The 60,948-nt window shown below is 46.0% G+C and overlaps 4 protein-coding genes across 4 annotated transcripts; 3 read left to right on the top strand and 1 right to left on the bottom strand.

The window, feature by feature from the left end:
• Positions 1 to 716: 716 nt before the first annotated feature.
• LOC116520043 (adenylosuccinate synthetase isozyme 2-like) lies at positions 717 to 17,151 on the top strand. The gene is made up of 13 exons (XM_032234189.1): positions 717 to 973; positions 2,959 to 3,061; positions 4,699 to 4,767; positions 6,076 to 6,126; positions 6,760 to 6,826; positions 8,268 to 8,375; positions 9,743 to 9,824; positions 11,041 to 11,168; positions 12,453 to 12,606; positions 14,121 to 14,245; positions 14,975 to 15,072; positions 16,431 to 16,580; positions 16,963 to 17,151. Exons 1-13 carry the CDS (start codon positions 758 to 760, stop codon positions 17,013 to 17,015), a joined length of 1,404 nt encoding a protein of 467 aa, XP_032090080.1. The 5' UTR covers positions 717 to 757; the 3' UTR covers positions 17,016 to 17,151.
• A 281-nt stretch (positions 17,152 to 17,432) lies between these two features.
• GNG3 (G protein subunit gamma 3) lies at positions 17,433 to 20,303 on the bottom strand. Its single transcript, XM_032234190.1, has 2 exons — positions 19,683 to 20,303; positions 17,433 to 19,411 (listed from the first exon to the last, which is right to left on the bottom strand). Exons 1-2 carry the CDS (start codon positions 19,779 to 19,781, stop codon positions 19,283 to 19,285), a joined length of 228 nt encoding a protein of 75 aa, XP_032090081.1. The 5' UTR covers positions 19,782 to 20,303; the 3' UTR covers positions 17,433 to 19,282.
• Positions 20,304 to 25,110: 4,807 nt separating this feature from the next.
• Positions 25,111 to 42,605, top strand: BSCL2 (BSCL2 lipid droplet biogenesis associated, seipin). The gene is made up of 11 exons (XM_032234415.1): positions 25,111 to 25,209; positions 27,339 to 27,947; positions 29,634 to 29,715; positions 32,526 to 32,669; positions 33,947 to 34,081; positions 36,657 to 36,754; positions 38,413 to 38,554; positions 39,537 to 39,612; positions 39,875 to 39,955; positions 41,218 to 41,301; positions 42,220 to 42,605. The coding sequence occupies exons 2-11, from the start codon at positions 27,739 to 27,741 to the stop codon at positions 42,378 to 42,380; spliced, it is 1,212 nt and encodes a 403-aa protein (XP_032090306.1). The 5' UTR covers positions 25,111 to 25,209; positions 27,339 to 27,738; the 3' UTR covers positions 42,381 to 42,605.
• Positions 42,606 to 48,155: 5,550 nt separating this feature from the next.
• LRRN4CL (LRRN4 C-terminal like) lies at positions 48,156 to 51,748 on the top strand. The gene is made up of 2 exons (XM_032234127.1): positions 48,156 to 48,549; positions 50,276 to 51,748. Exons 1-2 carry the CDS (start codon positions 48,531 to 48,533, stop codon positions 51,142 to 51,144), a joined length of 888 nt encoding a protein of 295 aa, XP_032090018.1. The 5' UTR covers positions 48,156 to 48,530; the 3' UTR covers positions 51,145 to 51,748.
• Positions 51,749 to 60,948: the final 9,200 nt, after the last annotated feature.

Raw genomic sequence — 60,948 nt, 5'->3', positions numbered from 1 at the left:
TTAAAAATTGACAAAATCACCATCAGTCAAATGCAAAAAGCCGCACTGCTTGGATCTGCACGCATATTACGAAAATACGTTACGATGTCCTAGGCCACATCTGGCGAAACAACTGGCTGCTGTGATACAATTCTGTTGTTGCGAATAATAATAATAATAATTATTATTATTATTATTATTACCCCCCTGGGTGGGGCCCCGACTAGTAACCAATGCCAAATCCGGCGAAACAACTGGCCGCTGTGATACAATTGTATAATAATAATAATAATCATCATCATCATCATCATCATCATCATCATCATCATCTCGGAATATCATATTTAAGAAGATACATGGTTGATACCTAGGATGCTGGCAGCAACCTGTATCAACCATCAGTGCTAGTCAATGGTATTTGGGACATATATTAAATGTTCATTCATGTTTAATGAATAAAAGAGATAATAATTATTAATAATAATAATACTCGTTCCATGCCAGAGCCCCGGCAGGCATCACCTGGATCCACGCGCTGCCTCCCTTTCTCGCTTTTCTTACCTGGGGAATGGAGAAAGGCGAAGGCGGAAGCGCGGCTCGCCACGTTTGGAAATGTCTGCTCTCGCGCGCCGTATATCTGGAGAAGCGAAGGGGGGGGGGGAAAAGGGAAGCTGCATAGCCTCGTTCGCCGCCGCCGCCGCCATGTCGACTGCTGGCGCCGAAGCCTGCCCGCGCGGCGCCATGTTAGGTAGGGCTCGCCGCTTTTGCCTGCAAGCACATGGCGGGAGAGGGGCGGCTCGGCGGCGGCGGGTTTGCTGAATGGCGGGGCCGGCGAAGGTCCGGGCGGGAAGCGAGCCCGGTTGGGGTCGGCTCCCCACGTTGCCCCTGCCGGGAACCGCGTGACGGTGGTGCTGGGGGCGCAGTGGGGGACGAGGGCAAAGGGAAGGTGGTCGACCTGCTCAGCCTCGACGCCGACCTGGTCTGCAGGTGCCAGGTGAGCCCTCGGCTCTGCTCTGCTCTGGGGTTGGGGCGGGGCGGGACTACAAGCCCCATGCTCCCCCGGCGGCGGAGCAACTACAAACCCCATCGTCCCCCAGGGAAGCCCTCTGCGGCTGGGGACTTCAACTCCCATGCCCATGAATTTGGGGGACTACAAATCCCTCCCCCCCCCCCAGGGAAGTCCTATCTATCGTCTGCGGCTAGGGACTTCAACTCCCATGCCCATGGTTTTGGGGGACTACAATCCCATCCCGCCAGGGAAGTCCTATCGTCTGCGGCTGGGGACTTCAACTCTCATGCTCATGATTTTGGGGGACTACAAATCCCATCCCCACCAGGGAAGTCCTATCTATCCTCCTCTGCAGCTGGGGACTTCAGCTCCCATGCTCATGAATTTGGGGGATTACAAATCCCATCCTCGCCAGGGAAGTCCTATCTATCGTCTGCGGCTGGGGACTTCAACTCCCATACTCATGATTTTGGAGGACTACAAATCCCATCCCCGCCAGGGAAGTCCTATCTATCGTCTGCGGCTAGGGACTTCAACTCCCATGCCCATGGTTTTGGGGGACTACAAATCCCATCCTCGCCAGGGAAGTCCTATCTATCCTCTGCAGGTGGGGACTTCAACTCCCATTCTCATGAATTTGGGGGACTACAAATCCCATCCCCGCCAGGGAAGTCCTATCTATCCTCCTCTGGGACTGGGGACTTCAACTCCCATTCTCATGAATTTGGGGGACTACAAATCCCATCCTCACCAGGGAAGTCCTATCTATCCTCCTCTGCGGCTGGGGACTTCAACTCTCATGCTCATGATTTTGGGGACTACAAATCCCATCCCTGCCAGGGAAGTCCTATCTATCCTCCTCTGCAGCTGGGGACTTCAACTCCCATGCCCATGATTTGGGGGACTACAAATCCCATCCCTGCCAGGAAGTCCTATCTATCCTCCTCTGCAGCTGGGGACTTCAACTCCCATGCCCATGATTTTGGGGGACTACAAATCCCATCCTCGCCAGGGAAGTCCTATCTATCGTCTGCGGCTGGGGACTTCAACTCCCATGCCCATGATTTTGGGGGGGCTACAAATCCCACCCACTCCATATTGGGTGGGAACTACAAATCCCATCCTTCTCCAGATTGGGGGATTTAAATCTTTTGTAGTTGGGGACTCCAAATCCCATCCCCTGCAACTGGGGAATTACAAATCCCATCCTCTCAAATTAAGTCCTCCTGCGGCTGGGGACTTCAACTCCCATACTCATGATCCCACCCTCCCCAGATTGGGGGAACTACAATTTCCATCCTCCACAGATTGGTGGTGGTGGGGGTTATAAATCCCACCCCCTGCAGATTGGATTTAAGGCCTATCCTTCAAAGCTGGGGACTTCAAATCCCATGCGCCACTACTGGGAGGCACTACAAATCCCACCCTCCACAGATAAGGGGACATAAGCCCAATCCTCTGCAGCTGAGGACTTCACCTCCCATCCTCATCAGCTCGGAGAACTACAAATCCCATCCTATGGAGATTGGCGGAACTACAGACCCCGCCCTGTATAGATGGGAGGAACTACAAGCCCTATCCTCTGCAGTTGGGGACTCCAAAACCCATCCTCTTGCAGCCTGCACGGGACGGTTTTCTCCAAAGCGTGCAACTTTCCCCACCTTTGGGGGGGAAGAATGCAGAACACCTGCAGTTTCCTGGAGGACTGCTAACCCCATCGTCCACAGCCAACATGGGTCTTGCAGAGGAATTCTGGGAGTTGAAGTCCACCAGTCTCAAAAGTTGCCAAGTTGGGAGATGCCTCCTGCCAATAAAAGTGTTTTCTCAATGTTTTGTCCTTGAATCTCCTGTTGTTGTTGTATGGGTGCAGCCCGACAAGTGTGTGGCTCCGTGTTGTGTAAACACAGCCTTGTGCGTTCTTTTGTTCTCTTCCTCTGTATTTATACCTTTTGATTTTTCTCTCCCTACAGGGGGGCAACAATGCGGGACACACCGTTGTGGTCGACACGGTGGAATATGATTTCCATTTGTTGCCCAGCGGGGTGATCAATCACAAGGCCACGTCGTTCATTGGTGAGGCTTCGTCCCTGTGTCCGTGCAGGTAGTCCTTGAGTTTGCGACCACAATTGAGCCCAAGATTTATGTTGCTAAATGAAACATTTAAGTGTTGCTAAATGAACATTTAACTGTTGCTAAATGAAATATTTAAGTGTTGCTAAATGAAACATTTAGTGTTGCTAAATTAACATTTAAGTGTTGCTAAGTGAAATATTTAAGGGTTACTAAATGAAACATTTAACTGTTGCTAAATGAAACATTTAACCGTTGCTAAATGAAACCTTAACTGTGCTAAATGAAACATTTAAGTGTTGCTAGGTGAAACATTTAAGGGTTACTAAATGAAACATTTAAGTGTTGCTAAATGAAACATGGGTTGCTAAATGAAACATTTAAGTGTTGCTAAGTGAACATTTAACTGTTGCTAAATGAACACTTAAGTGAATTTGGCCTCATCGGACTTACCACCTTTTGAGCCACTAAGTAAATTATTGCATTTGTTAAGTTAGTAACACCGTTGTTAAGAGAGCCGAGGTGGCGCAGGTGGGTTAAATGCAGCACTGCAGGCTACTTCAGCTGACTGCAGTTCTGCAGTTCGGCTGTTCAAATCTCACTGGCTCAAGGTTGACTCAGCCTTCCATCCTTCCGAGGTGGGTGAAATGAGGACCCAGACTGGGGGGGGCAATATGCTGACTCTGTAAACCGCTTAGAGAGGGCTGAAAGCCCTATGAAGCGGTATATAAGTCTAACTGCTATTGCTATTGCTATTGCTATAATCTGGCTTCCCCATCAACGTGGCTGGTCAGAAGGTCGTAAAAGGGGATCACGTGACCCCAGGACCGTCGTAAATATGAATTAAGTCACCAAGAGTGTGAATTATAGTCACGTGAAACTGCTCAACGGTCATAAGTGTGAAAAAATGTCCGGTCACTTTTGAGTGGTGTTTCTTTTTGTAGAAGTTTTTAATATTTTCTTTTAAAACAAACATTCATCATTCATCAATCAGCGTGTCACCTGAGTACAGTTTTTGTATGTCATAATAGTTATTGCTTACCACCAAATTCTTAACTCTTATTAAGAATAAATCTTATTTTAAGACACTTATTTTAACATTACAACTTAACGTATCTCCTGTTATAACATTTCTCTTCCTAAATTACTGAATTGTATACTTTCTATCCATGTTCATTTTCTAACCAATGATAAAATAACCACCACATATATTATAATAACCAGATTCTTCCTTTTCTTTAATTCAGTGTTTCTCAACCTTGGTGACTTCAAGTCCTGTGAACTTCAACTCCCAGAATCCCCAGCCAGCTGGCTGGGGGATTCTGGAAGTTGAAGTCCACAGGACTTGAAGTCACCAAGGTTAAGAAACACTGCTTTAATTGCTAGAGTTAATCTATTCATTTCTGCACAGTCTTAATATTTCTTAATCACCTTTACATCTTTAGGATTCCAATTTCGTGCAAATACAATTCTAGCCGTGGTTATTATATGAATAATCAAATACACATTTTCTTCACTCTGTTTTTCAGTGGTCTTGTAACTCTGAACGGTTACTACACAAACGGTTGTAAATCAGGGACTATCTTAAGAATAAAACCAGGAAAAAATACTTAGGTATGATGACGCTGTCTTTATTCCAGGGAACGGCGTCGTAATCCACCTTCCGGGGCTCTTTGAAGAAGCTGAGAAGAACTTGAAAAAGGGACCAGGTGAGTCCTCTTTCTTCGGAGCAATTTGGCACGAAGGAAAGAGCACAGGAAGTTAAATAAAAAAAATACATTGAACCAACTGCCTTAATTGTCCTCCCAAAGTTAACTTGGCCATTGCCAACATCATCTTCTTTGGATTCCCATCACCAACGTCATTTTGGAAGTCCACCATGAGAGTCCGTAAGGGTCTTGACATCTCGTTCCTCCAAATTGTGGTTCTGGGACCCCCTTGTTCCCCAAATCCAGAACAATTAATTCTCTTTTAAAAAAAATAAAATGGCTGGGACGACCCTGCGGTGGCTAATTCTCATAAACATCGAGGTGAAAGAGAGCTGATCTTTTCCAAGATTTGATATCTGCCTGAGATTTCCTGGAACTTACTCCGAGATCCCCAAATCGACCTTGTGAAGCCCCAGCCCTCAGTTTCTTTCCTGAATTTCATAACTGTCCCAGGTCCTAAAAGGTGTTGTGGCCCGCCAGCAGAGCTGGCAGCAGATTCGGACAGTGAGGAGGGTTGGGGAGGAATCTGGGCCAGTCCTGGAGTCTGGGGGAGGCTCTGATGTGGGCTCTGTGTCGCAGGCAGAGAGAGGGCCAGAGTCGTATGCCAGTTACCAGCTGCCTTCAGAGTCAGACATCAGTGAGGCAGAAGAACAGCTGGAGCCTGTTCCAGTGTGCGCATGCACAGAATGGCCAGATGAAGGGAACAGCTAAAGAACAGGGGTTGACTTGGGAGGAAGGCCACAGATGGACAGTGAATGGCCCCTCCCAGAAGAAATAAAAGAGGAGCGAAGTGGGAGTGGAGTTTGCAGGAGACCATTAGTTCGCTTAATTGGTTTGTGACTCTCCGAGACTCCTGGCCAAGTTAGGTAGATATCGGCATGGCAGCTCTCCAAGCCAGATAAGGTCTGTGACCGAAAATCCTCCCTTGAATGCTGGGATGTGAATGAAAGGAATTCACAGTCAATTAATAAAGGTTTTTTTGTCGGGACAAGGAGTTTGCTTCATGCTCTCAGGAAGCCTAGATGAGAACCAAAGGAACCAAATTTTTAAGTTTAAGAAGATGTTGTGCTGTAGGGTTTCCTGCCTAGGCAGGGGGTTGGACTAGAAGACCTCCAAGGTCCCTTCCAACTCTGCTATTGTACTATATTGTATTGAAATGGATGTTTAATCTGAACCTTGATAGGATCTCTACGATTGGGAGAAGTTGTTCCATTATTTTGGCTCTGGGGACAACAAATCGGAGTGAAATTGGAAATGGCTAATGGCGGGAGAACAGCTGTAATATTAAGAAATGTTTTGCTTCCCCAGGGTTGGAAGGCTGGGAGACCCGGACTGTGATTTCCGATCGTGCTCACTTGGGTAAGTCTTAGAAAATAGGGAAATTTTCTGTGTGTGTGTGTGTGTGTGTGTGTATGTATGTATGTGTATATATATATGTATGTATGTATGTATATTAATGTTTTTATATCACAAATTTCGTTTTTAATTTGAACAGGATGTTTTCTAGATAACAAACATGTTAAAATGTAAACATCCTCATAATCATAAAGATCATATCAACATACAAACATATGGTAGAGACTATCATACTATCTGACCCCAGCTAAAGAACAGGGGTTGACTTGGGAGTAAGGCCACAGGTGGATGAGGAAGGGCCCCTCCCAGAGGAAATAAAAGAGGAGCGAAAGGGGAGTGGAGTTTGCAGGAGAGACACTTAGTTCGCTTAATTGGTTCGTGACTCTCCGAGACTCCTGGCCAAGTTCTGCCGAGATCGGCCTGGCAGCTCTCCAAGCCAGATGAGGTCTGTGACTGTAAATCCTCCCTCGAAAGACTTTGCAGGATGTGAATGAGCAGAATTCACAGTCAATTAATAAAAGGGGTTTTTGTCGGGACAAGGAGTTGGCTTCATGCTCTCGGTCAGAACAACTTGAGCTCTCTTAAGCCTGGCGCCTTAAACCAACAGACAAAACTGGCTCTCTCCTATTTCTTTAGTGTTTAATTTCCACCAAGCCGTGGACGGCATCCAGGAGCACCAGAGGCAACAACAAGGAGGGAAAAAGTAAGTGGGGCATTGGGAAGAAGGGTTGGAGCTTTGCCCTCTGAAGCGCTCTCAAAACCACCGGTGGAAATGACTCCGCAGGCTGAAATGGAGAAGTGGCGGCCTTGCGAGGTAGTCCAGACAGGGAACACACCCAGCAGAACTTCCTCTGATTTTATTGTGTCAGTTACATGAACAGAATCGTGCTGGTCTGAAAGTAGACCTCTCCCCCCGCTTTTCACTTTTACATCTGAAGGCACTTCTAAACCTCTTTCTCCATCCATTAGGTAGCTGAGGGCTCAACCGTCTCTTATCTGACCCTTCCCTTGGCATCTTTCCATCCATCCCTCAAGGTCTTTCACACATACTATTACAGCCATCTCCTTTACATCCTGAGAAACTAGGGAGGGTCCCTTCTGAGCCTGTATATTATGCAGCCAAGGGCTCAGCTGTCTCTTATCTGACTGTTCCCTGGACAAGATCTCGAACCCTGACTCCTTAAGGCTTCCTCCTTTACATCCTGGGAAAATAGGGAGGGTCCCTTCTGAGCCCTTTCCTCCGTCCGTTATGCTGCTGAGGGTTCAACCATCTCTTATCTGCCTTCGATGGCATCTTTTCTTCCATCCCTCAAGGTCTTTTGCACACACTATTACAGCCATCTCCTTTACATCCTGAGAAACTAGGGAGGGTCCCTTCTGAGCCTGTATATTATGCAGCCAAGGGCTCAGCTGTCTCTTATCTGACTGTTCCCTGGACAAGATCTCGAACCCTGACTCCTTAAGGCTTCCTCCTTTACATCCTGGGAAACTAGGGAGGGTCCCTTCTGAGTCCTTTTCTCCGTCCGTTATGCTGCTGAGGGTTCAGCCATCTCTCGTCTGCCTTCGATGGCATCTTTTCTTCCATCCCTCAAGGTCCTTCGCACACACTATTACAGCCATCTCCTTTACATCCTGGGAAACTAGGGAGGGTCCCTTCTGAGCCTGTCCATTATGCAGCTGAGGGCTCGGCTGCCTCTTATCCAACTGTTCCCTGAGCAGCATCTTAGCCTCCTCCCCCAAGGTCTCCCCCACATAACATTCCAGGCCTCTCCTTTACATCCTGAGAAACTAGGGAGGGTCCCTCCTGAGTCTTTACCCATTAAGCAGCTGTGGGCTCAACTGTCCCTTATCTGAACGTTCCCCTGACTGTGGCTCTTTCCCCAGTCTCCATTCTCACATACCATTGGATGATATAACAGTTAGTTCTTGACTTAACAACCACAATTAATTGCCAAGCATCTGAATTTTAATCACGTGGGGGGGGGGAGAGATACAGCAACGACTGTAAGTGTGAATAATGATTCTAAGTCACTTTTCTCAGTGATGTTCTAACTTCAACAGTTACTACCTATGTTGTAAATCGAGGATTATCTATAGTTGGAGCGAAGTGCCCTGTTCAATGCCCAGTTGGTTTCTTCCAACAGCTTGGGTACCACCAAGAAGGGCATCGGTCCAGCCTACGCCTCCAAAGCTTCGCGTACCGGCCTGCGAATTTGTGACCTGTTGGCAGATTTCAATGAGTTCTCCAAAAAGTGAGTAATTTGGGAGCTTGGCAGCTTTTCACCACGGGATATGGTGGTGCATGCATGATTTTTTCCCCAGCATGCTTATAAGCCCTACCCCAAAAATAAGACCCAGTTAAGATCATCAACCAGACGGATGCGTTTAGTACCGTATTTCCCCGAAAACAAGACCTAAACTGAAAAATAAGCCCTAATGCGTCTTTTGGAACAAAAATTAATATAAGACCCGGTTTTACTTTCGGGGAAACGCGGTAGCATGAGTTTGAAAGCTGTTTAAAGTTTTGTTTTAAACTGTTATCATTTTAATCTGTAGTACCTTGCTCAATAGTAGTAACTGTCACAGGGATCTTGGAGTCCTAGTGGACAACTATTTAAATAGGAGCCAGTAGCTGCCAAAAAAAGCCAACACACTTCTTGGCTGCATCAACAGAAGCAATAGCAATAGCAGTTAGACTTATATACCGCTTCATAGGGCTTTCAGCCCTCTCTAAGCGGTTTACAGAGTCAGCATATTGCCCCCAACAACAATCCGGGTCCTCATTTTACCCACCTCGGAAGGATGGAAGGCTGAGTCAACCCTGAGCCGGTGAAATTTGAACAGCCGAACTACAGAACTGCAGTCAGCTGAAGTAGCCTGCAGTGCTGCATTTAACCACTGCGCCACCTCGGCTCCTTATATAGGATAGAATCAAGACCACGTGAAGTGTTAATATCAATTTATAAGGCCTTGGTAAAGCCACACTTGGAATATTGCATTCACTTTTGGTTGCCACGATGTAAAAAAGATCCGGAGACTCTAGAAAGAGTGCAGAGAAGAGCAACAAAGATGATTAGGAGACTGGAGGCTAAAACATATGAGGAACGGTTGCAGGAACTGGGTATGTTTACTTTAATGAAAAGAAGGACTAGGGGAGACATGATAGAAGTCTTTCAATATCTCAGTGGCTGCCCCAAAGAAGGGGGAGTCAAGCTATTCTCCAAAGCACCTAAGGGCAGAGGACAAGAAGCAATGGGTAGAAACTAATCAAGGAGAGAAGCAAACCTAGAACTAAGGAGAAATTTCCTGAAAGAACAATTAATCAATAGAACAACTTACTTCCAGAAATTGTGAATGCTCCAACACTGGAAGTTTTTAAGATGTTGGAAATCCTTTTGTCTGAAGTGGTGTTGGGTTTCCTGCCTAAGCAGGGGGTTGGACTAGAAGACCTCCAAGATCCTTTCCAACTCTGTTATTCTATTTCTAATCGGTGTTTATAATTGTCGGAGGTTTGTATATTGAATCTTACCGGAAGCTGCTCGGAGTCGGCTTTGAACCGCAAGACGAAGAAATTGGATAATGATCATAATTTAGAAAGTAACGAATTGACTCGTTTCAGATTCAGGGTTTTGGCCCAGCAGTACAAAGCCAGCTACCCAACGCTTAATATCGACACGGAAGCCGAACTGGAGCAACTAAAGGTATGTTGTGCCATCCGGGCGGGAAGGTTTCCATGACTCGTGAAAATGTGTGTTGAAAGCTGGTTTAATCCATAGTTCAAATACAGGCAGTCCTCAATTTACAAATGTTCGTTTAGTTTAGTAACAGAAGTTACAACCTCACTGAAAAAAATGTGTTTTATCGCTGTGTTTCACCGTTGCAGTATCCCCATGGTTACGTGATAATAATTCAGACATCCAGGGGAAGCCAAATTTTTCTAAGCCACAGCGTAACTAACTCAAAAACTGCGGCAATTCAGTTGTGGCAAGAATGGTCGTAAAATGCGGCAAAACTCCAAACCTCTCTTGCTTAACAACAAAAAGTCTGGACTCCGTTGGAGTTATAAGTTGAGGTTTACCTGTACACTCATTAACCGAACAAACCATGGTTTGCTGCAGCAAAGCTTCGTTTTTCTACAAACTTAACCTCGATGTCTGTTAGCCGCCTAGAATCACCTTTGGTGAGATGGGAAGCACACAGAATAACAGAATTGGAAGGGACCTTGGAGGTCTTCTAGTCCAGCCCCCTGCTCAAGAAGCAAGGGAGGGAGGGAGGAAAGAAGGAAGCAAAAGAAGAAAGCGAAGGGAGGAAGGATAACAGGATATCAAGAGTTGGAAGGGACCTTGGAGGTCTTCTAGTCCAACCCCTACTCAGGAAGCGAGGGAGGGAGGGAGGAAGCAAAGGAAGAAAGCGAAGGGAGGAAGGATAACAGAGTTGGGAGGGACCTTGGAGGTCTTCTAGTCCAGCCCCCTGCTTAGGAAGGAAACCCCACACCACTTCAGACAAATAGTTATCCAACATCTTCTTAAAAATCTTTTCAGGAAGGAAGGAAGGAAGAAAGTTGGAAGGGACCTTGGAGGTCTTCTAGTCCAACCCCCTGCTTAGGCAGGAAACCCCACACAACCTCAGATAAATGGATATCTAATCTCTTCTTAAAAACATCCAGTATTCCTCCCCTTCCTTCCCCGGCCTTGATCTTAACCACTTTGAGTGCACTTGCCCTCCAGAGGGACTAGAGCCTTCCCCTTTTAAAATAAATTGAAAACGATGGGGGAAATCGAGCCTCCTATCGAATTCTTCCCCAGCTTGGATATTTGCCCTTTCTTAAAAAAATAAAGGAAGCACACAGCTCTTTGCTCGGAACGAGGGGAAATCAGCCTCCGGTTGATGCCCCTGTCAATCTTTCTCGATCGGCAGATCTACGCCGAGAAGATCCGGCCCCTGGTGAAGGACGGGGTGTATTTCATGTACCAAGCTCTGCACGGGCCTTCCAAAAAGATCCTCGTGGAGGGAGCCAATGCGGCACTCCTCGACATCGATTTCGGGTAAGGTCCCTTTTGTAAATTAAATTTTACCGGTTTTGTTTACAGCTTGTTCTTTCCTGAATCAAAAACAGCCCGCAAGCCAGCTTAGTCTTAGTAGCTAGGTTCGATCCGTGTGCAGTGCTTATCCTTCAAACCACGGTTTATTAAATCGGCCACAAGGACCTGCGTGCACACACTCGGCTAAAGCAACCTCACACAATTTAGGCACTGCTTGTTGTGGCTGGCCAGCAGAGTCGGACAGTGAGGAGGGTTGGGGAGGAACCTGGGCCAGTCCTGGAGTCTGGGGAAGGCTCTGAGGAGGGCTCTGTGTCAGAGGCAGAGAGGGGGCCAGGGCCGTCTGATAGTTATCAGCTGCCTTCGGAGTCAGACATCAGTGAGGCAAAAGAACAGCTGGAGCCTGTTCCCAGTGTGCGCCTGCGCAGAGCAGCCAGACACAAAGGGAAAAGCTAAAGAACGGGTCGGTTTGGGAGGAAGGCCCCAGGTGGACGGTGAATGGCCCCTCCCAGAGGGAATAAAAGAGGAGCGAAAGGGGAGTGGAGTTTGCAGGAGACCATTAGTTCATTCCTGCATTCTTGCCAAGTATTGCTGTGTCGGAGGCAGAGAGGGGGCCAGGGCCATCCGACAGTTATCAGCTGCCTTCGGAGTCAGACATCAGCGGGGCAGAAGAACAGCTGGAGCCTGTTCCCAGTGTGCGCATGTGCAGAGTCGCCAGACGAAGGAAAGAGCTAAAGAACAGGAGTCGACTTGGGAGGAAGGCCACAGGGGGACGGTGAATGGCCCCTCCAAGAGGGAATAAAAGAGGAGCGAAAGGGGAGTGGAGTGTGCAGGAGACCATTAATTCATTCCTGCATTCTTGCCAAGTATCACCCTGGCCCCTCTCCAAGCCAGATCAAGGTTGGTAATTGTGACTTATCTTGAAAGACTGTGGGAGAGGAAAGACTTTACTGGAGAGGAATTCACTGTCAATTAAATAAAAAGGGGTTTATCGGAACGGGGACTCGGCTTCGTGCCGCTGGGGAATCCTGGGTCAGAACAGGGCCAAACACAATTCCTACAACCCTTGTTCATATATTTTGGTTCTCTTAATCATCTCAGTTGCTCCTCTTTGCACTTTTTCCAAAATCTCCCCGTCTTTTTCGTAGCGTGGTGTCGAAAATTGGTCGCATGTGGGCTGTGAACTTCCCAGCTGGATACTCTAACCTTAAATTTGCAAGTGTTCGCTGACTCAACGAAAGAAAAAATCTCTTTTTGTAGCCCCCAAAATGTTCTCCTCTCTCCCAAAGGTACTTACCCCTTCGTGACCTCCTCGAACTGCACCGTGGGAGGGGTATGCACCGGCCTTGGCATACCCCCCCATTACATCGGCAAGGTGTACGGCGTGGTGAAGGCGTATACCACCCGCGTTGGCGTGGGAACCTTCCCCACTGAGCAGAACAACGTAAGTGCCAGAACATCGGGGGGGGGGGTGTTTTCCCCAGATCTTGAAACTCACCTGGCGGGGGAGCTGTTTTCTCTGTGTCCTGGACAATTTTATTCTCCACCAGTTGATAACCCGGCATTGCCTGGGTATTTATTTATAGCGGGGAAATGTCCGGACCAAATGTAATTTCTAAGGTTGGATTTTCCCCCTTACAAGAGGGAGCTCCCTTGTGGAGTACTGTGAAGCCGTTACCGTGGCAACTCTGCTGCGCTGTACAGTAGAAGCCAATTTACAGTGGTACAGTAGAAGCCATTTGAAGGCACAACAGGCTGTATCTTAACAGAACACACGCCCTGAGGGGTGTTAGGATTGTCTTACCCCTATTTGTTTCCAGAGAGTAAGTCATATATGTAGCAAGTTTGGTTGAAGTTGCTCAAGGCATTCCAGAGTTATGCTGGTGTACACACAAACACACACACACACACACACACACACACACACACAATCACACAATTAATTAATTCTCAACCTTGCATCCCATCACGTCATACTTATTCATTCTCTCTCTCTCTCTCTCTCTCTCCTCTCTCTCTCTCTCTCTCTCTCTTTCCCTATCTATCATCTATCTATCTATCTATCTATCTATCTATCTATCTATCTATCTATCTATCTATCTATCTATCTCTGTCTCTCTATCTATCTATCTATCTATCTATCTATCTATCTATCTATCTATCTATGTCTGTCTGTCTCTCTCTCTCACGCACACAAATATCTATCTATCTATCTATATCTGTCTGTCTGTCTGTCTCTCTCTCTCTCTCTCTCTCACACACACACACACACACACACACACACACACACACACCTTGCATCCCTTCCGAGACTCGGTTCCTTGCCGTAAGATAAAATCCTATTGGATTGTCTTGATGAATGACGAAGAAATGAATTATATTACAAAATAATACAAAATGTGCTAATTTTAGTCAGGGTAGATAAAAATTGATGATTAAAAAAATAAAAAAAATCGGATTTTTTAAAAAAACGTAAATCGGATTTATTTTTTTTAACTTTCATCAAATTTATTTTAATCAAATGCTTTTGGAGTAAAAATCTATCAAGATAGTTTTCCATTGAAGACAACATTCATAATTTAGGTTATTCAGCATGAAATGGAGCTTAGTTATGTAGCCTATGAGGCTACTGTCTATTCTGCAATATTGGGACTGTCGGTGAGTCAACAGCGGGCCAGAGGAGGAGGAGGAGTCACCGCGGGACAGAGACGACAGCTGCTCTTTAAAAATTACGATTTAAATCGAGTCGATTTAAAATCAAGCCTCTTTACTAGCGATTTAAATTGTGATTTGATTTAAATCAAACCCACCCTGATTTTAATCAGTTACCATGGTTACTTACGTGTGGGTTTTTTTGGTTGATGTCTGAATATTTCAGCAGGAAAAAAAATCGGGATTTGGCTTAAGGAGTGTCCACGCCGTACATTTTTTAAAAAAAAAATAAAATCTCCTTTGCAGGAGATCGGCGAGACGCTCCAAACACGAGGACGGGAATTCGGCGTCACCACGGGCCGTAAGCGTCGCTGCGGCTGGCTAGATCTCGTCCTGGTGAAATACGCCCACATGATCAATGGTTTCAGCGCGTGAGTTCTCTTCCAAATTTTACTTTTTTCCCCCGCCTTCTGTTTTTATTGTTCCTTGCGGGATTCGAATGTCCCGTGAAGTTTTGTGAAGAGCCGAGGTGGCGCAGTGGTGAAAATGCAGCACTGCAGGCTACTTCAGCTGACTGCAGTTCTGCAGTTCGGCTGTTCAAATCTCACCGGCTCAAGGTTGACTCAGCCTTCCATCCTTCCGAGGTGGGTAAAATGAGGACCCGGATTGTTGTTGGGGGCAATATGCCGACTCTGTAAACCGCTTAGAGAGGGCTGAAAGCCCCATGAAGCGGTATATAAGTCGAATTGCTATTGCTATTTTGCAAAACGGCGCCCTCCTGTTGGCAGGGGAGACGTTCTGCTTTTCGGTGCGGCTTCGGGAGTCCTCGGCTTAGCCACAATTGCTCAGTGAGAAATCGGGGCAGGGAGTTTAGCCTCCCCAGTTTATGGCTTTCCTTGCCACGTTGGTGAAACGGTTCTTTAAATCGGCGACACTGTTGTTAAGTGACACCCTTCGACTTGGCTGGTCAGAAGGTCGCAAAAGGGGAGCGCGTGAGCCCCCTGGGACGCTGCGACTGTCGTAAACACGAGTCAGTTGCCAAGCGCATGAATTTTGACCCCCGGGGAGCCTGCAGCGGTCGTAAGTGTGAAACATAACCCTAAGAGGATGATTTTTGACTTGATCATAATGCTTTTTTTGGGGGGGGGGATGCTTCCTAGCCTAGCTGTGACGAAGCTGGACATCCTTGACACTTTTGAAGAGATCAAAGTGGGCGTGGAATACCATCTGGATGGGAAGCAGATTCCATATTTCCCAGGTGAGATCCCGGAATTTGGGGGAGGGGGGTGTCAAACCCCTTATGTCCCAGCAGGCAAGGAGCTAATTCTTGCCTCTGTATCAATAGAAGGGACTATTTGGAGATGGGGGATGAACTGTGGGGGTCCTTGGTGCCCTCTGAGCTGGGTGGTTTCCTTGGAGACGTTTCGCGACCCAACTAGGTAACATCATCAGTGCTAGAAGGGAGAGGAATTTGCTACAAATGGCCACCTGGAACTGATGACGTTACCTAGTTGGGTCATGAAACGTTGGCAAGAAAACCACCAAGCTCAGAGAGCAACAAGGACTCCACAGTCCTCCTCTTTTCTTCCTCCTCCCTTCCTCCTCCTCACAAACCTCCTAGCACTGATGATGTTACCTAGCTGGGTCATGAAACGTCTGCAAGAAAATCACTAAGCTCAGAGAGCACCAAGGACCCCACAGTCGTCCTTCTCCTTTCTCCCTCCTTCCTTCCTTTCTTTTCCTCCTCCTCTTTGCAATCCCCACTCCTTTCTAGCACTGATGATGTTACCTAGTTGGGTCATGAAATGTTTGCAAGAAAACCACCAAGCTCAGAGAGCACCAAGGACCCCACAGTTCTCTTCCTCCTCCTTCTCCTTCTTCTTCGTCCTCCTCCTCCTCCTCCTCCTCTCCACTATCCCCACTCCCTACTAGCACTGATGATGTTACCTAGTTGGATCAAGAAACGTCTGCAAGAAAACAAGCAAGCTCAGAGAGCACCAAGGACCCCACAGTTCCCCCCCCTTCTCCTCTTCCTTCTCCTCCTCCTCCTCCTCTTCTCCATAATCCCCACTCCCTTCTAGTCCTGATGATGTTACCTAGTTGGGTCAAAAAACATCTGCAAGAAAATCACTAAGCTCAGAGAGCACCAAGGACCCCACCGTTGACCTCCTCCTTTCTCCCTCCTTCCCTCCTTTCTTTTCCTCCTCCTCCTCTTTGCAATCCCCACTCCTTTCTAGCACTGATGATGTTACCTAGTTGGGTCATGAAACGTCTGCAAGAAAACCACCCAGCTCAGAGAGCACCAAGAATCCCACAGTTCCCCCCCCCTCCTCTTCCTCCTCCTCTTCCTTCTCCTCCTCCTCCTTCTCCCCACTCCCTTCTAGCACTGATGATGTTACCTAGTCATGAAACGTTTGCAAGAAAACCACCAATCTCAGAGAGCACCAAGGACCCCACATTCCTCTCCCTCCCCCCAAAACCCCACTCCTTCCTACACTGACGACGTTCCCCGGTTGGGTCACGAAAACGCCTGCAAGGAAACTCCCAATCTCACAGATCCCCCCCCCCCGAGGAACCCTAACTAGATCCTCTGTTCCTCCCGATCGCTCTCCTCAGCCAATCAGGAGCTCCTGAACAAAGTCACGGTGAAGTACAAGGACCTCCCCGGATGGAGGTGTTGCACCGAAGGGGCTCGCACCTTTGACGACTTGCCCGCCGAGGCCCAGGCTTACATCCGCTTTATCGAGGAATACCTGGAAGTCCCAGGTGAGTCTTTGGGGCGGTCCCCAAATTGGCGATATACCGCGTTTCCCCGAAAATAAGACCGTCATAAATACGAACCCCCTGTTAAGTATCTGAATGTCAATCACGTGCCCCCCCCCATGGGGAAGCTGCAAAGGTCGTACGGTGAAAAACAGTCAAGTTTCCAGTGCCGTTGTAACTTCGGTCACTAAATGGACTGTCGTAAGTCGAGGACTACCTGCATAAGCAAGTTGCGGGGGGGGGGGAGGAAGGGGAGTGAAATTCCAGCACAAAATTGCGACTTGCACGATTCTGTAATTCGAACCGATGCCGGAATGACCCATGAGTTGATTTCCTGGTGGTCTCCTCTTTAGATAACTCCCCGTCTCTCTTCTCTCTTTCCCAGTCAAGTGGATCGGCGTGGGGAAATCCCGCAAATCCATCATCAAACTGTTTTGAGGTCTCCCGCCCGGACCGATGGCTGCCCGCCCCTCCGGAATGCACTCAAGCCAGCCCCCCCCCCAACCTCTTACTAGAGCAAACACAGCATCCCTTCCTCAGTTTCCCCCCATGTAAAATTTCCTCTTGGCCCTTCTTTCTGTCCCTTGGTTCCTTGGGAAGAGAATTAGAACCAGCTGGCTGGCAGTTGAGATTTACAAATCTTTCCAGGACAAATTAAGAGCACACACTCCATTTTTGCACGCCCTTCTTCCCCCCCTAAGTTGCCATCAATCACCCCTAACCTTGATCTGACCAGCATTTGTGGTTCACTGTCTCTCTCTACATTATTAATCCCTTTCTTCATTCCCTGGCAATCAGCTTGACCTCATATTGGAGGTGTCTCTTCCCCCATCCCCTCCAGCCAAAAATTTTTTTGGGGGGGGGGTGTTCATGGGAATTGTAGTCCTCTGGCGCAAAAATGGCGGCCTTCCTTCGGTTCTCTACTACAATTCCACCAAGGGTCGGCTGGCAGTGAGGAATGCTGGGAGCTGTAGTTTCCACATCGTATCTACTGTATAGAACCGGGCGGTAAGTAGCTTTCTGAGTGGGAAAGGTCCGTCGTAATTTCAAACGGTCACAAAGGAGGGGATCCGTCGTAAGTCGCGGACTCCCCGGGCCTTGTTCCTGCCACGTTTCGTGCTGTCGAAAACGTTTGGACGCGTCGCCCGGTTTTATTTTTATTTTTTTTAGCTTTCTACATTTTAAAGAGAAAAAAAAAATCAGCACGCTTTCTACGTTTAAATCTAATTGTGGAGATCTCCTTCCTTGGGGGGAATCGCTAAATTACGGAAGCACTCCCTGTAGATTTTAGTGGTTTCTTTTTCCCCTTGGGGACCTTAATCAGGACTAGCCTCTTTAATTGCCGTCGGTTAACAAGGGAAGCAGCCGTTTAACCCGCCAGCCGATGGGATGCTAAAGCTTTGTAGATTTCCACTTACACAAACCTCTCTTAACTGGGTCCAAACAGGCAAAACTTTAGTGGTTTAGAACCTGATCTTACGTCGACCTTGTTCTCACGTCGTTTCTTTGTTCCTGGCACTCGGCAAATCTGCCACCAAAAAGCAATAAAGAATCACGGTTTATTTTTATAAATCGGTTGGAATAGTGAAAGAAGGAAAGAAAAATCTCCGTTCTTTTTTCATTTTTTTTCTTCCCAGGTTTGCACATCGTCGGCTAGTCCTCAACTTACAATCGTAACGGGGGGCAAAATTTCCGTCGTAAAAGTCATGGATGTCGTTAAGTCGGATGCCGTTTTACGACATATTTTCATGGCGGCCGTTGGAAACAAATCGGGCGTTTGTTAAGCGAGTCCAGCTTTCCCCTTTTAACTTCGGTCGTTAAACGAATGGTTTGGTTGTAAGTTGAAGACTACCTGTTCCACACCCACACGGATGCGTGCGTGCGCGCAGCCATTTTGATTGATCCCTGAGGATGATCCGGGAGGTTGTGAATCCAGAGATCTCTTGTTCGGGGTTCTTTTACGAGCAAATCCTCTATTTTCCCCACCCTGTTCTCCCGCACGAATTCTGTAGCTCAACCACTCACAATCGGCAAGAACGGACTAAATTTTATTAACATTCCGTGCTTTCTGACGTACAGAACGGGGGGGTGAGAAGTGGTGAGAAGAACCATCGGCTTGTCGTGGAAACCTTCTGCCCTTCCTGGGGGCGGGAGGAGGTGGGGGGGGGAAAGACCTGTGGGGCAGGGGAGGAAGAGGAGGAAGAGGAAGAGGAAAGGGCTGGCTTCGCTTAACTTCCATTCGGAGCTCAACTTTTAACCATGGTGAAGTTGGTGGGAACAATGCTGGAACGAAACGCCCTCGGTTAGATCCCAGGGTCGCTGGCTGTTTGATCTAATTGGGGGAGGGTACTTGGGTACCCTGATTTACTCCCCCACCCCCTAAGCAAACCACAGATCCCCACATTTGGGGAAATGAGGCTGTTGCTTTCGTATCAATGCTCTGCATTATTTCTGCTTCCTGAGTTTGGAAGCTTTGTGGAAAATAGGATTGGGGGGGTCTCTGCAGGAGAAAATAGATCTGCTATGAAGACAAATCCCCTCCCCTTTTTTTTTTCTACCCCCGGTGATAGGAGCTTGGAGGCCTAGAATCCTGCAATAACCCAACTCCATACAGATTGATGAGTATAAAGTGTGTGTGTGAGTGTGTGTGTGTATGAAGGAAAGGGGATAAGGGGCAGATATGGGTAGGTGGGAGCAAAAATAGTTCAAAGCAGAGCGCAGAAGAATTTCTTTTCCCGGAAGGGGTTTTCCGAGGTGGGCACTGGGCTAATGAGGGGGTCCTCGCAGATGTGGGCATCGCAGTAGGTCATCAAGTCGGCGGCCGCTTTCGACACCTAGGAAAGTGGGGGGAACAAAATTAAGAGAATGGCATTCATCTGTTGGAAGTTGACATTCAACTGCATTTAGGCTACAAATCCGGGCTGCAGTACTCTATATAGACACCAGGTGGCAGACGAGAGAAGAAAACCAGCTGCTAGAAAGTCGCCACCGCCCGCTAGTGGCTGCCGACAGTTTTGCAGGCCGTGTTTTTGCGACCTAATGACTGGAAGACGCCTGCGGGCAGGGGGGGATTCTGGGAGTTGAAGTCCCTGCGCGTTTCCTCACCTTTATTCTGCACATGCTGGCCTCAATCTTCAGCTGCTCCACCATTTTGCGAGCCTGACCGATGCTCATTGTGCTGTTGACGGGGGTTTCGCCCTTCATGAAGAGCCTGCGGAGGACATCCGAGAGGGGGGAAAGACCACCCAAAGGCCGTTAATGGAGACGTTGAAGGGCGTCCTTCAAAACGAGCCCTAACTTGTCCTTGCAAGCGACTTTGCTAGAAGTAGAATTTGCTGGATCTTAAGTTTAGGGCTAAGTTGCAGTATTCCAGGCGGCCACTGGAGGGCGCCCAGGCCATTCCAAAACCGGCACAGTACTGCATTGCTCCACCTAGTGGACGTCAATAGGTTTGCGCCCCCATGGTCAAGTTTTCTTAAAGAGGGAGTTAACCCAAGTAGAAATCCTTGTGTTAATAACCTGCTTGAACATCTGGAGGACAACTTCCATCATGTCATTAAGACAGGATGGTTTAGTAGTAAAACTTTTGGCCCAGCTCTGCCTGGGAAATTTATATTTTTGTTTTTAAGGATTTTGTTCTTTGGGGGTTGCTCTTGCAAGAGATCTCTCAATTACAACAGGATACCAGGATTGGAAGGGACCTTGGAGGTCATCTAGCCCAACCCCCCTGCTCAAGCAGGAGACCCTATCCCATTTCAGACAAGTGGCTGTCGAATCTCTTCTTGAAAATCCCCAGCGACGGGAAGGAAGGGGAAGAAAGAAAAAGGAATAGCAGAATAACATTAACAAGAGTTGGAAGGGACCTTGGAGGTCTTCTAGTCCAACCCCCTCCCCCTGCTCAAGCAGGAGATCCTATACCATTCCAGACAAATGGCTGCCCAGTCACTTCTTAAAAAACCCCAGTGATGGGAAGAAAAGAAGAAAAAGAAAGAAAAAAAGAATAGAATAACATTAACAAGAATTGGAAGGGACCTTGGAGATCTTCTAGTCCAACCCCCTCCCCCTGCTCAAGCAGGAGACCTTATCCCATTCCAGACAAAGTTGTTTCCCAATCTCTTCTTCAAACCCTCCAGTTTTATACAAAGAATACGACATTAAAACAAAAATGGATCCTATCTAATCTTTGATTATAACTTGAGGACTAGCAGCATGGCTAGGCCCACATTCGCCCAGCAGGGGGTCAAGAGTGCGTGGGACTGCATCATCCATGGCACAACTGTTATTTTGCACAGGGGTTAAGCAGGATAGTTTACGTCTAACCTCGTCCTTGTGGCTGCTATCTCAATAACCATGGTTTCCTTAGCTGCAGTTTATCGTATCGGCCTTAAACCTGGCTTGATTTACACAACATGCCATAAACCATGGAAAAAAGAGCGACATTTGGTGTGTCGCTGAGTTCCTACAACATTACAACTTCAATGTGTTGTGTGAAGGTAGACCCAGGCTGAATGCAGGGAGGGGGAATGAGGGAGAAGGAGAACAATACATTAAAAATAACTCCAACGTAAACAAGAGTCCATTTTCTTTTCTTACAAACCAGAATCCTCTAAATAAGCCTTTATTGCTTCATTCAAAACCAGGACGCTTTTGTTTTTCCCTACAACGACTGAATCTGGTGAGCCATAAAGACGGAATTAAACTTTCCCTGGTTCTTTAGAAAAACACCTTCCCTTCCCTTCTGATCCGATGCAAAATTCCCTCCGTAGAAATTTCATTTTGAAATGTCTCTGCTTCGTCTCGCTCTCTTTCCCCCTATTTGTTTTCTGCCCCAAGCCCTTCCTTCCCGGATCTCGGAGGCAACCGAGATAAATAGAAAAGAAAAGAAAAATCTCTTCAGGGGGAAAAAAAGAAGAGATATTTCAAAACAGAAATAAAGACCCCTCCCAATCTAGTGTGACATCGAAAGGAATTTACAGCCAAAGCAGGGAGAGGTGAATTTTTAAAATAATTCTGTTTCCATCTCTGATTTCCAAACCCCAACAGAGGGCAAGATCTGTCTGTCTGTTATCCCTTCTTTAGCTACCTTATTTATTGTTTCCTTCACCTTTCCTTCCTTCCATCCATCTTTTCCTCCCTTTTCTTCCTTCCCATCTGTCCTTGCCTGTCTATCTTATTTACTCACTCATTCACTCCATCTTTTCCTCCCTCCTCTCTACCTCCCTTTTTCCTTCTTTCCTTCCCCTCTCCTTTCCTGTCTGTCTTATTTAGTCACTCCATCATCCATCTTTTCCTCTCTACCTCCCTTATCTGTCCTTCCCCTCTTCCTTCTTGTCTAATTTACTCATACACTCCATCATTTTTTCCTCCTCTCTGCCTCCCTTTTCCTTCCTTCCCCTCTTCCTGCCTGTCTATCTTATTTACTCACTCACTCACTCACTCCATCCATCATCCATCTTTTCCTCCCTCTATCTCCCTTATCCATCCTTCCTTCCTATCTTATTTACTCACTCCATCCATCATCCATGTTTTCCTCCCTCTATCTCCCTTATTCTTCCTTTCTATCTAATTTACTCCATCCATCCATCCATCCATCCATCCATCCATCCATCCATCCACTCTGTCATATATGTATGTCTGCCTGCCTGCCTGCCTGCCTATCTATCTATCTATCTATCTATCTATCTATCTATCTATCTATCTATCTATCTATCTATCTATCTATCTATCTATCTATCTATCTCTATCACATCCCAATAATCCCTATGAAAAGATCCCTCATATAGCTGGGCCCCTTTCCCCCCCCTCCCCTGTGGAGTTTTCCTGTATTTACATAGAAGTCATTTCTCTCCCACCTCCCTCCCTGACCTCTCCCCCCCCCCCCCCCCGAGACCGAAAGGACCCAAGTGGGGAAAACCCAAACCGCACACACCTTTGTAGAGATTTTTCCTGCCGAAAGTGAAGACGGAGCGAAGTCCCGACTGTTCAAGGCTGGAGGCTGAGATGATCTGGGGAGAGTCACCTGGGCTGGGAGGGAGGGAAGGAGGCAGTTGGGGGGGGGGCACTGCAGCAGCCCCTGCAGAATCCTCTCCCAAGGTGGAAAGACCAGAAGGGGGCTGTTTCTCACCCACCCCTGGCTTCCTAAGGCACTTGGCGCACCTTGGCTGAGATGGAATTGAATCCCACGGATGGATAATACCTTGAGGATTCCACAGAGCAATTAACGCTGGGACCAAACCATCTCTTTTAAAGGTGGGGGGGAGAAGGAAGGGAGAGCTGATGGTAACACCCCCCCCCCTTTGCCCAGGCAGCCATTGCTTGAAAGCCAGGACTGGAAAGTGTGGGAGGGGGCTGGCATAGCCAGGCTCTGTTATGGAATAGAGGTTGATTTGAGGAGGGGGCACGAAAGGAAGAAGAAGCAGAGTCGAAAGAGAGTGGCTGGGTCCCTTTGTCAACCCCCCAACCCCTTGTGCCAATATGAACGCTGGGGAGCTGCAGTATTGCCAGCAATTGCTTTCATTTACAAATCTGACATCAACAGCCTTTTTAAAAAATAAAATCCCCCCCCCCTCCCAGTTCATTGGGCGTCAGGCTTCCAAAACCTGGCTCCTTTTGCTGCATCACCTTGGGAAAGGAAGACTGGGTGGAGACTCTGACGGGCATAATCAGGGTTAAACACAAGACGGGGTATAATCACAGAGGGAAGGAAGGAAAGAAGGAAGGGGTAGAGAGAGAAGGAAAGGAAGTGGGAGGGAATGAGAGAGAAGGAAGGGAGAAGGAGAAAGAAGAAAGAAAATGGGAGGGGGGAAAAGGAATCGGAAGGAAGGGAAGGAGAAAGAAGGAAAGGGAGGGAAGGAGAAAAAAGGAATGAGAAGGAAGGAAGGGGAAAGGAGGAAGGGGAGGGAAGGAGAAAAAGAAGGAAGGGGGAGGGAAGGAAAAAAGGAATGAGAAGGAAAGAAAGAAGGGAAGGAGAAGGAAGTGGGAATGAAGGAGGGAAAGAAAAGGAAGGGGAAAAGGAAGGAAGGGGAAGAGGAGAAAAAAGGAAGAGGGAAGGAGAAAGAAAGGAAAGGAAGAGGGAAGGAGGAAAAAGGGGTATTAACAATTGATACTAACTTAAATAGAGCTTCACAGCCTATATATATTGTTATGGCATTGGGCTGAATCTGGGCTGAATTATTTAATTCATATAATTATTCTTGAAATGGGTCTATATATGTTCTTCTAGCCCATGAAATGTTTTTAAAGCCCCCCCAAACATCCTGTTAACTCAATGTCTTGGTTCACACCTTATTCTAAGATCTGGTTTATTTAACCATTGACACAACATGCTTAGCCGTAAGGGCACAGCCAATTGTGGCTTATTAATTTAATTGCAGGTAAACAGATGGAAAATTTAACATAAAACCTGTACCAGGTCAATACTTCGTAAACAGGTACCTAGAGAATTGAACTCCAAATGGCTATTTCACGATACCATTAGATACATGTGTTCAATGTTCCTACCAAGATTAGCAAATTTCAACAGAGATAAAATATTCCTTTCCTAGGAATCTTATGCCTAGGCCACGAATATGGGGTTGTGTGAACCCAACTCATAAGGAAGCCTAAAATATATTTAATTATGAAATGAAAGACCTCTGTTTCAGAAGAAGAAGAGGCGAATAGAATAGAATTAGAGGAATAGAATAAGGAATAGAATAGAATTAGAGAAATAGAATTAGAAGAATAGAATAGAATAAGAGTTTAGAAGAAGCTCTTTCAAGCTGGAGGAGGAGGAGAATAGAATAGAATTAGGAATAGAATTAGAGGAATAGAATAAGGAATAGAATAGAATTAGAGAAATAGAATTAGAAGAATAGAATAGAATAAGAGTTTAGAAGAAGCTCTTTCAAGCTGGAGGAGGAGAAGGAGGAGGAGGAGAATAGAATAGAGTTAGGAATAGAATTAGAGGAATAGAATAAGGAATAGAATAGAGTAGAATTAGAAGAATAGAATAAGAGCTTAGAAGAAGCTCTTAGGAGGAGGAGGAGGAGGAGGAGGAGGAGGAGGAAGAAGAAGAAGAAGAAGAAAGAAAGAAAGAAGACTGGGTGTCCTTGGTGCTGAGCTGGGGGGTTTTCTTGCAGACGTTTCATGACCCAACTAGGTAATGTCATCAGTGCTACAAGGGAGGAGGAGGTGGAGGAGGAGGAGGAGGAAGAGGAGGTTGTGGAAGAAGAATAGGAAGAAGAAGAAGAAAGCCGAGGAGCCTTTGTTTGAAATCTCTTTATTTTCCTGAGTGAGCATCCTTCCTTCCCTCCAGCATCTTATTCAGAGAAAAGGCACCGAAGCGGTCCTCCGCTTGGGCCCGTCTCCATGGAAACGGGAGGCAGGCAGCCGCCGCCGCATCCCTCCGACCACGTGACTAAGAAGATGCTCTCGGCCGCAGCAGCAGCGTAGCAAAAAAAAAAAACTCCAACAGGCCCCTCCTCTCCTCCTCCTCCTTCCCCCCTCCCTCCTCGGGGGCGGGGCCAAACCCGGAAGAGGCAGCACCAGACCCACATTTGGGGAAAGCGAGGGGGGGGGGAAGAAGGGAGGGGAGACTTTAAAGGGAGAATCCAGAGGTGGAGCAGCAGCAGCAGCGCTGAAACTAATCCAGGTGCTTTGAAATTTTATTTTTTCTCCTAATAATGCAAACTGACAACCTCCCCCCCCTTGGCTTTCTTTCCCTACCCCCCCCCCCAACCCCACAATTAAGGTTTGCAATCTAGGCGATGGGACTTTTAAAAAGCCCCCCCTCCCCTTTTTCCCTTCTGCATTTCCCCCCCTCCCTATTTTCCTCCCCATTCTTGCAGACAGCATCTCTGATCCTTCTTTTTGCAATCCTGGTTGCCTCTATTAAACTGAGATGGGATGGTGATTTGTGGTTTGGAACAAGCTTCCCTCCTTTCCAAAGAAACTAAACCAAGATTTTTGGGGGGATACGGGGAGGGCTGCATGTGTCCTTGTCTCTAATTAAAAACCAGGATCCCTCACTTTATAATAAGAGGCCATGTCCTATTTTATTTTATTTATTTATTTCGTCAAGCATGAATTAGATAACATATATTAAGTATAAACATGATTTTGGATACATGAAATGTGTAGGAATAAAAAGAAACAATTCCCCTGTAATTTTTTTTTCTCTCCCTTGGGTGCAAAAAACAGGATGCCTTTGCGTTTGGATTTGTATATTGTTGTACTAAGCTTTGTATGGATGCCTTTTGTCAGTTTAAAAGAAATATGAATTAAGAATGCTTAGAATTTAACTAGAAGCTGCATCGGAGATAACTGGGGAAAAAGGGGGCTGTAATTCTAAAATTTTAAAGGCTGTTAGTTTGATTTGCCAGAGCATGGTAGCAAACGTTAACAGTATAAGTAAATTTAAAAGTGTGGCTTCGGAGAATTGTGAGAGATTCTGGTTCACAGTTGTGAAACAAAGACAGGCAAGGAACATTCCTGTAAATATTCTGTTGTGTGTTTAGTAACTTAAAAAGAGCCGGTGTATCTCTGAATCAGTTGGCATTGCTGTGTTTTGAATGGGGATTTCACTTTAAGCTCCCCATTGAGTTATTTATTTATTAAATGTTTATGGCGTCCATCTACCCTAAAGATTATTAAACCAGTAAAAAAAAAATAGAACATAACAAAATTAAGATTATGCAGATTGAAATATTGTTAAAAACTGTCCTAAAACTGCAACTAAGACTCCCAACTAAAACCACTACTACTAGGGAGTGTAACTTTGGAGCAGTAACTGATTTTAATCTCTTTTTTGTCCCAAGTTTTGCCTTCTTGCTTGAGGAAAGAAAAAAAATGAAAATACTTTTACTTTGGTTGAATATTAGTAAAGCTTTGCTCCTCAGAATTCTGAATTGGGAGCTTTGCACTGTAATAATTTAACTAACTATATTTATAAGCTTTTATCTTCCCTCTTTTACAGAAAGCATTTTGTTTTTTAAATGGTTCCAATTTAAGTGTTGGCTGTATTGAGAAGTAGGGACCAAATGTATCACAGTCCTTGAGAAAACATGTTTTTATTTATTATGTGTTTGTTTAGAAAATGTACAATTTCTGCCTCTGGAGTTGAGATGGGCAGCACCTACATTTAATAAATAAAATAAAAATATAATAAATAAAATTTATTAATTTTTATTACTTTTATTAAAATGTATTAACTTCCAACACTGGAAGTCTTTAAGAAGATGTTGGAGAGCCATTTGTCTGAAATGAGTGTTTCCTGCCTAGGCAGGGGGTTGAACTAGAAGACCTCCAAGGTCCCTTCCAACTCTGCTATTGTACAAAATAAAAACATACATTTCATAAATAAAATAAAAACACTCACAGTTGACTCTGGGCAGCTTACAAAAATAAAACCCCAATGCAAACCCCAAGAAACTTTCCGACAAACTGGGATTGTTTTTTTTAACATTCCACAGTCAGCGAACCGAGAATGTTGATTCTGACACCATTCTTTGTCAGCTTTACCCAGACAGAATTGGCAAAGGAAGGGGGTCAGAGGCTCACATATTTTTTTTTTGCAACGTGGGTTATAATTGCTCCATCCCATGATAACCTTCCCCCTCCCCCACTTTGCTGTTGAACCTCCTTCTCCAAGAAGCCTTAACGCTCACAGATCCTTGCAGGGAAAAGTTGAACCTGACGAAAGAGAATATGTGCCAAGAGTTTGCAAAATCCGACGTCTGCCATAACCCTGGATCTATTTTGTATTTTTTTTCCCCATTTTAGGAACTTTCTGTGCCCTGCGGAGCGGCGTCTAAAAGAACAGCCTAATTTCCTAAGAGGAGGCGACTTATTCCCCCCCCCCGCCTTCCCTCCCCATCCAGCATGTTCCGACTGTTTTTCTCATGAAGCCAAAACCGCTTTCCGAAAACCGCGATGTACCAGCGTCCCGTCTTCCCTCCGGTCCTTTCCGCCTGCGGAGAAAGCTTTTGACTCCCAGATTTAAAATTCACGACGAAGCTTTCATTGTTTTTTTCCCTTAAAATCCCTTCTCCGTTGGCGTAAGGAACTCCCGTTAACCTCGCTCGGCTTTTCCCCGCGGTGCCAAACCGCGGACGCTCGCCGCGGGGGTTGATCTCTAAACGCATCGACTTAACTCTCCTTGGATCCCGCGCCAACCGCCGCCATGTCGGCCAGTCCCGGACCGTTCTTGGTGTGGGTCCAAGAAGTTGCCTCCTTGCTGATGCTACGAGTGCGTCGCACGGTCCTGCAGACGGCCATTTTGTTCTGCGTGCTGCTGTTACTGCTCTGGGTCTCCATTTTCCTCTACGGCAGCTTCTATTACTCCTACATGCCGACGGTCAGTTATGTCAGCCCCGTCCACTACCAATTCAGGTTAGTTTGACGGATGGGGGTTTTGTAGCAGACTGGGTTAGTAGGAGATTATAGCAATAGCCCTTAGCTCTCTACATGGGGCTGTCCTTGAAGAGCACCCGGAAGCTTCAACTGGTCCAGAATGCGGCTGCGCGGGTTGTCATGGGGGCACCCAGGTACTCCCATGTTACACCCCTTTTAGGCGGCCTGCACTGGTTGCCAGTTGTCTTCCGGTGCGATTCAAGGTACTAATTATGACCTTTAAAGCGCTCCATGGCTTAGGCCCAGGATACCTGTGAGACCACCTACTGCCACCGGTAGCCTCCCATCGTCCAGTGCGATCCCACAGAGTTGGCCTCCTCAGGGTGCCGTCGGCCAGACAGTGTCAGCTGGTAACCCCCAGGGGGAGAGCCTTCTCTGTGGGAGCGCCTTCCCTCTGGAATGAGCTGCCCCGGGAGCTTCGTATAATCCCCGACCTCCGGTCCTTCCGACGCGCCCTAAAAAGTTGGCTTTTCCAGCAAGCCAGCCTGGCCGGGAACAAAACAAATCAAAGTATTGATTATTGTTCATTTTAATCTGAATTCTTTTAAAAAAATGTGTCATTGTTAATTTTAATTGGGTTTGGGGATATCCTACTTAATTTCTTTTTAACTTTTGTAGTATGTGTTTCTTTTAATGTTGTACGCCGCCCTGAGTCCTTGGGAGAAGGGCGGCATATAAATCGAACAAACCTCAAACCTTATATGCCGCTTCAGAGTGCTTTTACAGCCCTCTCTAAGCGGTTTACAGAGTCAGCCTCTTGCTCCACAACAATCTGGGTCCTCGTTTTACCCACCTCGGAAGGACGGAAGGCTGAGTCAACCTTGAGCTGGTCAGGATCAAACTGCTGGCTGTGGGCAGAGTTAGCCTGCAATACTGCATTAAGGAAGGAAGGAAGGAACGAAGGAAGGAAGTAAGGAAGGAAGGAAGGAAAGAAGGAAGGAAGGAAGGAAGGAAGGAAGGAAGGAAGGAAGGAAGGAAGGAAGGAAGGAACGAAGGAACGAAGGAAGGAAGGAAGGAAGGATGCATGGTTGGTTGGTTGGTTGGTTGGTTGGTAGGTAGGTAGGTAGGTAGGTAGGAAGGAAGGAAGGAAGGAAGGAAGGAAGGAAGGAAGGAAGGAAGGAAGGAAGGGCAATAGCAATCAAACTTAAACTTACATACCACTTCACAAACCTTTCCATTGCTAAGCAAGGAAGTTGTTAAAGCGAATTACTTCTGATTTGGCCATCTTTGGGTTTTTTTTGGCCACGGTTGTTAAGCGAATCAGTGCAGTTAAGTGAATCACATGGTCGCTAAGCGAATCGGTGTCCCGTTCCCCCCATTTGACTGCTTGTCAGAAGCTGACTGGCCAGTTCTCAAATAGTGACTCTGTCACCATTATAAATACACGCAAGTGCCCAAATTTTGATATCGTGACTGCAGCGTGGCGGGGGGGGGGGACAGTCGTAAGAGCGAGGAACCGTCATCGGTCACTTTTTTGTCAGTTCCATGGTCATTTTGAACAGGCGCTAAAGACATGGTGGTAAGTTGGGGACGACTTGTCATTCTTTGCCCCCCCCCAAAAAAATTACATGTCAAAACAAACAAAATAACTTCGTAAGCTTGAGATCTGCTAAAGGGTCGTCTGAATCTGATTCGGGACAACTCTGTGTGTTGTTGTTTTTTCAGGACAGACTGCGGCCAGGCTGGATCCGAACTTTGCTCCTTTCCTGTGGCCAACATTTCGTTCATCAAGGACAGCCGAGACCAGGTGACCGATTTTCAAAGACCAGTGGATGACCGCTGTGTTTTGAAATGAAATGGAATAAGGTTGCAGGAAACCAAAGTTGTACACTATTAGTTTTTCTTCTGTAGTTTTTGGTAATTCTGATTCCTCCTTCCCTCCTTCTACCCTCCCTCCCTCCTTCCCTCACCTTTATCTCCTTCCTTCCTCTCTTCTTCCCTCCCTCCCTCCTTTCTTTCCTCCTTCCTTCCCTCCCTCTTCACTCACACACCTTTAAATCCTTTCTTCCTACTTCCTTCCCTCCTTCCTTTCTTTCCTCCCTCTCTGTCTTTTCCCCTTTCCTTCCTTCCTTTGTTCATCTTTAGCTCCCCTCTTTTCTTCCTCACTCTCCTTTGTCACTGACCTCTTTCATTCCTCCCCTCTTTTTCTCCCTTCTTCCTTCCTTCCCTCCTTTTCTTTCTCCTCCCTCCCTTCCTTCCTCTCTTCCTCTTTAATTCCTTTTTTTCTCCCTTCCCTTCCTTCTTCTCGTTTATTCCTTCCCTTTTTCCTTTCCTCTTTCCCTTTCTTTCCCTCTGTCCCTCTGTCCCTCTTCCCCTTTCCTCCCTTCCTCCCTCCCTCTCCTTCCTTCCCTCTCCTTCCTTCCCTCCCTCCCTCTCCTCCCTTCCTTCCTTCCCTCCCCTCCCTCCCTCTCCTTTCTTCTTTCCTTCTGTCCCTCCCCTCCCTCTCCTTCCTTCTTTCCTTCCCTCTCCTCCCTTCTTCCTTTCTCCCTCTCTCCCTCTACTTCCTTCTTCCCTTTCCTCCCTCCCTCTCTCCCTCTCCTTCTTTCCTTCCCTCTCCTCCCTTCATTCCTTCCCTCTCCTTCCTTCCTTCCTCTCTCCCTCTACTTCCTTCTTTCCTTCCCTTCCTTCCTCCCTCCCTCTCTCTCTTCTTCTTCTTTCTTTCCTTCCCTCTCTCCTCCTTTCTTCCCTCCCTCCCTCTCCTTCCTTTCCTCCCCTCCCACCCTTCCTCCAACTTTGAAGGCAGATAAAATTAGGCTGTCAATAATTAGCTTTAATCGCCGCAGGCAATTAAAGGCAGGATACGGGGTAGATGTCTTTAGGCATATAGGTGCAAAGCACAGTGCCAGAGAAGGAAAATCAACACCATTTCAGCCAGGAACTTTCTGAAAGCTGCATGAGATGCTTTGAGGTTGGTTTGTGGGTTTTGTTTTTGAGTCTGTAGGATTGCATCAGAAAACGAGGTGAAATTCAGATCGGGCCTGAAATTCCCGGCTGGCGGTTTTATCTCGGCTGCTACGCCCGTTGGGTGCAGCCCGGCAATTAAGATGGGGGAGTTGATCGCCCCTTGCAACACCTGTTGAACTGACCCACCCACATGGGCGTTGCCAAACACACGGTCGTTCAGCGAGCCCGGCTTCCCCCATCGGCTGCGCTTGTCGGAAGCTGGCTGGGGAAGGTCGCAGAAGGCGAACTCGTGACTGTGGGATGCTACAAACTCATAACAGCAATAGCCTTTAGACTTATATACCGCTTCACGGTGCTTTTACAGCCCTCTCTAAGTGGTTTACAGAGTCAGCCTCTTGCCCCCCAACAATCTGGGTCCTCGTTTTACCGACCTCGAAAGGGCAGAAGGCTGAGTCAACCTTGAGCCTGGTGAGATTTGGACTGCCAAATCTCAGGCAGCCGGCAGAAGTAGCCTGCAACGCTGCATTCTAACCACTGGGAGGGAGGGAAGGAAGGAGAGAAGGAAGGAGGGAGGAAAGAAGGAAGGAATAGCAATATAATTTAGACTTATATACTGCTTCATGGTGCAGAACGATTGCGGGAACTGGGTAGGTCTAGTTTAATGAAAAGAAGGACCAGGGGAGACAGGATAGCAGTCTTCCAATATCTCAGGGGCTGCCCCAAAGAAGAGGGAGTCAAGCTATTCTCCAAAGCACCCAAGGGTAGGACAAGAAGCAATGGGTGGAAACTAATCAAGGAGAGAAGCAACTTAGAACTAAGGAGAAATTTCCTGACAGTGAGAACAATTAACCAGTGGAACAACTTGCCACTAAAAGTTGTGAATGCTCCAACAATGGACGTTTTTTAAGATGTTGGATAACCATTTGTCTGAAGTGGTGTAGGTTTCCTGCCTTGGCAGGGGGTTGGACTAGAAGACCTCCAAGGTCCCTTCCCACTCTTGTTATTCTATTCTTATTCTATTCTAATCCATTCTATTCCATTCCATTCCAATCCATTTTATTCCATTCTATTCTTCTATCCTATTCTATTTCTGTTCTATTCTATTCCATTCCATTCCATTCACATTCTATTCATATTCTATTTCTATTCTATTTCTATTCTATTCATATTCTACTCTATTTCTATTCATATTCTATTTCTATTCTATTCTATTTCTATTCTATTCATATTCTAATCCATTCTATTCATATTCATATTTTATTTCTATTCTATTTCTATTCTATTTTTATTCTATTTTTATTCTATTTCTATTCTATTCATATTCTATTTCTATTCATATTCTATTTCTATTCATATTCTATTTCTATTTCTATTTCTATTTCTATTTCTATTCCTATTCCTATTCCTATTCTGTTTCTATTCATATTCAATTTCTATTCAATTTCTATTCTATTCATATTCTATTCTAATCTATTTCTATTTCTATTCTATTTCTATTCTATTTCTATTCCATTTCTATTCTATTTTTATTCTATTTCTATTCTATTCTTCAAGGGCAGCCCCACGGAGAGCACATTGCAGTAGCCTAACCGGGAGATAACTAGGGCACGCATGACCCACGCAAATGAAGATTATTCTCTTCTTTTCCACCAGGTTCTCATGTACGGTCAACCTTACCGAATGTCCCTTGAGTTGGAATTACCCGAATCACCAGTCAACCAGAATCTGGGCATGTTCATGGTAGCCATTTCCTGTTACACGAAAGGTGGCCGCGTGATTTCTTCCTCCGCTCGGGCTGTAAGTTCTGGAATGTCGTAAGGATATCGAGAGATTCTCAGGGTGGATTAGATTGTTATTATTATTATTTTGATGGACAGGATCTGCCTTTTTTTGATCTTGACAACGGGTGGAGCGTTTCAATTAATCATCCCTTTATTAATTTCACACCGGGGGGGGGGAGGGATGGCTGAACCTCTTTGAAGTATCACAAAGGGGGAAAGTTTCGAACAAAACTTCTGCCAAAGATTTGTGGAGGGAACGGATCCTGAAAAAAAATTGGAATCCCCCACCCCACCCTTCATGATCTCCGCAGGGGGCAGCCGCCTGATTCTACCCTCTGGATTTGTTTAATTTCGCATTATTTATCGTATCCCGTATTTGTTATCTGGACAAGTGGTGGTTTTCTTGCAGACGTTTCTTGACCCAACTAGGTAACGTCATCCGTGCTAAAAGGGAGTGGGGTTTGTGGAGAGGTGGAGAGAGGGAGGAGGAGGAGGAGGAGGAGGAGGAGGAGGAGGAGGAGGAGGAGGAGGAGAAATAACTGTGGGGTCATAAGTGCTCTCTGAGCTTAGTTGCTTTCTTACAGACGTTACTTGACCCAACTAGGGAACGTCATCAGTGCTAAAAGAGAGTGGGGTTTGTGGAGAGAGGGAGGAGGAAGAGGAGGAGGAGGAGGAGGAGAGGAGGAAGAAGAAGGAGGAGGAGGAGGAGGAGAAGAAGAAGAAGAAGAAGAAGAAGAAGAAGAAGAAGAAGAAGAAGAAGAAGAAGAAGAAGAAGAAGAAGAAGAAGATGATGATGATGATTGTGGGGTCATAAGTGCTCTCTTGACCCAACTAGGTAACGTCATCAGTGCTAAAAGAGAGTGGGGTTTGTGGAGAGAGGGAGGAGGAAGAGGAGGAGAAGAGGAGGAAGAAGAGGAAGGAGAAGAAGAAGAAGAAGAAGAAGAAGAAGAAGAAGAAGAAGAAGAAGAAGAAGAAGATGATAATTGTGGGGTCATAAGTGCTCTCTTGACCCAACTAGGTAACGTCATCAGTGCTAAAAGAGAGTGAGGTTTGTGGAGAGAGGGAGGAGGAGGAGGAGGAAGAAGAAGAAGAAAAAGAAGAAGAAAGAAAATAATTGTGGGGTCATAAGTGCTCTCTGGTTGATTTCTTGTAAACGTTTCTTGACCCAACTAGGTAACGTCATCAGTGCTAGGTACAAATACACTCTTCCATTTGAATCAGGGGGGGAAAAACCCAGTATCTGTAATTCTTGGATTCTTGACTTCTGATTGGTGAATTTCCTTCCTTTTTTAGGCCATGTTGCACTATCGTTCGGGGCTGTTACAGATGATCGACACAATCGCTTTCTCCGGCCTCTTCCTCACTGGGTTTACAGAACAGAAACAAACGGTGGACGTTGAGCTCTATTCCGATTACAAAGAAGATTCGGTACGATCCTCTTTCTCCCCCTAAACAGCCTTGAATACAGATCCTTCGAGATCCCCCTCTTCTAATGCCGATATTAAGGAAACCGACCAGGGTTAGTCCTCGCGTTTACGACCGCAAATGGGCCCAGAATTTCCATGGCAGTTGCTAAGGGAGCCCTACCTGATTATATGACCTTTTTTTTTGGGGGGGGGGGGCTGGGGTTATAAGCAAATCACTAAAGTCGTTAAACGAATCGTGCGGTCATTAAGCGAATTTGCCTCCCGCCATGGCTGTCGGAAGCCGTCTGGGAAGGTCGCGAACAGCGATCAGAGGCTGCAACCCTTGCCCAAATTTCGATCCCGTGATCGCGGAGATGCCCCAGCGGTCGTAAGTATGAGGACTTGTTCTAAGTCCCCTTTTCCCGCGTTGGTGTAACTTCGCTAAACCAGCGGTTGTAAGTTGAGGACTTACCTGTATTTTTTAATGATTTTATAAGCCACCTTCACTGTTTATTCTACAGAAAGTCCTCGACTTGTTTAGTGACCAAAGTTACAACCGCACTCATAAAAGGGACTTATGACCGTTTTTCACACTTACAACCATTACAGCAACCGCCAAAGTCATGCGCTTGGCAACTGCTTCATAGTTATGACGGCCTCAGCGTCCCCGGGGTCACGCGATCCCCTTTTACCACCTTCATAGCCAACGGGGAAGCCAGTTTCGCTTAACGACCGTGTTAACTAACCGAATGACAGCAGCGATTCTCTTAACCACGGTGGCACGCAAGGTCGTAAAATGGGGCAAAAGTCACTTCACCAATGTCACAACTTAGCAAACATAAATGCGGGGCTCCGTTGTGGTTGTGCATTGAGGACTAGCTGCCTGGTCAAAGAAGGCTCTGTTTTATTTTATTCGGTCTACACTCCTGTAGGCAAAAACAACCAGCCGAGCGAGAGATTTGATCTCGGGTCTTCTCCGTGAGATTAAGTCAGCTTGTTGATTTAGAAGCTGTCCCGGCATGTTGGATTTTTGATTTGCCAATCTGGCCAGTGGGAGTTGAAATCCAGCACTTCTGGAAAGTGTGTGTTTTTCTGTATGTGTGTGTGTGTGTGTGTGTGTCAAGTCTGGATTAGTTGTGTTGCAATGCTGTAATGCAGTGTTTCTTAACCTCAGCAACCTTAGGACACATGGACTTCAACTCCCAGAATTCTCTAGTCCGCCCCTCTTAAAGCATGCTGACTGGGGAATTCTGGGAGTTGAAGTCCACCCCTCTTAAAGCATGCTGACTAGGAAATTCTGGGAGTTGAAGTCCACCCATCTTAAAGCACACTAGCTGGGGGATTCTGGGAGTTGAAGTCCATCCCTCTTAAAGCATGCTGATTAGGGAATTCTAGTTGAAGTCCACCCGTCTTAAAGCACACTAGCTTGGGGATTCTGGGAGTTGAAGTCCTTCCATCTTAAAGCATGCTGACTAGGGAATTCTGGGGGTTGAAGTCCACCCGTCTTAAAGCACACTAGCTGGGGGATTCTGGGAGTTGAAGTCCATCCCTCTTAAAGCATGCTGATTAGGGAATTCTAGTTGAAGTCCACCCGTCTTAAAGCACACTAGCTTGGGGATTCTGGGAGTTGAAGTCCACCCCTCTTAAAGCATGCTGATTAGGGAATTCTGGGAGTTGACGTTCACCCGTCTTAAAGCACACTAGCTTGGGGATTCTAGGAGTTGAAGTCCTAGAAGTCCTTAAAGCATGCTGATTAGGGAATTCTGGGAGTTGACATCCACCCGTCTTAAAGCACACTAGCTTGGGGATTCTGGGAGTTGAAGTCCATCCCTCTTAAAGCATGCTGACTAGGGAATTCTGGGGATTGAAGTCCACCCGTCTTAAAGCACACTAACTTGGGGATTCTGGGAGTTGAAGTCCACCCGTCTTAAAGCATGCTGATTAGGGAATTCTGTGAGTTGAAGTCCACCCGTCTTAAAGCACACTAGCTGGAGGATTCTGGGAGTTGAAGTCCACACGTCTTAAAGCACACTAGCTTGGGGATTCTGGGAGTTGAAGTCCACCCGTCTTAAAGCATGCTGACTAGGGAATTCTGGGAGTTGAAGTCTACACAGCTTAAAGTTGCTAAGATTCAGAAACAGTGCTGTGATTTTGATTTTATTTTAACGAATTTTCCCAAATGCCTGATCCTTGAATTTCCACTAGAGGGGACTAAGATCCCACTGATTCCCTGTCCATCTTAGACAATAAGAGTTCAGAAGTTTCCGTAGCAAATCTCCTCCTGTTCATAGTTTGGTCTAGGGATGGTGACAAGCCACTTTAAAATTGGCTTTTCTTTCGCCTGCTTCTTTCCAATCCTTTCTTGGTTTTAAAAGTTTTAATATTGTCAGGTAGCCGCAAAACTCACTTAAAACAACAGAGATTTTGGGCTCAATTGTGGTTGTAAATCAAGGACTGCCTGCAGAGTGTTTGAGCATGGAAATTTTTCTTCTAATTCACAGGCCCTGCAATTGCTAAATAATCTGAGACAGAAACGTAACAAGCAGGGGGAAAAAACCAGCCTTGTTTTTATGTTTAATTTTTCTCTTTCCTTTTAGTATATTCCCACCATCGGGGCAGTGATTGAAATCCAAACGACTAGAATCCAGATTTATGGGGCGCAGCTGAGAATTCACGCACATTTCACTGGTTTGCGGTAAGAGGGAGAGAGAGAGACAGAGAGACAGAGGAGAAAGAGAGACAGGGAGAGAAGAGAGAGAGAGACAGAGAGAGACAGAGAGAGGAGAGAGAGAGACAGGGAGGGACTGAGAGACAGAGAGAGAGAGAGAGGAGTGAGAGAGGGAGAGAGAAAGACAGAGAGGGAGAGAGAGAGGGAGAGAGAGAGGGAGAGAGAGAGAGAAGACAGAGACAGGAGAAAGAGAGACACAGAGAGAGAGACAAAGAGAGACAGAGAGGAGAGAGACAGGAGGAAGGGAGAGAGACAGAGAGAGAGAGGAGGGAGGGAAAGAGCGAGAGGGAGAGACAAAGACAGGAGAGACAGAGAAGACAGACAGACAGAGAGGAGAAAGAGAGACAGAGAGAGACAGGAGAGAGAGAGAGAGAGAGAGAGAGAAAGAAGAAATAGAGAGGTGAGAGTGAGTGAGTCTCAACTGAATGGCTGGGAAGGAAGAAAATTCTTATTTATTTTTTTCCCTACACAAAGCAATAAACATGGGGAAGATTTTCCAGTTTGAATTGGAAACAGAGGAGAAATTTAGGGTGGCCAGGCAAATCCAAACGAATTTAAGAAGATTTAAATTAAAAAAAAACTTTCTAAAGTCACAAACACGGCTGTTGCAATAACTGCAAATTGCTCAAATCTCATCTGTTGAGTCAGCTGGAATATCCACCCTGCAAATTTCTAGATTTCCAGACCGATTCTTCCCTGCTAAAATTTGAAAGAGGCTTGAAGAGCTGGTTCTTCTCTTGAGTTTTATCGGGGGTGGGGTGGAGGCGCGTGGATGAATTATTTATATAGATAGGCCTCGACTTACGACCATGTTTCTGAAGTTACGATAACACAGAGAGAAGGCAAGTCTGGGAGAGAACCTTACAGCATTCAACAAAAGTTGTTCTGATTTAGGCTTTCCCCAAAAAAGTACGAAGCAAATTCCTGGTCCTATTTTAGGACCAGGAAACCTATTTTATTAAACGAATGTGAATTCCTCTCATTCACCTTCAGCCAAGGCCTGACAAACAGTGTTTAAAAGGTGTATTTATGACCACAGACCTTATCTATCTTGGAAAGCTGCCAATATTTTCCAAATGAGTGCAAAGAAAGGCTGGGCACAGAGTCTCTGAGATTCGGGGACAGATCTTCACACTCCTGAAACGAATCTTAACGACCGAAGGAACAAATTGTTTCCTGCAAAAGCCCACTCCCCTTTCGCTCCTCTTTTATGTCCTCTGGGAGGGGCCATTCACAGTCCACCTGTGGCTTTACTCCCAAGTCCACCCTGATTTCTTAGATGTTCTTTTCTTTTGGCCACTCTGCGCATACGCACACTGGGAACAGGCTCCAGCTGTTCTTCTGCCTCACTGATGTCCAACTCCAAAGGCAGCTGAGAACTGTCAGATGGCTCTGGCCTTCTCTCTCCGACACAGAGCCCGAGCCTCCCCCAGACTCCATGACTGGCCCAGGTTCCTCCCCAACCCTCCTCACTGCCCGAATCTGCTGCCAGTTCCACCGTCCACTAGCGGGCAACAGCAGAAAGTGAAATCCGACAACTAAGTTCCGAATTGAAGGATCAAAATACCGAGATACATGAGGGTGAACTTCTAAACCCATTGTTTTTCTCGTCTTTGGCCCCACAGGTATCTCCTCTACAATTTCCCGGTGACTTCGGCCATTTTGGGTGTCGTTAGCAACTTCATGTTTCTCAGCGTCATCGTCCTTTTCAGCTACCTGCAGTGGATCTGGGGCAGTTTGTGGCCTAAAGAAACTCTCTCTGTACAGGTGTGTGTTTTGGGACGAGGTTTGCTTTGGCCTGCTGCGGCGCGCGCGCGCACACACACAGAGGCACCGCACAACTTTTCAGCCGTGAGCGAGTTTTCCCCATTTTACCTGCTCCTCCCAGTTCGATGCTCTGTGTGCGATAAAGAATCATTTATTTGCCATGAGATGGGCAGCAAATAAATGATCTTAACACAGAAAGCATATGAAGAACAGTTGCAGGAATTGTGGGTATTGTTCTGACCGAGGATTCCCAAGAGCAGGAAGCCAACTCCTCCTTGTCCCAACAAAAACCCCTTTTATTAATTGACGGTGAATTCTGCTCATTCACATCCAGCAAAGTCTTTCGAGGGAGGATTTACGGTCACAGACCTTATCTGGCTTGGAGAGCTGCCAGGCACAGATCTGCAGAACTTGGCCAGGAGGCTCGGAGAGTCACGAACCAATGAAGCGAACTAATGGTCTCCTGCAAACTCCACTCCCCTGTTGCTCCTCTTTTATTCCCTCTGGGAGGGGCCATTCACCGTCCACCTGTGGCCTTCCTCCCAAGTTGACCCCTGTTCTTTAGCTGTTCCCTTCGTGTCTGGCAACTCTGCACATGCACACACTGGGAACAGGCTCCAGCTGTTCTTCTGCCTCAAAGATGTCTGACTCTGAAGGCAGCTGATAACTGGCGTACGGCCCTGGCCCCCTCTCTGTCTCTGACACAGAGCCCTCACCAGAGCCTTCCCCAGACTCCAGGACTGGCCCAGGTTCCTCCCCAACCCTCCTCACTGTCTGACTCTGCTGCCAGCTTCATTGGCCGCTGGCAAGCCACAACAGGTCAATTGCCTCCTTTAGCGCCTTATGTCGAGATCTACCTGAACTAGGCATCAAAAAAAAACCTTCACGAACTCAACAAATAGACAACTATCATTGCTGGACTGAGTCCCAATGAAATAATTGATCGCTTTCTGTTTTGTTTTGTTTTTCCATTTCCAAACAGATCCCAGGCCGGGAGAAATCTGGACCCGTCCAAATCTTGGATGATTCACGTCGACAGGTTGTGTTTCCTAAAGAAGGTGAGAGTCGGTTGTGATCGGACTCACAACTCTCAGTTCAATCGCGAAGGAACGGAGAGGCAAAAATTGTCATCAAAGACACGATTGCCGGGTGACCGAATCGCAATTGTGCGACTGCCAAGGCGCCCTGTGGATCATAAGCAAAAACAACGGCTCTTAATTAATTTGCAGTGCCGTTTGTGATGTTGAACAGTTATTAAGTGAATGGTCGTAAGTCGAGGAATACCTGTAATCGGCTTCCCCCCCTTTCCCCCCCCCCCAGGAGGTGATGTAGAAGAAGAGACTTCTCTGCCGCAGCCAGAAGACGTCGGAGTTGCCGAAGGAGAGAAATTGTCCCAAGCAGGTGTGTTGATTTTAAATGCTCTTTTCTTTTTCGGACAAGACTCAAAATTCATCTCAAGTAACGCTAGGTTTGTTTGCCGGGATGAGTGCGAACATCAGTGGGGTGGTGGCGTAGAGGTGGAACCCTCGCCTCATAATCAGGAGGCTGTGAGTTCGATCCTAGGTAGTGGCTGTAATATTTCTCTCTCTGGCCACAATGAGAACATATCTGCTGAACAAAACTCCGCTCTGGCAACAAGAGTGGCATCCGGCCAGTAAACACTCCACTCCATTCAATTGCCTAGACTCAACCCCGCAAAGGATTATGGGTTCATTAAAAGGAAATGATGATCAGTCCGAACATCCAAGCAATCTTAGGGTCAGCTTTCCTGGGCCTTTGATCATCTTTTCTACAGATAGTCCTCGAATTACAGTTGTTCAGTTAGTGACCATTCCAAGTTACGGAAAAAGGACCATTTTTCACAATTACAACCGTTGCAGCATTTCAGTGGTCACGTGATCAAAATTCAGATGCTTGGCAACGGGTTCATATTTGCGACCGTTGCTATGTCCAAAAGTCACGTGATCCCCTGTTGCGACCTTCTGAAAGTCAGTGGGGAAAGGCAGATTCACTTAACAACCATGTTAGTAATTTAATAACTACAGTGACTCACTTAACAACTGTGGCAAGAAAGGTCGTAACATGGAGCACAATTGACCTAACAATTGTCTCCTTTAGCAACAAACGTATTGGGCTCAATTGCGGTCATAACTCAAGGACTACCTGTAGAACAAGTGCTTCTTCTCGCATTAGTGTTTTACTTGAATGCACAGATAGTCCTCGACGTACGACCACAATTGAGCCCAAAATGTATGTTGTTAAGTGAGAAATGTTGTTAAGGGACATTTTACAACTTTCTTTGGCGCATTGTGAAGGGAATCACTGCATTTCTTACGTTAGTCACGACGTCGTTAAGTGAATCTGGGTTCCTTGTTGACTCGGCTCGTCAGAAGGTCGCAAAAGGGAATCGCGTGACCCCGGTACACTGCGACCGTCATAAGTCTTGAGTCAGCTGCCAAGCATCCGAATGGAAATCGCATGGTCACCGGGATGCTGCAGTGGTTTAAGGGTGAAAAAACAGTCCCAAATCACAATTTTTTCAGTGTCGTTGTCACTAAACAGTCACTAAATGAACTGTTGTAAGTCGAGGACTTGCCTGTACAGGATGGTACACTTAGAATTGTTTTCGTTTTCTCAATTTTACTCCCCTCGATCTTCTGCAGAGTCTACGAAAGAGGTGAAGAAAAGCAGCCTTGAAAAATCTGATTTAGGAATGGAATCCGGTATGACCGCCAGCTCAAACGAAGGTGATTTGATATTCTTTTGCAATGCCTTGCGCTTGCTTTTTTCTACAGGAAGTCCTCGAATTGCAACCAATTCGTTTAAGCGACCATTCACAGTCACGATGTGAAAAAAGTGAGTTACGACCGGCCTTCTCTTTGGCGGTCAGTTTTAATCCTGAGTCCGGCCTGATTTTACAAGCGTTTTTCGGCACGGCGGTTAAGCAAATCGCTGCAGTCACTAAGAGAATCGTGCGGTCGCTAAGAGAATCTTGCTTCCTCCCATTGATTCCGCTTGTCAGAAGCTATCTGGGAAGGTCGCGGACGACGGGATTTGTATAATCCCAGAATCCCTGCTCCTGGGATTATACAATTATCGTAATAGATACATACCAGTTGCTATATGGTGTGGTGGCCTAGAGGTGGAGCTCTCGCCTCACAATCAGAATATTTCTCTCTCTGGGCACAATGAGAATATTATCTGCTGAACAAAACTCCGCACTGGCGGGAGGTAAGGCATCCGGCCAGTAAAACATTCTGTTAGCTCCATTTAGTTGCCCAGACTCCACCCCGCAAGTGATTATTATGGAGTTATTAAAAGAAGATGCCGGTTGCCAAGCATGCGAATTTTGATCAGGTGTCCGTGGGATTTGAGGGCCGGTCGCAAGTCCTTTTTTCAGCGCCATTGTAATAATTTTGAGCGGTCGTTAAGTGAATTTGAGGATTTTCTGTATCTTTCAAAGTCTTCTCCACCCCAAAAGTACCGATCCTTTGAGATTCTTGCGGACCCCAAAAACCAGCTTTATAACCCTATGGCGTGCCAGCTCCCCCTCCCCCCCCCCCGTTACACAATTTGGGGTGCCCGCATCAACGCCGATCATGCCACTCCCCCCACTGTCCTTCAGATCCTAATTTTTTCGGGTGGGGTTGTTCCTTTTTTGACAGAGGCAGAATATGATGTTCCGGACGAGACCCCCCTGCTTACTGAGGTCAATCTTCCTGCCCCTTCCTCGGAGGGGAACAGCTCGGACCTGTTGCCCCCCTTGTCCCAGACTCTCACGCACAGCTCGGAAGTCCGCCAGAGAAGCGCCTGTTCCAGTTCCTGATTGGTCACGGGTTCGAGTCCTGCCAGGAAGCTGCCCACACTACACTCCCGGAGTAGCCCGCCCGCAGGCCTCGCTCCCTCCCAAGGGCTTGTATTTTACTCCTTGCTTATGTTTACATTCCAATCCCTTCTCCTCACACACGGAACACTCTAAGTTAAATAAAAAAGTTGGAACGGCGAGCCGCTCACCGACGTTCTCGTGATCAACCCCCCCCCCTTCCGCCCCCCTCCTCCGAAGAATGGGAATGGAGAGAACTTGGGTTTGAGATGTTCAGGAGTCTTCCACTTATGACAGTACTCCTCGAGTTACGTCGGACCTACCTGGGGGCTACTCACGACCCAGATTTGAAGTTCTGATGGTTCCCCCCCCCAATCCAGTGGCAGGACTGATGTGTTTGACACCTGGACTGTATGTGCAGCCATACCAAATACTCTTTCCTCCTCCTATTTTTCCTCACACAACAATCCTGTGAGGTGGGTTGGGCTGAAAGAGAAGGACTGGCCTAAAAACACCCAGCCGGCTCTCATGCCTATTGCAGGACTAGAACTCACCGACGCCTGGTGATTGGCCTAAAGTCACTCAGCTGGTTTTGTTTCTAGGTCAAAACTAGAACTCCCTGTCTCCTGGTGATTGGCCCAAAGTCACCCAGTGGGCTTTCATGGCTAAGGCCGAACTAGAACTCACCATCTCCTGGTGATTGGCTCACAGTCGCCCAGTTGGTTTTTGTTCCTAAATCAAAACTAGAACTCCCTGTCTCCTGGTGATTGGCCCAATGTCACCCATCTGGCTTTCATGCCTAAGGCCGGACTAGAACTCACCATCTCCTGGTGATTGGCTCACAGTCGCCCAGCTGGTTTTTTTTCCTAAATCAAAACTAGAACTCCCTGTCTCCTTGGGATTAGCCCACACTCACCCAGCCAGCTTTCATGCCTAAGGCCGGACTAGAACTCACCGTCTCCTGGTGATTGGCTCACAGTCGCCCGGCTGGTTTTTGTTCCTAACTCAAAACTAGAACTCCCTGTCTCCTGGTGATTGGTCCAAAGTCACCCATCTGGCTTTCATGCCTAAGGCTGGACTAGAACGCACCGTCTCCTGGTAATTAGCTCAAAGTCGCCTGGCTGGTTTTTGTTCCTAAATCAAAACTAGAACTCCCTGTCTCCTTGGGATAAGCCCAAAGTCACCCATCTGGCTTTCATGCCTAAGGCCGGACTAGAACTCACCGTCTCCTGGTGATTGGCTCAAAGTCGCCCGGCTGGTTTTTGTTCTTAAATCAAAACTAGAACTCAGTGCTTAACCACTAGACCCAACTGCCTTAAAAAATCACACTTTGCTCCATTTAGTGGCTAAGTCCTCTTGACCCCAAGGTGCAATTATCCAGGTTTTGGATTTGGGAGTCCACACTCCCCCACGTTGTGGCTTTGTGTTGTGTGAATTTAACCCCAGGCAAGCCGCAAGGAAAGCTGGTATTTTCAGCCGCTAGTAAATTCTGGTAACGCTACACAATTTTTTCTCCCCAGTCATCTCTGGAATGCGATTGTAAACCATCGGAGCTTGCTGACTAATTTGCAAACAAAAGGGACCCCAATTTGTTGTTTGTGGAAGGCAAACAAGACATTCCTCCACATTGTTTCTGGGTTTCTGGAAGGCCACAGAGAGAGGGGGGAAAAAACCCTGCCTACCCTGGGCTCTCCTGAAATGCCGGCGTTTTAAAACGCTTGTGGATGGGAAGGCAAGTTTCTAGTCCTCTGTGAAAGGCGGCTAAGGAAAAAGGGATATTGGAAAAACAAAAAAAACAAATCAATCCAGGAAACGTTTTGTTTTGAAATCTAAATGGAGCCAGGATGCGGTTTGGGAAATAGAATAATTTCAATTTTTTTTAAAAAAAATCTTAATTTTGCATAATTCGGATGGTCCAATTTCATTCTTCCCAGTCCTGGAATTTTCTGCAGAGGTTCTGGTAGGTTCCTTGATCCACTGTATTTTTCAGACTATAAGTGTATAAGACACACCAAGATTTTGAAGAGATAAGTAAGAAAAAAAAAAGGTTTTGTCCTCCCCGGCCCCCAGCAGCACTCGGCAGGTTTCAGCAGGGCTGGGAGAAAGCAAAAACGCCTCCGTTTTTGCAAAAAATGGGCGTATTTTTGCCTTCCCCCAGCCCTGCTGAAGCCTGCAGAGTAATGCTTGGGGTATGGGGAAGGCAAAAACATCTCCATTTTTGCAAAAAAATGGGATGCAGGGATGGGCTTCGAGAGGCCAAAAATGGCTGTATTCGGTGTATAAGACGCACCAACATTTCCACGCTCCTTTAGAGGGGGAAAAGGTGCGTCTTATACTCCAAAAAATACAGCACATTTTCTCTTTTTCTCATGAATCGTTGTGAGGACATGAGGTCCTGTCTAGCCAGCTGTTTTTTTTAATTTTATTTTCCAATTTAACTTTGAGTGGGGAGTGTCCCGTCCCTCTCCGTTTCCACCCTCTTATTTCTGGGAAGGACTGTCTACATTCCACAAACCGCAAATAAATCTGGTATTAGCCAACTTTGGGCTGGCTCTCGCCTCCAGGGCCCCCCACCCTTCAGGGACGTGCGTAATTACACACACCTCCTGCCAGCCACACCGATCGCAATGCGTTAGTCAATTGAACCGCTGTTGTGTCACAATTCCGCTAGACCTCAGCTGGTAATTTTTAAAATATTTTTCCATGATAAATCTCTACAGATAATCCTTGACTTACAACGGAACTGTTCCACCTTACAACAGAACGAGAGAGAGAAAAACTGATTTGCAACTGGTCCTCGGACTTACGACCGTCACAGTACTGCCACGATCACGGCACTTGGCAACCGGCATTTACAAGGGTTACTGTGTCTCGCATATCATGTGAGGGCTATTTTTGACTTTCCTGGCCGGCGTCCGACAACCAAACCCAGATTCGTTTAACGACTGCCTGGTTCATTTAAGAACTGCAGTGATTTGCTTAACAACCCTCTGGAAAAAAAAATGTTGTAAAGCCAGACTCAACGGAAAAACTGTTGTTTAGAAATAAGAAATTTGGATCCTGATGGCGGCCGTAAATCAAGGATTACCTGTGCATTCTTGTATTGGCAACCAAGTTGGCTTCTGCTTGGTTTAATGAAATAAATGTTTTAAGGAACATTTATAATAAACTAGCCGATAACCTGGCATTATTTATGAGGGGAAATTTCCAGACCAAATGTAATTTCTAACGTTGGATTTTCCCCCTTAGCAGAGGGAGCCCCCTTGCGGAGTACTGTGAAGCTGTTACCATGGCAACTCTAGTGGAAGCCATTTTACGGCAGCACAGTAGAAGCCATTTTAAGGCACAACAGGCTGTATCTTAACACATGCCCAGAGAGGTTTTAGGGGTGTCTTACCCCCATGGTATTTGTTTCCAGAGGGCAAGTCATCTGTGTTCCTCCAGGCATTCCAGAGTTATGCTGGAACACACACACACAGAGACACACACAGACATTTATAGATAGATAGGTAGGTGGGTGGGTGGATGGATGGATGGATGGATGGATAGATAGATAGATGATAGATAGATAGATAGATAGATAGATAGATAGATAGATAGATAGATAGATAGATAGATAATCCTTGAGACTTTGAACCGTAGTAGTAAACATTATAGCACAGACGTACATCATAATTCGTGTCCAAATATTTAAGGATCGTCCAAAGCCCCAAATAATAATTCAATCATCAACATTTTCAGCCAAAAGGAAATGAGATTTTCCTTAAAAGCCTTTTTCCCCCCTCAAGATTTATGCTGAGTCACTAACACGATGTTCTTCTGACTCAGCACGAGATGTTCGGAGCAAAAAACATTTCCAGGAAAAAGTTGGGAGGGGGGAAAGTTCCTTTGGACGAGCGTGAATTAAATCCAAGATATATTTTTTTGCAAACTTCAGAAACTCCCGCCAGAAAATAGACAGGGCTCAGCTGCCAGATGACAACTCTTGAGATATTTTTGGCGTTTTTTGAGGGGGAAAAAAGTATTTTAGGAGCTTGTTTTTAAATCGGTGGCTCCCTGGATGAATTAGTCCTCTGTGTCAGCCTGTCCCACCTGCAATTTTCATGGAATTCTTTTTTTTTTTAAGAGTGGATGAAGGAAGCATTTAATAAAGGCGAGAAAATTAAGGGGCAATAGTTTATTGAACAGAAGAACAGAGTTGGAAGGGACCTTGGAGGTCTTCTAGTCCAACCCCCTGCTCAGGCAGGAAAGCCTATACCATTCCAGGCAAATGGCGGTCTAATCTCTTTTTATAAGCCTCCAGCGATGGAGAAGGAAGGAAGGAAAGCAAAATAACCGAATGACGGAGCTGGAAGGGAACTTGGAGGTCTTCTAGTCCAACAGGAAGGGAGGGAGGGAGGGAGGAAAGAAGGAAGGAAGGAAGGAGGGAAGGAAGGAAGGAAGGAAGGAAAGCAAAATAACAGAGCTGGAAGGGAACTTGGAGGTCTTCTAGTCTAACCCCAAGGAAGGAAGGGAGGGAGGAAGGAAAAGGAAGGAAGGAAGGAAGGAAGGAAGGAAGGAAGGAAGGAAGGAAGGAAAGCAAAATAACCGAATAACAGAGCTGGAAGGGAACTTGGTGGTCTTCTAGTCCAACAGGGAGGGAGGGAGGAAAGAAGGAAGGAAGGAAGGAAGGAAGGAGGGAAAGCAAAATAACATGGAAGGGAACTTGGAGGTCTTCTAGTCCAACAGGAAGGGAGGGAGGGAGGGAGGGAGGGAGGAAAGAAGGAAGGAAGGAGGGAAGGAAGGAAGGAAGGAAAGCAAAATAACCGAATAACAGAGCTGGAAGGGAACTTGGAGGTCTTCTAGTCCAACAGGAAGGGAGGGAGGGAGGAAAAGGAAGGAAGGAAGGAAGGAAAGCAAAATAACCGAATAACAGAGCTGGAAGGGAACTTGGAGGTCTTCTAGTCCAACAGGAAGGAAGGAAGGAAGGAAGGAAGGAGGAAGGAAGGAAGGAAGGAAGGAAAGCAAAATAACATGGAAGGGACCTTGGAGGTCTTCTAGTCCAACAGGAAAGAAGGGAGTAAAGAAGGAAAGAAAGAAGGAAAAAAGAAAGAAAGAAGGAAAGCAACATAACAGAATCACAGAGCTGGAAGGGACCTTAGAGGTCTTCTAGTCCAGTGTTTTTCAACCTTTTTTGTGCAAAGGCACACTTTTTTCATGAAAAAAATCACGAGGCACACCACCATTAGAAAATGTTAAAAAAATGTAACTCTGTGCCTCTATTGACTATAGGCGGGTATTTTTCCCACGGCACACCTTACACTATGTCACGGCACACTAGTGTGCCGCGGCACAGTGGTTGAAAAACACTGTTCTAGTCCAACAGGAAAGAAGGGAGTAAAGAAGGAAAGAAAGAAGGAAAAAAAAAGAAAGAAGGAAAGCAACATAACAGAATCACAGAGCTGGAAGGGACCTTAGAGGTCTTCTAGTCCAACCCCTGCTCAGGTAGGAAACCCTCTGCCATTCCAGACAAATCAGTTATCCAATCCCTTCTTAAAAACTTCCTGCGTTGGAACATTCCCAACTGCTGGGGGCAAAGGTTTTATTTCATTTTTTCCCCTCTGAACATATTCACGCCTGCAAGAGCCTGCAAACAGTCCTTATAAGGCATGCTTTCCCCTTTTTTGGGAGGGGGGGGGACAAACACCTGCAATGGGGGCTGGCTGGGGGCAAGGCCAAATCTTTTTTTTCCCCTCTCTCCCTGAAATGAAAACCAGAAAAAAAAAAACCCACCCCTTTGGCTCTCCTTTCCCTGCTTCCCACTGGCTGGGCCCCTGTTGTAAAAAGGGGAGGCGAGGAGGGGCAGATTAAGTCATCGGATGAGTAAGATATAAAGTTTTCTTCGGGAAACGAGTCCCAGCAGAGAACCCCGCCGTGCTTCACCGAGCGAGGAGAGGAAAATCTTGATTTTGGCTCCCGGTGTCCAAGCCAGAGAGGGGATGCTGAACGCAGCTTAAGAGAAACACTGAATTTTTTTCCCCTCTCTGTTTTTAACAGTGGGGTTAAAAGTGGGGAGACCCTTAATGCTGGAGAGCTTCTTCCGGGATTCCTGAATATTGGATGCCTTCAATCGTGCTTGGATCTTGAATTATCCTTTGCGGAGATTTGAGCCGGATGGTGCTGGGCACGCCAGGTGAGCCCCCACCTCTCTCTCTCTCCCTGTTGCTGATTAATTGGATTTTATTTTATTTTATTTTATTTTATTATTTGATTTTATTTGATGATTTGATTTGATTTGATTTGATTTGATTTGATTTGATTATTTTATTTTATTATTTTATTTTGTTTTATTTTGTTTTATTTTATTTTATTTTATTTTATTATTTTATTTTATTATTTTATTTTATTATTTTATTTTATTATTTTATTTTATTATTTTATTTTATTATTTTATTTGATTTGATTTATTTTATTATTTTATTTTATATTATATTTTATTTCATTTCATTATTTCATTTATTTCAATTATTTCATTTATTTCAATTATTTTATTTTATTATTTTATATTATATTTTATTTCATTTCATTATTTCATTTATTTCAATTATTTTATAATTTTATTATATTTTATTTTATATTATTTTATTTCATTATATATTTCATTATACATTTTATTTATATTTTATTTATATTTTATTCATATTTTATTTACATTTTATTTCATTTCATTATTTCATTTCATTATTTCATTTATTTCAATTATTTCATTGTATTTGTTATTTTATTTATTTTTTATTATTTTATTTTTTATTCTATTATTTTATTTTATTATTATTTTTAATTTATTTTATTTTATTCTTTGTCAAACATGTACAAGGTAGCAGGTACAAGTATGAACGGATGAATCGGGCAGCCTGCAAGAATTACCCAAGGGGTGAACCCCGGACAGTGGCGGCAGTGGGGAAACATTTTTCATTAGAGGTGGTCCTTGATTTACGACTGAGGCAGGGGGCTAGGCAAGGAGATTGTTTAATGACTTACGCCTGATTTTATTTATTGATTTATTTTTGAAGACGTTTCATAGTGCTAAGAGGGAGGGGAGTGGGAGGAGGAGGAAGAGGAAGAGGAGGGCGGCTGTGGAATCCTTGGTGCTCTCTGAGCTTGGTGTTTTTTTTACAGACGTTTCATGACCCAGCTAGGTAATCTCATCAGTGTTAGAAAGGAGTTGGATGGGGGGGGATAGATAATGAGCAGGAAAGAAGAAATAAAAGGAGGAATGTGGGGTCCTTGGTGCTCTCTGAGCTTGGTGATTTTCTTGCAAACGTTTCATGACCTAACTAGGGAACACCATCAGTGCTAGAAAGGAATGGGGATTGTGGAGAAGAGGAGGAGGAGGAGGGAGAAGAAGAGGGGGATGAAGAGGAGGACTGTGGGGTCCTTAATGCTCTCTGAGTAGTTTTCTTCCAGATGTTTCATGACCCAACTAGGTAACATCATCAGGACTAGAAGGGAGAGGGGTATGTGGGCGTCGGGGGGAGGAAGAAGAGGAGAAACAGGAGGAATTATCAGTGCTGTCTGAGCTTGGTTAAGCAAACCACTGCTGTTCTTAAGTGAATCATGCAGTCATTAAATGAATCTGACTCCCCCCATTGACATTGCTGGTCCAAAGCTGGGCTGGGAAGGCTGCAAAGTGCATTCACATGACTCCCAGGATGCGGCGATTGTTGTAAATACACCCAGTTGCCCCGCGTCCTAGTTTTTGTACATGGGGCCATTGCAGATGCTACTAGGGTCCTCCTATCCCCAAAGACTGGACGCACGTCGCTTTAATCAATGCTGGTGTAACGTCGCTAAGCGAATCTTTCTAACACCCACCTGTGTCTTTTTCCTCACGCATGTCTCGCTCGTCTCCTTCGCAGGAATCATGCCAGCTTGGACGCTCGTATCCATCATGGCTTGTGGCCTCCTGATGCTGTGCCCCCGGGGGTCCCCCACCAGCATGGGCCACCCACTGCCCAAACCCCTCCAAGGCCCATACACCCCTCACCCGTCGTTCAGCCACCCCCCGCTATTCGGACCGGATAAAGCTTCTCCCGCGGCGTCCGACGACTACGACTATGACGAAGATTATTACGACAACTTTCAGTCCACCGAGTCTCCCCGTTCCCTCTCGCCGGGGTCGCCGACCCCTTTTTGTGCCTACGACCGCTGCAAACACCTCCAAGTGCCTTGCGGGGAATTGAGCCGCCTGAGCAAATGTTTATGTCCCGGAGTCACCGGCCCAGACATAACCCCGGGCGCTCCCCGTTTACGAGCGGTCCACGTCAGCGATACCCGCGCGAGCTTGCACTGGTGCGCCCCCTCGTCCACGGTCCATGTGTACCACCTCAAGTACTGCCGCCCCGGCGAGGATTTTGTTTTGGGGCCGCCGCTAAACAGCACTGTCCGCGTCGCGGCGCTTTACGACCTTGTCCCTGGCACCGAATATCTCCTCTGTGTCGTGGCGGCCAACCGAGCTGGGTTCAGCCCGACGGACGACGGTGTTCGAGAACATGGGCCGTGCCGCCAGGTTCGAACCCCGACTCACCAGATGACCTATGTCTATATAGCGGTGGGTTTGGGCTGTGTTCTAATCCTGGGGGTGGTTTCTATCCTGTTGTGGCATTTCTACACCCGGAAAGCCAAACCCATCCAGCACGGATCCTTGGATAATATCCTGGATGGGGAGCTGAGTTCGGGACACGCCGGAGCAACCAACAGCTCGTTCCGGACGGAAGAACAACTGTGATGGAGGCTTCCTAGTGCCAGTTCCTACTTGTGTCCCCTTTTGGACAATGGCCGAGTATCTTTTTACGGAGGGGACACTGAGGCACAATCACTTTAGGCTGTTCCAGTGTGGAAGATAGACAGACTCCCATGATGGACAGTCGGAGCGAAACTTCACTTTTCTGCCAGACAATCGTTTTCAGAGTGAATTGATTCTCTTTACGGGACTGCAGGTGGTCCTCGACTTACGGACGTGTGTTGAGCGACTGTTCCGGGTTAAAACGGCGCTGTAGAAAGACGACTAACCATCAATTCTCATACAGAACGACGCAATACAGCTTCCCCATGGTAACATGATCAAAAGTATGTATCTATGAAGGCGGTGGAGCCCCCCAGGGTCACGCGATCCCCATTTGTGACGTCACCAGCAGGCTTCCGACAAGCAAAATCAATGGGGGAAGCTGATTCGCTTAATGACCGTGCGATTCACTTGGCAACTGTGGCAAAAAAAAAACTTGTAAAATTGTGCTGTCTTATAGCAGCCCTGCTTAGCAATGAACATTCTGGTCCCAATTGTCGTCATAAGTCGAGGACTACTTGCATTCTCTTTTCCTTCCTTCCTTCCTTCCTTCCTTCCTTCCTTCCTTCCTTCCCTCTGCCTTCCTCTCTTTCTCCCCCTCCTTCCTTCTTTCCTCTCTTCCTCCCCCCCTCCTTCCCCCCTTCCTTTCTCCCCCTTCCCTCCCTCCTTCCCCCTTCCTTCCTTCCTTCCTTCCTCTCTTTTTCCCTTCCTTTCTCCCTCCCTCCTTCTTCCCCTTCCCTCCCTTTCTTTTCCCTCCCTCTTTCCCCCTTCCTTCTTCTCTTTCTCCCTTTCCTTCCTCCCTCCTCCTCCCTCCCTCCATTACATCTAGCTGTACCTTTTCTCCCACCCTCTTCTTCCTTCCTTCCTTCCTTTTTAGTTTTCCTTATTGTTCCCTTCCTATTTCTCCTTCTTTCCTTCCTTTTTCCCTCCCTCCCTTCTCCTGATGGCTGCTAGTTCTTGGAATGCAGAGAAATCTTCCAATCCAGATGTTGTGAATTATGTTTATTTATGTATTTATTAGCTCACTCGACTATCTCTCTTTCTTTCTCTCTCTCTCTCTCTCTTTTAATAATGCCAAGGTACTTGGGCATCCCTTCTCCACTGTGCGAGTTGATGACAGCACCAGATGGGAAGGTCACACTTAAGACAATGGAATGGGGGAAGGGATTGAGGGGTGGGGGATGGGCTATGTTCGGTGTGTGTGTGTGTGCAGGGGTACTTCATCCTGTTGCGATGCTTGAAGGTACTTTGAAGGAAAAAAATGCTGGGTTTTGACATTCACATTTGTACCTGGCTAGCATCTTCAGATCTACAATAGCTCATCCTTGGGGGGTTAGACTAGATGATCTCAAGATCCTTTCTGACTTTTAGAGTCAAGGATTCGGTGATCCTATGGAGAATGCCTTCCCCCGCTTGGAGTCACGGGTTCCAGCTATGTTTTCTTCCTGCAAACTTTTGCTCTGATCCAGAAATCTCTCCAAATTAATCCTTTTGATTTGCACCCAACGGTGTGATCCCCGTTTATTAACACAATTGGAAGAAGGAACTGCTCCGAGGCCGACAACCATTTGAAGAGTTGTGATCCGCTTTGGGGATCCACCTCCTGCAAATTGCAGCTCCCAACATCCTTCACGCCAGCTGGGAAATTCTAATTTAATTTCATTTATTTCGACTTAGGCACGCTTCCCACACCAAAATCCTCCTGGAATTCAATATCCAGAAGGTTGCTAATTTCCCACCATTAACCGACTTCCTTTTACCAAGGAAAGTTTTCATTTTCTGCCCATTTGTCCTTTAGAAACTGCCGATTTCTATCTCTGTGGCCTCCAAGTAGGAGAAAAACTCCATTTGAAGAATTACCGCTGGTCAATCTGGATTTTTGGATGCCCATTGGAGTGGTCTTATCTCGGTACGAAGCCAGCTGCTCCCTTTCTGCTTATTTAACAAACCTCTATTTATTTTGCACAAGGAGGACTAGATTCTTGTTTTACTAATAGGAGAAAAAGCCATCAAAATTCTTCCCTGGTATGGAGACCTTTGTGATTTGACTTGTCCTTGAGTGGCTCAATAATTTAGCTGTAAGAATTTGTGTGTGTGTGTGTGTGTCTTTTTGTGTGCGGATAGGGTTTGGCTCACACACAATGCTAATTTCTCGGTTTGGCCTAACAGGGAACAATGTGAGCCTAATTTACGAATTTAGGAATCATTCTGCCAATGGATGTTTACTTTTTATTGCTGCGTAGAATAAAATTGGGTTTAAATCTGAACTCTGGGTTTCTCCTTTGGATGTTTTTCCTTATAAAGGTAAAGGTTTCTCTCGCACGTATGTGCTAGTCGTTCCTGACTCTAGGGGGCAATGCTCACCTCCGTTTCAAAGCCGAAGAGCCAGCGCTGTCCGAAGATGTCTCCGTGGTCATGTGGCCGGCATGACTCAAGGCCGAAGGCGCACGGAACGCTGTTCCCTTCCCACCAAAGGTGGTTCCTATTTTTCTACTCGCATTTTTTACGTGCTTTCGAACTGCTCGGTTGGCAGAAGCTGGGACAAGTCACGGGAGCTCCCTCCGTTACGTGGCGCTGGGGATTCAAACTGCCGAACTGCCGACCTTTTTCTGATCGACGAGCTCAGCGTCTTAGCCCCTGAGCCCCCGCGCCCCTTGTTTTTCCTCCTACAGAACCTCAGAAGAACGATGAGAAAAGGGATAGATTCGGATTTTTAAATCGGGGAGAATAAAATTGGGTTTAAACTGGATCTCTCAATTTCTTATATTGCTGATTTTCAGGGGGAAAAAAAGAGGGGGAAAAGTAGATCCCCCCCCCGACCCTTTCCTATCCATGTCCCAAGACTGGGATTTTTTAAAAATTTGCGGCTGAATTTGGGGCCAGCTGTTTTGCCTCCTCCAGAAATATTCAATATTTTCCAGATGGCAGAAGGAACAGCAACAGCTGGCGATGCCCACCGGTTCAGTCAGCTTGGGACAATTTGTACTACATTCCTGGGGGTCTGAGTCGGCCTTAAATGCCTCCCTAACCTCTAAACCAGATGTGGAACAGATATTTTTCCCCCAGCTTCTTTTCCCACCCCTTCCCACTCCATTCCCTTAACTTTTCCATGTGTTTTGTTTATCGACTTCAAAAACATCGATCCTGCAGATGTCCAGAAAGGATCCGTTCAAAATAACCTCAGGAAGATAATCCTCGCCAAGGGAATTGGATGGCAGTTCTTAAATCTATATTTACCAGTAAAGGTTAAAGAAAAAAAAAAATCTTGCGGAAAATAATTACTTTCAAAGCTAGAGGGTGGCCTCGGGGTCACTGAGAATAAATACACAGAGAGGCAAAACATCTTAGCTTCCCATTCTTTAGGAATGTCTTTTAACATGCTTTTCCAGTCTTGGGTTGTGCTGAATTTTTTAACTTGCAAGGGATAGCTTGGATGGAGAGATAGATAGATAGATAGATAGATAGATAGATAGATGGATGGATGGATGGATGGATGGATGGATGGATGGATGGATGGATGGATGGATGGATATGTTAGATAGATAGATAGATAGATAGATAGATAGATAGATAGATAGATAGATAGATAGATAGATAGATAGATAGATAGATATATTAGATAGATAGATGGATATATTAGATAGATAGATAGATAGATAGATATATTAGATAGATAGATGGATATATTAGATAGATAGATAGATAGATAGATAGATAGATAGATATATTAGATAGATAGATGGATATATTAGATAGATAGATAGATAGATAGATAGATATATTAGATAGATAGATGGATATATTAGATAGATAGATAGATGATAGATAGATAGATAGATAGATAGATAGATAGATAGATAGATAGATAGATAGATAGATAGATAGATATATTAGATAGATAGATGGATATATTAGATAGATAGATAGATAGATAGATAGATAGATAGATAGATGATAGATATGGATGGATGGATGGATGGATGGATATATTAGATAGATAGAAGATAGATAGATAGATAGATAGATAGATAGATAGATAGATAGATAGATAGATAGATAGATAGATAGATGGATATATTAGATAGATAGATAGATAGATAGATAGATAGATAGATATATTAGATAGATAGATGGATATATTAGATAGATAGATAGATAGATAGATAGATAGATAGATAGATAGATAGATAGATGATAGATATGGATGGATGGATGGATGGATGGATATATTAGATAGATAGATAGATAGATAGATATATTAGATAGATAGATGGATATATTAGATAGATAGATAGATGATAGATAGATAGATAGATAGATAGATAGATAGATAGATAGATAGATAGATAGATAGATAGATTAGATAGATAGATGGATATATTAGATAGATAGATAGATAGATAGATAGATAGATAGATGATAGATAGATAGATAGATAGATAGATAGATAGATAGATAGATAGATAGATGATAGATAGATAGATAGATAGATGATAGATATGGATGGATGGATGGATGGATGGATGGATATATTAGATAGATAGATAGATGATAGATAGATAGATAGATAGATAGATAGATAGATAGATAGATAGATAGATAGATGAAAGATGGATGGATGGATGGATGGATGGATGGATGGATGGATGGATGGATAGATAGATAGATAGATAGATAGATAGATAGATAGATGAAAGATGGATGGATGGATGGATGGATAGATAGATGATAGATAGATAGATAGATAGATAGATTATCTATAGACACATAAATGTAGCTATCTAGCTATATGATGCTAGAGAGCGAGAGATGATAGATAAACAGACAGACATAGATGTAGATAGCTATTTAGCTAGATGATAAATTGATTTACAGATGACAGATTAGATAGATAGATAGATTTATAGATGACAGATGAAAAATAGACATAGAGATAGAAGAAGATAGCTATCTAGCTAGATGACAGATAGATAGATGATAGATAGATGATAGATAGATAGATAGATAGATAGACAGACAGACAGACAGACAGACAGACAGACAGACAGACAGACAGACAGACAGATAGATAGATAGATAGATAGATAGATAGATAGATAGATGATAGATAGATAGAGATTTAGATGGAGAAAGAGAGAGAGAGATTTGTGGATAAATAAGAGGGATTTCTGTCAGTGTTGTCCATTCCAACTCAGCTCCCTGGTGAAATTGTGATTTGTGTGTGTGCTTATTTTCACATGCAGGAGGAAAAGGGGGGGGGAATGTGAAAAACAGCCCTAAATAACTTTTTTTCCAGCGCCATTGTAACTTCAGATACTCACTAAGTGGTCATACGTCAAGGACCCCCTGCCAAAGACCCTAAAATAAAAGCATCACATCCCCGCCCCAACTACTCTGATATCCTTGTTTTTGAAAGTAATAAAACCAAGCTGTTGTCTAGAAAAACATCCTCAGCCACACGACCGAAAACGGCCTCCCTTTGTGGCTTTTTCTCCGAGATGTTTTGGGCTGTGTATGCGTCAACCGGAAAAAAAGGATTTTGGCCTTTAATTCTGTCTGCTCTCCAGGCTGACCCTCGCTCGGCTTGCTGCCCTAAACATAATAAAAACCCTCGCTCGAGAATCAAGTCCAGACGAGATGCATAAAAGGATGATTGATACATCCCTCACCTGGTCTTGCTCCCATCCATAGTTTCTAGCAACCGCCCGTCAACATTCGGGGTTTAATTTTATCCCTGTTGATTCATTCCCTCGTTCATTTGATCCTTGCCTTCCGTCTTTGGTAAGATGAGCTGGAAGGAAGGACCCGGCCTGGTGCATTGCTGGCATTTTTGCGGTTTAGCTGTTTGCTAAACAGTCAGGAGACGGGCCACACGTACGGGAGTGGGGTAACAAGGACTGAATCTTGCCCTTGTTCGCTCAGTTTCGTTGCTGTTCAAAGCTCAGGGCTGGGCTGAAGCGAGCCGCTGTGTTAATCATCCTCTTTCTTTAGCAAGTGTGGCAGATTATATATGTATAATATTAAGGATTTGGACTGTGGTGGTAAAAGGTAGTAGAAACTGCAGGGAAGGAGGGAAGGAGGAAGGGAAGAGGGAAAGGAAGGGAAGAGAAGAGAAAAGAAAGAAGGGAAGAGAGGAAGGGAAGAGGAGAGAAGGATGGGAAGGGAAGAGAAAAGAGGAAGGGAAAGGAAGGGAAAGCAAGAAAGGGAAGGAAAGGAAAAAGAAGAAGAGAAAGGAAGGGAAGGGAAGATAAAAGGGAAGAGGAAGGGAAGAGAAAAGATGAAGGGAAAGGAAAGGAAGGGAAGAATGGGAAGGGAAGGGAAGAAAGAAAGAGAAGAATGAAAGAAAGGAAAGGGGAAGAATAGAAAAGAAAAAGAATGGGACGGGAAGGAAAGGGAAGAAGGGAAGGGAAGAGAGGAAGGGAAGGAAAGAGAAAAGAGGAAGGGAAAGGAAGGGAAGAATGGGAAGGGAAGGGAAGGGAAGAAAGGAAGAGAAGAGAAGAATGGAAGAAAGGAAAGGGGAAGCATAGAAAAGAAAAAGAAGGGAAAGGGAAGGGAAGGAAAGAGAAGAAGGGAAGAGAAGAGAAAAGGGAAGAGAGGAAGGGAAGGAAAGAGAAAAGAGGAAGGGAAAGGAAGGGAAGAATGGGAAGAGAAGGTAAGAAGGGAAGAGAAGAATGGAAGAAAGAAAAGGGGAAGAATAGAAAAGAAAAAAGAATGGAAAGGGAAAGGGAGGGCAGAGGAGGAGGGAGAGGAGAGGATAGAAAAGAAGAAAAAGGACAGAAAGGGAAAGGAAAGGAAAGGAAGGGGAAGGAGGGAAAAGAAAAAAACATGGAAAGAGAGAGGAGGAGAGGAAAGGAGGAAGAGAAGGGAGGGAATAAGGGGAGAGGGGGAGAAAGAGAAGAGAAATCACAACAATAACAAAGCATCAGATGTTCACCAGCCCAACTTGCTTCTTTCAAAATTCATTTATGTTTCCAGGCTCTCAGATTTTAAAAGAACAATGGGCTTTTAAAGGCTTTAGGTAGCTGTTGTGGCCCAGCAGGAGCCGTTGGAGCTGCAAACAGACTCCGACAGCGAGGGGCCTTATGAGTCGGCCCTGGAGGATGTGGAGGACCCTGGACAGGGTTTCGACTCCGAGCAGGGCGCAGAGAGACTGGTTGGCCACCAGGAGGCGCCTGAGCCTTGGACCAGTGGGGAGGAGACAAGGGAGAGTGATCCAGAAACCAGCAGTGAGTTGTTCCGGGATGCACGCCGTCGAAGAGCTACTCGGCGTCAAGAACAACTACGTAATTACAGGAGGTAATTACGCTCAGCTGATGGTCATTAGGCTCCTCTCCAGACTATAAAAGAGACTGCTTGTGCCACACCCTTCTTGCAGAAGTCAACGCTTGGACTAAAGAGAAACTAACTTGGCAGGCTGGATTGCTACCAGAGTTAGTCTGAATTGCTGCCAAGGTTTGTCGGCCTTGCTGCCAAGGTCCTTATCTGTTTGTTTACTGGGCTTTCAGCCACCGAGATTCTGGTCTTGTTATTAAAGGACATTCTCATTAAGCGTGTCTCGGCTTTCGTTACTGGACGGAGGAGGTGGTCAGAACAGGTAGCCTGGGGGGGGGGGCTCAAATACTTCTAATCTGTTTTTTTTTTCTCCTGAAGGTCCCTCTCCTGGATTTACTGGTGTGGGGGGCGTTATTGAGTCCATAAGGGAAAAGCCTGGAAAAGTTTGGAATAAAAAATCACCGGTGGAAAAGATGGTGAGAATCCCACACCGCATATGTGCATTCCCTGCAAAGCAGAAAGAAACAATATTCTTATTTATATTTTGCATTTCTAACCCACCCATCTTCCCCTGTTTTTTTCTGTTGGTTTAATGAGGATTCCACCAAGTTATGTCTTACTAGGAAAAACAAGTTTGCTGGGGAGAAATTGTATGAACAGAGGGATTTGGGAGCTGGACAAATATTTGCATCTTGTTCCTGCAAATATCCTGCCTGTTTATGTTTTTGCGAATGTTTTCCCTTCTCTTCTTTGGATTTCGCTCCCTGCCAAGGAATCGTTCATTTATTATTATTATTATTATTTTAAAACAGCTTTGCAAGTTGTGTAATTTCCTGCTCCCCTACTTAACTCCAAAGTGACGACAAGCAGCAATTATTCCAGGATTTGGGAGGGGTGAGAATTTTCCGAGGTAAACAGTCTAGCCTTCGAAATGATGAACATGTGAGGATCTGGTGATGAGGTCTGTGGAACTTTGCTCATCTGATTGCTTAACCGAATAACAGAGTTGGAAGGGGCCTTGTAGGTCATCTAGTCCAGCCCCCCACCCAAGCAGGAGATCTTACACCATTTCTGATCGATGGCATGGACATCCCGGGATCTACAGAGGGCCAAGCTTGGGGAAAGGTGGTCTAAAGACGGTTATGTGATCTGGTGGGTGTGGCCAACTCGATGTCACTCACGTCAAGGGGTGCCTCGCCATCCTCTACTCGCCCCTCCCCTCCCAGCCCCTCCTTGCCTGCCCGCCCGGGCTCCTTAGGGCCCCAACAGGAAGCAGTTGCTGGAGCTAAGCAGCCCCCAGGAGAAAGAGTTGGCAAAAGAGCTCAGTTCAAATTGGATCTGACCGAGAAGGAGGCTCAGCAGAGGAACCTCACTGAGGACTAGGAGCATGGGCTTTCCAAGCAGAGGGAAGACCCGCGTGAGTGCAAGGCCAGATACCAGCGCCTGGAGGCTCGGCGGGCTGAGATGGTCAGCCAGTTCCAGGGCCGTGATGCAGTCCCACTGGAACGAGGCCCTCTGGCTCTTCCCCACCAGTGGCGCTTCCCTCCAGCCTTCGCCCAAAGCCCCCCACCAGGGTCGGCCGAATCAGACCCCAAGTGGGAATCTCTGCCCCCCTCTGACTCCCACAAAAAGACCCCGAAGGGGGAGACTCCCTGCAGCAACACAAGCGTTCATAGCACGTATCCGTCCCAGGGGCCGTAGTTTGAGGACCCCTGATTGAGTGCAATATCAAAACTGCGACTAATTTTTCAGCGGACCACTCAAATTTTCTCGCGGGCCACCAGTGGTCCATAGACGGCCAGTTGATGAACTGTGGTTTAGAAGGTCCATGCAATCAAGGAGGGTTTGTGTGTCTGAAATCAGAACGTTGGAGTGGTTGCTTAGAAACACACCAGTTCTTTTGAGGGTCAACATCCATGAAGCTCTCTTGCCCCCCACTCTTGACCTACCCCCCACCAACAAAGCTTTCCCTTGTGGGGTGAAGCCTTTCAACCGGTCATCCCTTGTCCTTCCGGGGGGAGGGGGGAGGCTCCAGCTTGAGTGAGGGGCGGCCATGACCTCCAATTCTTTGCTCGAAGTGAAGATCCTCTTTTGGTGAGATGAGAAGAAGACCTCTAGGGAAGGGGAGCAAGGATGTGTGTGTGTTGTCTTGTGTTTCTGCTCCCCCTGGAAACACCATCTTGTCCTCTTTCAGGAGAGACCACTGAAGGTTGAGGGGGAGGGAGGGTCGTGCCCCCCCAAAAAAAATAACCCCTTCCATTCGAACATTTAGGAGGAAGTTAAGGCGAGGGAAGGCTGCACAAAGCATGGGAGATATGTTGAGTTTGGATTGTCCTCCTTCTCCCTGGGAGAAAGGTGGGGAGAGCTTTGTGGTATGTGTGTGTGTTTGTGTGTGTGTGTGTGTAGATGAAGTAAGTAGATGAAGCTGTTTTTACGGTGGCTAAAATTTGTTTTCCTGTCTTCCTAGTTCTGGTT

This window comes from Thamnophis elegans, chromosome 17, assembly GCF_009769535.1.
Source record: "Thamnophis elegans isolate rThaEle1 chromosome 17, rThaEle1.pri, whole genome shotgun sequence".
NCBI lineage: Eukaryota > Metazoa > Chordata > Lepidosauria > Squamata > Colubridae > Thamnophis > Thamnophis elegans.
This window is presented reverse-complemented; position numbering and strand designations above follow the sequence as displayed.

Coding starts and splice junctions, on each gene's coding strand:
- LOC116520043 (XM_032234189.1), top strand. CDS start 758: ATGGCGGGAGAGGGGCGGCTCGGCGGCGGCGGGTTTGCTGAATGGCGG. Junction 6,127..6,759: donor TTCCGATCGTGCTCACTTGG/GTAAGTCTTAGA, acceptor CTATTTCTTTAG/TGTTTAATTTCCACCAAGCC. Junction 6,827..8,267: donor CAACAACAAGGAGGGAAAAA/GTAAGTGGGGCA, acceptor TTCTTCCAACAG/CTTGGGTACCACCAAGAAGG.
- BSCL2 (XM_032234415.1), top strand. CDS start 27,739: ATGTCGGCCAGTCCCGGACCGTTCTTGGTGTGGGTCCAAGAAGTTGCC. Junction 32,670..33,946: donor TTTCTTCCTCCGCTCGGGCT/GTAAGTTCTGGA, acceptor TTCCTTTTTTAG/GCCATGTTGCACTATCGTTC. Junction 36,755..38,412: donor GCACATTTCACTGGTTTGCG/GTAAGAGGGAGA, acceptor TTGGCCCCACAG/GTATCTCCTCTACAATTTCC.
- GNG3 (XM_032234190.1), bottom strand. CDS start 19,781: ATGAAGGGCGAAACCCCCGTCAACAGCACAATGAGCATCGGTCAGGCT. Junction 19,412..19,682: donor CCAGCATGTGCAGAATAAAG/GTGAGGAAACGC, acceptor CCACTTTCCTAG/GTGTCGAAAGCGGCCGCCGA.